This window comes from Hyperoodon ampullatus (genome assembly GCF_949752795.1).
Source record: "Hyperoodon ampullatus genome assembly, chromosome: 5".
Taxonomy (NCBI): Eukaryota; Metazoa; Chordata; class Mammalia; order Artiodactyla; family Ziphiidae; genus Hyperoodon; species Hyperoodon ampullatus.
The window spans coordinates 89,973,619-90,045,707 of record NC_136918.1 but is presented as its reverse complement, the minus strand read 5'-3'; the positions used below and the strand labels follow the sequence as shown (position 1 = coordinate 90,045,707).

General features: G+C 38.6%; 1 pseudogene across 1 annotated transcript; it reads left to right on the top strand.

Annotated features, from left to right (window-relative positions):
• The first annotated feature begins 43,257 nt into the window (after positions 1-43,257).
• On the top strand, positions 43,258-43,948 carry LOC307053788 (lysocardiolipin acyltransferase 1-like; annotated as a pseudogene). The gene has a single exon. The product of its transcript is annotated as a lysocardiolipin acyltransferase 1-like (transcript).
• Positions 43,949-72,089: the final 28,141 nt, after the last annotated feature.

Genomic DNA, 72,089 nt, shown 5'->3' with positions numbered 1-72,089 from the left:
CAGCTTCAATATTAATAGATCTATGATAAGATAGTGAATAATTAATTCTAAAATTAGTAAGATGAACACAATACTGGATGAAAACAGGGGAGGATGAATAATGGCTAAAATATTTTAGGACCATTTTATAGAAGAGGTAGAATTTAAGCTAAGCAGTAAATAATGGATAGAATTTGGTTAGGAGGAAGGAAATGAGAACAGTGTGAACAATGGTGTGGAGAAGGAAAAGGCCAATAAATAAATAGATGAGCAGGGGTAGAATGGAGAAGATCAATACTTGGAAACAAAATTGAAAGAGTGTGAGGCTTGCTTTTGGAGGGTCTTAATACCAGTTTAGGAATTGGGGTATAGCTCTTCTGAAGAAAGCAAAGATTTATGAAAGTGATACCCTTATTGCCATTGTAAAGAAAATTTTTCCTAAACATGTGAGTATGTGTGCATGTTCACAGGCACAAGGGTGCACATGTCGATAACTGTTGTAGTAACACGAGCTGCTACCACCCATGTTGAAAAGTACCAGAATAGTTATTTTTCACTGATGAAGTAAACTGGAGCCGTCTTAAAAGAGGATGGGTGGATGTTGACCAAAAGTGTTTCAAGTTGGTCTCAGACATGCCCCTAGTGCCAGCACATCCTAGTCAACACTGTGATATGATATGGTTCATGTAATAATCAACAAGCAATGATGCCAGCTAAATGTTAAGAAGTGCTTTCAAATGTTAACATAATTTTGAAGAAGAACGTGCTTCACAGTAGAATTCCAGCTTGTCTGCTAGTTGATGAGGTTTGTAAACTCTTAAGAGAAAATGATTAACCTAATTAATTATTTAATACCCAAGGATGAAAAGGGAGGGCTCTAAATTGTCCTGCCTTCAGTATTATTTTATGCATCATATGTATTATTACAATATACTGTGTGTTGCATTTCTGTATATATTTAACCAAAAATACTATCTTCTTTTATGATTATTAAATTATCTTGGGCTGTGGATATTAGCTAGATAACTATTCTATATTAGAATCAACACTTGTCCCTGAGTTATACCTATTATCAAAAATGAAGCCTAGATTTGTGCCCTTCAGAATATATTTATAAACTGTCATTTGAAAATAAGTCTTTAAGGTTCATTGAATGACATGCTGTCGTATGGGCTTTTAAATGCAGAAGGCTGACTTTTCCTTTCTTCTCTGTTCAGAAAGCCGTTTGGTAACTTTTTCATCCCCTTACAGGAAGTATGCCTGCCTTGTTTGTGGTTTTCAGTCACTAATTTTTTTTTAAAGGGGAATTAAATGTAAAAGGCCACATCCTTAGAGGTTAATGTGACTTATGAGAGTCAAGTAAAAATCTAAGGCTACTTCTGCCCCTGGGTTCCTTTTGACTGCAGGTAAACTAAGAAACACACTTAATCTGTGAAGTAGTAATTGTACAGTCACCTTAGTCAATTTGTTTTCCTAATACTGCTTGAAACTTTCCCTTTAATTTTCCACCCCTCACACATTCCTTTTATAATGGCTCATCCTTCCAACACTATTTATTATTGAATAGTCTATATTTCTTTGCTGTTTTAAAAGTGCGTACTTATCATATTTATACATGGGCTTCTTCTCATCTCTTTATTCTCATATTCTCTCCCTCTCCCTCCCTCCTTCCCTTCCTCTCCCCCCTCACCCCCCCCACACCCATCTCAGAAGAGGAGAGGGTGTTTGTCTTTGGGTCTCACATCCCCGTCTCTTCTCAAAGCTTGACTCCCCTGACTGGGGGCACTGAGAGGGCACCTGAGAAAAAGGGAAAATGGTCTCTTCATTTAACTCCTCATGTTTGAGGTTTCTGTGTTTCTCTGCCAACATCCGTGGGCCACAGATGTTCTCTTTTCAACATCTATGTCAGTCAGATTCTCACTAGAAAAGAGAGGTCACACTGAAATTGAGACCAGGAAGAAGAGAAAAAACAGATTTTGGTGAGGAGCTATAAATTTCTGCAACATAGGGTGCATACATTTTGAAAACTGAAGTCAGGTAAATCAATCAGTCATTGAGATTACAATTTACATAAAATAACCTGGGGAAGAAACAGCCGCCATGAAACAAGTTGTACAGGATTCTAGATGACACCAAATGCCAGTGCCCAAAGGGATTGTGATCTTTTAGCTGCTATTTCTGAAAATGTTTTTTTGCACCTTTAGAACTCCTGAAAGCTAAAATTTCCTTCAGATATCTCAACCCCTGAAGGACTAGTGAGGCACTTGTTTGGGGGCCACGTGGTGATCATGCTCTGATTTAGTTCTGGCTTTTCTCAATTTAACAGGACCAGCTGCTTTAGGGGTTTTTGCTGGTTATTTGTGATGGTGCAGCTCAACCAACTGTACCATCCACCAGTGCCCGCCTGTGCCTGGCTGCCAGGCCAACGTCACCCCATTCTAATCTTGGAGATGCTTTAGATGAGATACTGAGTAATGCAGGGCCAATTACAAAAGATAAATCAAGTGCCGAGAGGTCAGATACACATTTCAGAAGCAATATAGAGGAAATTCGAGAAAAATATAGAGAGGAAATGGAGGCAGTTCTAAATTATGATCAATAAATGTTATTATAAGTTATTTCAGTATACTGCCAGTCTCTGTGAAGTTACTTTTTAAAGATCAGGCTTTTTTCTAGCGATGTTAATTGATACATGTTGTGGATACCACTAAAAACTGAATTAAGAAGGTGGTTTATAGTATCCATGGAGGCCACAAGAAACTGCTGATGTCCAGGATTACGTCAGTGCTTGAGAGACCCATGGTATCCTCTCTTCGTTCATGCCATTCTCTTTCTTGCCCACTTCTGCCTTCTACTGGAACAGAAATTACTGGGAAGTATACAAAATGATAAGCAATGTGACTTTAAATCTCACTTGACAGAATTTCTCCAAGTCATCTCACCCATTGCTGTGCTAACATTTAGAACCAGACATACTTACAGATCAGTAACACCAACAGACAGGAGGCAGGAGCCCAGCATCTTAGTCCTGGCTTTGCCACTTCTTCACCAAGTGGTGAATCTTGGACAGTTGTTTCCCGTCTCAGTTTCCATGTATTAACTCAGGCGTTGGATATAGATGCTTTTAAAGACCCTTATATTCTGTGATGTGAACTAACAATTCACTAATGCAAAGTTAGGGAAACAAACTCAAGTCACACTGCTTTTCCCATCTGTCTCTTTCATGATTTTCTTTCATTCATTCTGGCAGAATATATTTTTGCCTAACAATATGGCCAACAAGACAAGGCAAGAGGATGAGGCAGTGGGTGGACCTATCCTTTGCACCAACATAATGTGCCCGGAAAACTGGGTCACAGGAGTCTATAATTGGTATAGATCTCATAGTTTACCTTGGCCATATTGTAAGATTCAAATAAAGAAAAAGTGGCTCAGGAAAGTGAAGTGACTAGCTTAATGTGAAACACTGGCAAACTCAAGAGCAGTGTCCTTTTTTTTTTTTTTCCTTTGAGTGCATCTTATTTTTTATCGTGGTACAATGTATATAACATAAAATTTACCATTTTAACAATTTTATGTGTGACATTCAGTGGCATTACATATACTCACATTGTCTTAAGAGCAGCGTCTTGTCTGTTCAGGCCGCTATAACAAAATACCTCAGGGTGGGTGGCTTATAAGTAACAGGAATTTATTTCTCACAGTTCTAGAGGCTGGAAGCCTGAGATCAGGGTGCCAGTATGGTCAAGTGAAGGCCATCTTCTGGGTGGCGGACTTCTCCTTGTGTCGTCACATGGTGGAAGGGGAGAGGGAGCTCTTTTGGGCCTCTTTTATAAGGGCACTAATTCCATTCATGAGGACTATGCCTCACGACTAAATCACCTCACAAAGGCCCCATCCCCTAATATCATCAGGTTGTGCATTAGGATTTGAACATGAGAATTTAGGGGGAACACAAATATTTAGCCTATAGCAAGCAGGAAATATAGCCCATGTCTTTTAACTATTAATTCTGTGATGTCTTTCTTTATGTCTTACTCTGCTGGCTTTCTTCCCTATATTGAAAACATTATAGTAAATTAAGAACCAAGTGTGGAAGCAAGGGACGCAGATCATACATATGGTAACTTCGTCTACAGACAGATTTAGCAAAACTTGCTAAAATTATTAAATTTTATACAAGAGCAGATTTTTAGATTGTTGTAATTGTTGAGAGTTAAGTGTTAACTAACCACAAAGTGACTCAAGCTATTGCTATACAGTTTTCATTAGTTTATAGTCAGAAGGTGATAGTTCTTTTAGAAAAATAAGATGCTGATTGTTACCATTTACACATAGAATTCAAAATTATTCTCACAATTCAAAATATGAAAAACTCATAAAATCCTTAGACTATATTAAAATGTTTTAAATATTGTTTACAATGTGGCAATAGCAAAAAGTTCAGAGTGCCTCTTTATTTATTTATTTTTTTGCAGTACGCAGGCCTCTCACTGCTGTGGCCTCTCCCGTTGCGGAGCACAGGCTCCGGACGCACAGGCCCAGCGGCCATGGCTCACGGGCCCAGTCGCTCCATGGCATGTGGGATCCTCCCGGACCGGGGCACGAACCTGTGTCCCCTGCATCGGCAGGCAGACTCTCAACGACTGCGCCACCAGGGAAGCTCCCAGAGTGCCTCTTTATAAAATTATATTTTCTTCTTCCATAGGTACTTTTTACACATGTATCAGCACTGCATGATTGCAAATATTTAGATATAAAGAAAAACCCTGTACAGCCAACAGCACAATTATGTTTTAAAACCATGTCTCTTTTACTGCTCTTAAATGAATTGTAAATGTTTAATTGCAGCTTACACAAAATGACTCTGTGTTGGAAGCAGCATGTAATCAAAGTACTAAAATTCTTCCCCTCTTGTAATGCACAGCGATGCCTTGAATCACAGATCCTCTGAGAATAAAGTTGGTCTTGGAATCTGGCCATGTCAGTGTTGGGTTGGGAGCAGTGATGGATGAAAAGGAGGATGCAGCAGAATAATTTTAAATATATTTTTTGTGTGGGAGTGCCAGAGCTTGAGCAAACATAAGAGGAGGACTACATTCCCCTCCACTCCAATTTTAAGATCCTGTTACCTGAAAATGGAAGAACTGCCTATCTCTTTGGCCATTAGCAACTATAGATTCTGTTTTATTGAGCAAAGGATCATCTCAGGGTAGAAAAGAATGTCTCCCAGGCAAGCCAAGTATTCTAAGTAAACTTGATTGGAGGGGAATAAATAATAATAACAGCTACCCCTTTTGAGCATACTCTGTGTCAAGCACTGTGAAATAAGGTTTATTATTCCCAAAAAACTTATGTGGATGTTATTGTCTCCCATTTTATTATAAAGTCAGAACAATTCATTGAGGTTGAATAAATTGTCCTAGCTCACAAAACTATAAGTAAACTGGGAATTTATCCTAGGTCTGTGTGGTTCAAGAACTCTTGCTTCTGCACTGTGTACTGTGTACATGGCGCTGAGGTTTAGAATATATTATTAAACTAAATATTATTTTTACTCTCAGTAGTTTTCTGAAACTGAGGGGTAGCATTGGTATATAATTTTTATAATGACTTTTCTGATTCTATCATATAGTACAGTATAGTAAATATCTCACTTGTCTTCCAACCTTGACTTTTAATTATATTCACCTTTGGGACTGCTATTACCGTACACTAAGACCAGAGACCTTGGTGAGTTAATTATGATCCTTTCTGCCTTATGCACTTTAGAGAGAAAAATAATCTTCTTGTCATCAAGGCTTTAAAATTGCTTTTATATTTACAAATGGAAGCCTTGAGAAATTTCCTATCTTCAGGTCTGTTGTGCAAAGTGAGGAAGCCTTGGTCATTCCTGCCACACTGTGTATCTTCAAGGGATTTCAGTAATCCTCATAACCTGATATCTTATCATCACTACTCCTTTTCCTCATCTGACACCCCTAGGCATTTTCTAACAGGGTTAGATGCACTTTATAACATGCTATTCAACATCTTTCAGCTGTGCCTCATGGGATTCCTAATTAGAACTTCCCTTCTTACTGTATAAAGCTAAGAAAAAGTTACAAGAAGTCCCATACACTCAGCTAGCAAAATCATAGATCATTTCTGTGTACTGACAAGGGTCAAACAGGCGCAGGAAACCCAGATATAACCCTGCCAATTAGGGAAGGGACATTCATACACGAAGATCTGTGGGATTTAGATGATGACTGAATAGCCAAATTTCAAGGTCTGTTAAGAAATTGAAAAACAAAGAACTTGATCTTGTCAAAAAAGAGCAAGATCTTGTCACTTACAAAGAAAGAATTTGAGATGAAATAATATCAGTAATGTAGAGCTGCTGAGAAGAGGAGGTTATTTTCACCTGCCCGACCCCTTATTTTATATTGTTCTATTGATGAACTGCACGTCAAGATGTCTGGAGGCAGATGCTGGCTATTGCCTTGAAGTCTGAGGTCGTAGGTTTAGGTCTTAGCTCTGTCATGTATTTAACTTTGTGAAACAAATGTCTTATCTTCTTTGAGCCTCCATTTACATAGCTGTAAGACAGAGACAGTAAAACCTGCCTTACCTACTTCACAGGTATTTGTGAGAATAATGTGAGGTAGTGGATTGGTAATGTATGGGAATTAACTTTGTTAATTGTAAGATAGTATTAACATAACTGGCTGCATAATTTTTGGGGTCCAGTGCAAAATAAAAATGCTGGCCCCTTGTTCAGAAACTATTAAAAATTTCAAGATGTCGATAGCAAAGCCTTAAATCGAAGACAGGGTTCTTCTAAGCACAGGGCCCTGTGTGACTACATAGGTTGTATGCCCATGTAGCCAGTCCTGAGTGTTCATAGTAGTATAGGATACTCCTCCTTGCTTCACTCATCCTACTGCAGCTGTAAGAATTGAGAGAGTGCTCACTTTTATTATTGTAGCAAGACTGCTATGTCTTTCTGATGTCCTGCTGCTTGTAATGCATTTGCCCTTGGAAGCAGGTGCTTAGGAATTATATAAGTGCATAGGAAGTTAGACTTAGTTACCATCACACTTCTGGTACAGTAGGGGTTAAACAAGCTTGATCCAGGCAATACTTCTCTAATGATAGTTAATTATTGTTAATGGTTAAAATCTTTCCACGGGGAACTGGAATTTATGAATTTTCACTCTGCAGCTTTTAGAACACAGCCTACTCTTCAGTTGGGAACTTTCTGTACTTTTCTCCAGCAGACTGGCTGCCACATTAGGAGAGAATATGATAGTTGCCTGAAAAATTCCAGTTCAGCTTTCTCTCCAAGGATATTTGATCCTTCCACAGGGAAATCATTAGTTATCCATTTGTGCCCAGAGCTGCCAAGAACACTAAAAAAGTCTCTGGAAAGTTGTGGTATAGACAACAGAAGGAAGTAAATAAGAAATGGAAAAAATCCAATAAGTTGATTCCCCTATGGGATGGCACAGAATTGTATACCGTAACCTTGGTTTCTTTCTAGTCTACTTTTATATAAAATTTCATAAGCTTCTTCTAGGTCATGAAGTTTTTTTTCTTGCCATTCAGCAAAAAAAAAAAAAAAAAAAAAAATTTATTTAAAAAAGTATTTCATTGCACAGACTTACATCGCTTGCATTTCTACAAATCTTGTTTTCTTCCTTAGTATTTTACATCCCATGTATTTACAGACTTATTTTGGCCCTTCTCAGTAACTGTAAAGACTAGATGCTGTGCAAATTAGATCTTTTTTCTTTCTCCATCAGTCAGTCCTGCCATATTCATCACCATTACTCATCTGGGAACACGTTCCTGTCTATCACCTGCTCTATGTTGCTGAGCTGGTCCAAAGAGAATGAAAACTTTTGGTTCTTTAGCTATAGAAAGCTGCACATATCTCTGGATTTTATTTTGAAATGGCACCTAAATAATTTTGGCCATTTTTTTCTGTCAAGGTTACTGCTATGAAGTAGTATACATACTGGGTACAGTCTGGATTAGCTAGAAGGGATTGATCGGCAGTATCCACATCAGAAAGTTCAAGCAAGAAAACCATGCCTTGAATTTTACAATTAGGGAATCAGTCTCATCAAATTCTCTTCAATTAGCCGCTGTTGAGGCAAGGTCTCTGTAGGTGTGGGAGTCATGGAGGTGCCCTGCTTGTGTCTCCCTTCAGGAAGAAACTTATTTTTAAGCTGTGAGACATGTGGTTAGCTAACAGCAACCAACTATAGCACCTTTGGGATCTGCCATGGCATTGTTCCAAGATCACCATCCTCTTAGGTGGCTTTCAGCATGTCACTGAACATGTTAGGGGTACTAGGGTTTGGCTATTTCTGCCTAATGTGGGACTCCTCCAGTGGGCAGTCTTTGTTCCACAGCATCCTATGGGAGTTGGCTTAGGCTTTGTCAGACCTGCATCATATCCTGAGGCTTACCTGGACCAGTCCTGCTTCCTTCCTTCTTTCCTTCCACAGGTATCAAATCTGCTGAATGGCTGAAGACTTTTCCTACTCAGCTTGCTTCCTCTTGCTTTATCTTTATATTTCATTAGCCTTATCACAGAATAATCCACTTATTTCTGAACAGTCGTGGAAGGGATTCTATGACTGACTCGGCATGGACCTCACTTAGCCACCTGTTGTGGTAAAACTCCATTGTTTCAGTGACCACCTTCATGATGCCTGTGAGATCCATTACCACAAATAAGGATCTGGCTCCTCTCACCACCTCCTGCCTCGAAGCACCCAGGTGACGGGCATAGGATCTGGCTTCCCCAGCATTTGCTGAAGGGGCAATTGATGCCCCCAAGATGTGGGGAATTAATTTCCCATGGTGTGAACATTGACTCTTCAGGTGACAGGAGTCAGGAGGGAACAGCAAAGAAATTCCTTCTTATCCCTGTTCTGTGGACTGTTTGGAAACACAGTAGTCTTACACACCTCTCTAAGGCTGCTATCCCATGAGCCTGAACAATCAGTGGACCATGCTACAAAGCTGTGACCAGTTCAGTAGTATACTCCCTTATATGTTCTCTCCCTCATTTAGTACCTTTTTGTTTTACCCATGCTTCTCTGGAATTGGTCTTTCTAATAAGTTGTTAGCAGTAAGCTTTTGACTTAGTCTTTCTAGGGAAATTACACTGAGACAGGCATTCCTGAATAGTTGCTATTATTATTGGTATTATTCTGTCTACCTGAGACTCTGTAAGTCACTACTTTATTCATACCATCTTGCTATGCAGCCCAGCATAACCTCTCTACTTGTTGTAAAAGAGCATAATGCTCATAATATTTTAGAGACAATCTAACAGAGCAGGATTCAAAGACATCTGCTACTGACTAGCTATATGTTTGTGTAACAGATTCTCAATCTGATTAGGCAAAGAATATTGTACTGTGGTTTATAATTTGTATTAGTAGATTTTGATAATCATTTTAATTGCAGATTTTTCATTTTTATTCCATCCACATGTGTATATTGAGAGTGGAGGGTCTTCAGGGTCCTAGCTTAGAATTTGAACATTTTCCGTGGGCACTTAGGAGTCACTGGAGGTTATAGAGAAGTGAAGTGACATGATCAGAGTAAAGCTTTATGGGTATTTGTCTGGAGGTGCATGGGATTCAAAAGGGAAGAGTAGATGTCACATGTGAAAGGCTATGGACAGCTGGACATTAGTATTAAAACAAATCCCTGTAGAGATGGGGAGGATGCCAAACAATCCTCTAACTTGGAAGTAAGTAAGAGAAGGGAAGCTGGAAGAATTTAGTGATTGAACCCCAAGGAGTCACCGTAATAGTACAAATCTTCACTCTTCATTCCTTAGTGGTGAGATGAAGACAATCGTATATTTATTTGAACATTTATTAAATACCAGCCATGTGACTGTGAAAGGAATTGTACATGTATATTCACATTTAGCCCTCTTAATCTGTAAAGTATACATTCTTACTCCTTTTCATAGACGAGGAAAAGTCATACTCAAAGTGTTAAGAGCTCAATGTTGCATACCTCCTATGCGGCCAGGCCAGAGTTTAACCCAGAGTTTACTGACTCTGATGCCTGTGCTGTCAATACCACACCACACTCCCTGTCACATATACTGTCCTGTGTGGTTGAAGACCCAATGAATGATAGACACAGTAGAGGACCATACAAGGCAGTCTAAAGTCAAGATGTGAGAGTTGGCTAAAGATTTTCTTCTATCTTCTCTTCTCTTCTTCTAGGTATAAGAAATGTCTACCTTTGATATATGAAAAATAGGTTATTTTCCAGAGCCTCCATGAAGACTGACAGCATGTTTATGGCAATGGTTTCATACTTTAGGACCAACACATCTGAGCAACGTTGGTCTAAAATATAAGAAGAAATTATTGTAGCTCTAACATGCAGTTTCCAGATGTAAAGCTCATTCCTTACCATGTTGTATTTACTGTCTTCTACCTTGGTAATTTTTTTTTCAGTAAGTTTATAACAGAGTTTACTTAGCCACTTCTTCTGCAGCAGCAGAGGTGCTGCTGTGTAGGACACTCATGGTGTCATTGCTTTAGCTATCATGTGACTCTCTTGAATTTAGGAAATATTCTAAGAATGAGTGAAATTGTTTATAGGCATTCCAGTGCAGCTGCAGTGGAGTTGAAGTAATTTCCCATAGCATCGTACTAAATGCTGTTTTTACTAAAGTAAGCACACAGTTAATAGAATTAAACTGTATTCCTTTTTATTCTGTCAGGAAAAATTATCATAATTCTATAAGCTAGCATTTATATTCAGGCTGATACTAGTGTGCTATTCCACAGTGTGCTCATACTTTCAGAAGAGTGAGGAAAACATGCATCTTCGGGAGGGAGCCAAATTCTCTCAACTTTTGCTGAAACACATTACAAGCTTCCTCTAATTCTTGCCTCTAACAATTCGCTACATTATTATTTAATTGCATTACAGATTCATCTTACTCTGAATAAACCATAAAGATAAGTTGTGAAACTGATGAGAGACTACGACTCCTTACTTTGCATGAATGTTCGCTATATAATGAGTTAAAGAGTTTACTGAAAATAGATTATCTTTGTAAAAACATCTGTTTTGATGTCTTACTGGGAATACTAGCCATCCTTGACATACCAGTGATCCATGTATATGAATTGGTGTCCATAGCTTCAGGAGCCACTGGGGAAAGTACCAAAGTAGGCAGGAGGTCTGCTCACTCTTTCACTTTTGTCTTTGCTGCTGGATTCCATATTGGATCTTCCTATCCCTACAGATCATTATCCCCTTACAGAACTCAGTTGGCTCTGTGTGTGTGTGTGTGCACATGCGTGCATATGTGCACAGTGTGTCTGCCTTTCTTCCTCACTAGAATATAAACTCCATAAGAGTAGAGTCTATGAATGGATTTGCTGATTGTGGTGTCCCTAGAACCTAGTCCAGTATCAGATACATGGAATACATTCAGTAGAGTTCTGTTAAGTCCATTAGTTTGTTTGGTTACTCATTTGGTCATTTATTCTGTAATTTATCAAACATGTATTGAGAGCCTTGTATAAAATATTCACTGGCTTAGGCATTGGAGTTAAATGCGGTATTAAAATATATATATGTATGTATGTTTGTGTATATATATTTTCTACAGCTCCAGATTCAGATGCTTCTGAGGAATCTGTAGCATTGATCCTAAAGGCAACAGCATAGGAGCATGTGGTAGCTCAAGTCACCGATGGAGTTGTTATCACTGATAAAGTATGGGTGAGGGAGCCTCTTTTCTGGTACCAGTGGGGATAGTCTTTGGATTAGAAGGTTAAATGTATTCTTAGAATCTAATTTTAAAGTATAAATTAGTCCTTTTTTTAGAAATAACATTTAAAATTGCACTTGAATATTTTAAGCCTAGTAATAGCAGGGTAAGCTCGCAACATACTACTCTCCAAAGGGAGTTCCAGGTATGGTGCTAGAAGCAAAGGGTCAGAGGATCGGGCACACAGGAGCTGTGGAAGGGATTGGCGAGGATCTGGACTGAGCGTCCACAGAGTCCCTGTATCAGGACTCTTGTTATTATCACAGAAACGTATGGCAGGGGTGAAGAGAAAATGAGCCTATCTCTGTTATTAAGATAGGGGCCTAGAGAAGCTTAATTTAGTTAATAAATGGGGCATAGCCTTATTCTGATACTTCAAGACAAATATTTGCTAGACTGAACTGCTAGAACTCAACTGATTCATACAGTGGAGGCTGTTTGCTTTTCTATTTTGTAAAGTGAGGCTCACCTTAACAGTTTACATGTTTACAGTAGCACTTTAACAAATGTAATAGTGAAAGTGCCCTTCTTTCTTCCTTAATACAACCACCTAGAGTTAGGAATTCATTGTCATAGACAAACAGTCTGTTATATGTAGGACTAGATTTTCTTTTCTATGCCTCATTCTAATGGTGTTTGATGAAATTTACTTTTGCTTAGCAGGCATCAAAATAACTGAACACTTGGACTTATGCAGAAAAAATTCAGGCAGAGGGTTGTTTGGTGTAGGGAGATGAGCCCTTATCACGCAGGATATGTATTCTATGAGAACAGGGACACAGTAGAAGTGTAAGCCTGTGAATCCAGTGTATGAACATTTATTGGAGCAGAAGCCACTAAGGTGACAATTAGCTGTAAACAGACTGTGTGTTTAACTGGAAAAGGAGCATGCAATTTAGCATTTACAAGATAAAAGCTATTCTTCCTTGCTAAACTAAAGAATATCTTCAACTGTGGAATTTCTTTTAAGTTTTCACCAAGGTTATTAATGATCAACCTGCCTGCTCTCTTTATTGGCCTTAGACATTATGTGGGAGAGAAAAGAAGTGGGAAGCTCAGTTTTTGTCCCTAAGAAACCCACAGTACAGGTGAGGACAAACATGATGTACAACATGGATCATCAGTTGTTTGGTGGGTCTGCTCCGTGACAAGCATTGTACTAGATGTTTTGTTCCTAGGATAAAATTTAATACTCACCACAGAACTGAATTATTATTCTCATTTTTAAAGTGAGGCTCAGAGAGACAAAATAATTTGGTTATGGTAAAACAGCTTGTTAGTGTTCTGTTAAGGATTCACATCTGAACCAAAGCTGTCTTTTTACTAAACTGAGCTGCTTGTTAAGAATAGTGTCAAAAAGTTTAAAATCCAAATTGATCTGAGACTAGCAGAAGCATGCAAATACTGTCAGAAATGCATTTTTAAAAAGCTGTGTTTGAGGAAAAAGATCAGTAAGTAACAGTGTGTTGATTAGGGCCAACATTACAATATTGATAAGAAATACAGAGAAGCAGAAACCCTCAACTTTTGTTTTGCTTTTGTCTTCTCTGTCACATAGAATGATCCTCACACCATAGGGTAAAACAAATATTGGTTCCAGGGGAATTTAAATCTATATGGGTGAAGATTTTATGAGACAGCACCTAATGGATCTAAATTAACTCAGGTCTCCTACTAGATGAAATAGGCCCTTGAAGACTAGGACAACTTCAAAAAGATCCATACACCTGTTATATTCTCTCATAACACCCTGTAAGGCAGTGTATGTTATGATTTGTAAGTATATGTTTGTGGCCATTCCAATGATTACTTTTCTATCTAAACTCCAAGTGCTGTGTCTGTTGGTCTCCCTGCTGTTTGCCTGGTGGCTAGTACAGTGCCTGGGATGTAGTTGGGACTTAGCACACCTTCAAGGAAGAAAGGAGTTTACTACGTCCTTGTAGATGACCTCTGAGGAATCACTGGGAACTGAAGAGGATGATGACATTCTGATTTTGAAAAGGGTGTGATGGCAAATAGGGGCACTTTTGATAAGAAGTCACAATCTGGTTGCCCATAGGACAAATAAAGCTGGCAAGAATCTGTTGACTGGTACAGAAAAAGTTATTAAATCTGAATACTTTTAGGGGATATGTGTTTCATAGTTTATTACAGTTTCCACCTCCTCTGCTCTCCTCTGTGTTCCCCAGTTTTATTCCCTGGTTAGTTCTTGGAAGCATTTGTGCTTTAGAGTGCAACAGATTGTTGATATGGATCCTATGCAAAGTTCTAGAATATATCATTGCAAAGATTAATGGTTTGTAAATAATTGGAGAGAAAAGAGTGAACAGTGAACTCTAAGCCATAGGACAAAATCTTTTCAATTAACACCTTTCTTTGACACTATTTAACTGAAAAATGCAATAAATTGAGACAGTGGAAAGCTAAAGGATTCTGTCAGCACTGTAACCTGTTCAATCTGTTTATTAATAATTAGTGGCATTGATGAATCATGTTCAAATGGAATTTTCCAGCATCTTTCTAAATAAAATACTTGTATGGCTATTTTTAATTAATTAATTTTAGTTCCTGTTTTTAGGCTTTCTGTTTCTGCAGGTGAGGATCTAGTACTCGGAACAGAATCCAGGATAACATTCATGATCTAATATATTACATGATTGGGGCAATGAGCTTCTTAAAACAGAGTAAAGATAGAAGTTATCCTCCCACAAAAAAGATGTCTTAAAAAATAAAACAACTCTCCTACATAAAATATGGACATGTTTAAAAATTTCTCTAGATTATCACAATCATTTCCACTCCTACTCAGTTTTTCCCATTCAATCTGTTTAAGGAGAGTTTAGAGCATCTTAAGTTCCAAAGCAAAAGGGCATATATTTCCTCATCTTTTTGCCACACTCTGTATAAAATTAGTATACGCAGGATAGGATGCTAAGGGTCTGATCAGTATGTATGGTTCTAACTCTAACTTAGGATGAATTTGATGATTCTGTTGGTATTGTATAAAGACCTTTGAAAGGCACTGGTCTGTGTGATCTTGAGAAAAAGGTGTCTGTGAGCCTTTTCCTCCTTGGGAAACATGGCGTTAATATTGCCTACCTTAAAGGGTTGTTCGAGAAGTGCATGAGATTATATATACATCTGCCTTATACTGAATGCCTTATACTGAATGTGCCAGCATTGTGTTAAGCTTATCAGGTGCATTATTTTGTATATAATCAACAGTAAATTAGGATACTTTGCTGCCCCTCTAAGTTCTAGAAAAAATCAAATTTCTAAATCCAAAATCTTTCTAAGATTTCTGCTCATTTTTAAGGAGCTTGTTTTCTAAGGACTAACTCAGCCTATGGGTTCTTTCATCATTTGATACCAGCTATGTTTGAAAGAATGACAATTCCTTCTTCATTTTTTTTTTTCGTTTTTGGTCAGAGATCACTCACTGATCTCCGGGTGTAGAATATGTTACTGATGGTTTTGCAGTGTCACAGGGAAGAATTACATAATGTGTGGCACAAAATGTCACCGTTTTGCTGGCTACTGCCCATGACTTCTCTCTCCTGTCCCCTTCTTTTTACTTTCATTTTTGTTAGATTTCCCTGGAAACTTCAAATTGGTTGTCTTCTATCATGCAAAACTAAAGTTTTGATATCTGTTATCCAGGCTCTTGAGATCCCACTTTCTACACCATCACTTACCAAAATTATTTTCTTTAAAAAAAAATTCTACATTTATCAATGTATTGCATTCACATAGTTAAAAATCAAAAAGGACTAAAGGGCATATTTTGAATAAAATATAGACTCCTGTCCCATACTTCCTCATTCTCAAGTCTTGCTCTCCTAATGTATCAACTTCAGCTCTTTTACAGATATCTTGTAGATATCTTCTGCAGTTTTCCAACATCTTTATAAATATTTTTATTTGTGCTGCTGTTCATTAATCTTTCAATCTTAGTGTTTTTAGGCTTCCTGTTATGGTAACTCAGGATTTATCACTCTTAATACATGCCCCTCCACATGTACACATGTGTTCTCTCAGTGTAATTTAGCATATATTTAATTAACTCAGTACTCAGTTTTTATGTTACTGAGTAGTTAAATATTATTTACTACTGAGCCAAGTAGTATACTATGTTTCTTCTTTCCCAAATTTACTCTATTGTTTTACTATATTTATTATTGCTTATATTTCTCTATTTTGCATTTCTTCCAAAAGCTCCAACAAAACTGTCAAACACTTACTAATATATTTTCAAATGTTAAGATGTAAGAGATAATAAATCAGTTTCTTCTTTTTTTTTTTTTTTTTTTTTTTTGCACTAGAGAGCCCTCCTCCCATTTGTCTATCATCCTTCTCTGGTCTCAGCTGGTTACACTTTAGGCATCATGATCAGATGTCCTCCTGGAATTCCCTTCATTCTTTTTCAGTGTTTGATCCTGTGTCTGGGATGCCATGTATTACTCTCTTGGTTTATTCCCTTATTTTGTGGAGCTCATCTTCTAGCATCTCTCTAAGAAAGGGTGATGGCATTTATTTGAATTTGCTGCATGTCTGAAAATATTTTTATTGTACTCTCACATTTCATTGACAATTTATGGAATAGTACACATCTCTCATTTGATGGGAATAGTGGCTGCTGAGTTTCTCTCAAACAACCTCCTTATATTTTTATGACTTCCCGTTCTGTGAATTCTGTCTCTACAAGGTACAATCCAGAATACTCCTTTCACCAACCTCCTTTGCAGTTATGGTGCACTTATGTGAGTTCATCTTATCAGACAGTCCTTACCAGTACAGGATTACATTCAGAAGCAAGTAGCTTTAGTGTTATAGGAAGAAACCATTTTGCTGGTGAAGATTCAGAGGCATGTGGTTTTTAGGGGCACTAGTGTCACTGGTGTCATGGGAGGAGAAATTGCAGTGCATGGTTGGCGCAGTAGTAAAATAAAATGGCTCTTCCATCAGGGTGGTTCTGCAGTGTAGTTCTGGGTCTTGGTACTGGAACCCTGATCTTGAGCTTATTTCTCCAGCGTTCCCAATGATTAAGTGAGCTATCTACTATCCTTTAAAAAACTCAGTTTTCTTAGCTTACAGGGTACATTCTCTTGTTTGCAATGAAGACTGATACAGTTAGTTTGGAATTCTAGATTAAGAATAATTTTGTATCAGAAGTTGAGAGGTTCAGCTTTGCTGTCATTTAATATCTAGTGTTGCTCTGATGTATGTAATGCCTATTATTTTATAAAGCTGGTGTATGTGCTATCTTATAAACTTTCAAAATCTTCCCTTACGTCTTGATAAAATTTCTAATGGTGTTTCTTATTGTTCTGGGCATTCCTGAGCACCCTCTTTCAGGAAAATTATTTATTTCAGTTCAAGGAAAACTAATATTATTTCTTTGATAATATCTGTATTCAGGATTTCTGGAATTCCTATTAAATGTCAGAAAGCACAGTGCAATTCTCTTATTTTGTTATGTCTTTCCTATATCTATGTCATTTTACATTTTAGTCTACTTTCCTGGATTTCCCAACTATAACTTCCATCTCTGCTTTTGATTAAAAAAATCAGTTATAATATCTTTCATTTTCAGGAGCTCTTTTAAAATTTTTTTTCACATCGTTATTGGAGTATAAATGCTTTACAGTGTTGTGTTAGCTTCTGCTGTACAACAAAGTGAATCATCTATATGTATACATATATCGCCATATCCCCTCCCCCTTGAGCCTCCCTCCCACCCTCCCTATCCCATCCCTCTAGGTCATCACAGAGCACCGAACTGATCTCCATGTGCTATGCAGTGGCTCCCCACTAGCTATCTATTTTACATTTGGTAGTGTATATATGTCAATGCTACTTTCTCACTTCATCCCAGCTTCTCCTTTCCCCCCGTGCCCTTGAGTCTGTTCTCTACATCTGCGTCTTTATTCCTTCCCTTCCACTAGGTTCATCAGTACTGCTTTTTAAAATTCCATATATATGCATTAGCATATGGTATTTGTTTTTCTCCTTCTGACTTACTTCACTCTGTATGACAGATTCTAGGTCCATCCATCTCACTACAAATAACTCAATTTCGTTCCTGTTTATGGCTGAGTAATAGTCCATTGTATATATATATGTGCCATATCTTTATCCAGTCATCTGTTGATGGATATTAGGTTGCTTCCATGTCCTGGCTATTGTAAATAGAGCTTCAATGAACATTGTAGTACATGTCTCTTTCTGAATCATGGTTTTCTCAGGGTATATGCCCAGTAGTGGGATTGCTGGGTCATATGGTAGTTCTATTTTTAGTTTTATAAGGAACCTCCAAACTGTTCTCCATAGTGGCTGTATCAATTTACATTCCCAGTAACAGTTCACAAGGGTTCCCTTTTCTCCACACCCTCTCCAGCCTTTATTGTTTGTAGATTTTTTGATGATGGCCATTTTGACCTTGTGAGGTGATACCTCATTGTGGTTTTGATTTGCATTTCTCTAATGATTAGTGATGTTGAGTATCCTTTCATGTCTTGGCCATCTGTATATCTTCTTTGGAGAAGTGTTTATTTAGGTCATCTGCCCATTTTTGGACTGGGTGGTTTGTTTTTGTGATACTGAGCTACATGAGCTGCTTGTATATTTTGGAGATTAATCCTTTGTCAGTTGCTTCCTTTGAAAATGTTTTCTCCCATTCTGAGGGTTGTCTTTTCGTCTTGTTTATGGTTTCCCGTGCTGTGAAAAAGCTTTAAAGTTTCATTAGGTCCCACTTGTTTATTTTTATTTTTATTTCCCTTTCTCTAGGAGGTGGGTCAAAAAGGATCTTGCTGTGATGTATGTCATAGAGTGTTCTGCTTCTGTTTTCCTCTAAGAGTTTGATAGTATCTGGCCTTACATTTAGGTCTTTCATCCATTTTGAGTTTATTTTTGTGTATGGTGTTAGGGACTGTTCTAATTTCATTCTTTTACATGTAGCTGTCCAGTTTTCCCAAAAACACTTATTGAAGAGGCTGTCTTTCCTCATTGTATATTCTTGCCTCCTTTATCAAAGAGAAGATGACCAGGCTCCCTGACTTCAGACTATACTACAAAGCTACAGTAATCAAGACAATATGGTACTGGCACAAAAACAGAAAGATAGATCAATGGAACAGGGTAGAAAGCCCAGAGATAAACCCACACAGATATGGTCACCTTATCTTTGATACAGGAGGCAGGAATGTACAATGGAGAAAGGACAGCCTCTTCAATAAGTGGTGCTGGGAAAACTGGACAGGGACATGTAAAAGTATGAGATTAGATCACTCCCTAACACCATACACAAAAATAAACTCAAAATGGATTAAAGACCTAAATGTAAGACCAGACACTATCAAACTCTTAGAGGAAAACATAGGCAGGACACTCTATGACATAAATCACAGCAAGATCCTTTTTGACCCACCTCCTAGAGAAATGGAAATAAAGACAAAAATAAACACATGGGACCTAATGAAACTTCAGAGCTTTTGCACAGCAAAGGAAACCATAAACAAGGTGAAAAGACAACCCTCAGAATGGGAGAAAATATTTGAAAATGAAACATCTGACAAAGGATTAATCTCCAAAATTTATAAGCAGCTCATGCAGCTCAATAGCAAAAAAACAAACAACCCAATCCAAAAATGGGCAGAAGACCTAAAGAGACATTTCTCCACAGAAGATATACAGGCTGCCAACAAACACATGAAAGAATGCTCAACATCTTTAATCATTAGAGAAATGCAAATCAAAACTACAATGAGATATCATCTCACACCAGTCAGAATGCCCATCATCAAAAAATCTAGAAACAATAAATGCTGGAGAGGGTGTGGAAAAAAGGGAACACTCTTGCACTGCTGGTGGGAATGTGAATTGGTACAGCCACTATGGAGAACAGTATGGAGGTTCCTTAAAAAACTACAAATAGAACTACCATATGACCTAGCAATCCCACTACTGGGCATATACCCTGAGAAAACCATAATTCAAAAAGAGTCATGTACCAAAATATTCATAGCAGCCCTATTTACAATAGCCTGGAGATGGAAACAACCTAAGTGTCCATCATCGGATGAATGGATAAAGAAGATGTGGCACATATATACAATGGAATATTACTCAGCCATAAAAAGAAACGAAATTGAGCTATTTGTAGTGAGGTAGATAGACCTAGAATCTGTCATACAGAGTGAAGTAAGTCAGAAAGAGAAAGACAAATACTGTATGCTAACACATATATATGGAATTTAAGAAGAAAAAAAAAATGTCATGAAGAACCTAGGGGTAAGACGGGAATAAAGACACAGACCTACTAGAGAATGGACTTGAGGATATGGGGAGGGGGAGAGGTAAGCTGTGACAAAGTGAAAGAGAGGCATGGACATATATACACTACCAAATGTAAGGTAGATAGATAGTGGGAAGCAGCTGCATAGCACAGGGAGATCAGCTCGGTGCTTTGTGACCGCCTGGAGGGGTGGGATAGGGAGGGTGGGAGGGAGATGCAAGAGGGAGGGGATATGGGAACATATGTTTATGTATAACTGATTCATTTTGTTATAAAGCATAAACTAACACACCATTGTTAAGCAATTATACTCCAATAAAGATGTAAAACAAAAAGATACAAACAGTAAACATTTTCAAATAAAACATATAAATAAAAAAAAAAGAGAAGATGACCATAAGTGTGTGGGTTTATCTCTGGGTTTTCTATCCTGTTCCATTGATCTATATTTCTGTTTTTGTACCAGTACCATATTGTCTTGATTACTATAGCTTTGTAGTATAGTATGAAGTCTGGGAGCCTGATTCCTCTAGCTCTGCTTTTCTTTCTCAAGATTGCATTGGCTATTCGGGGTCTTTTGTGTTTCCATTCAAATTGTGAAATTTTTTGTTCTATTTCTGTGAGAAATGCCAGTGGTAGTTTGATAGGGATTGCATTGAATCTGTAGGTTGCTTTGGGTAATATAGTCATTTTCACAATGTTGATTCTTCCAGTCCGGGAGCATGGTATATCTATCCATCTGTTTATGTTATCTTTGATTTATTTCATTAGTATTTTACAGTTTTCTGTGTACAGGTCTTTTGTCTCCTTAGGTAGGTTTATTCCTAGGTATTTTATTCTTTTTGTTGCAGTGGTAAATGGGATTGTTTCCTTAATTTCTCTTTCTGATCTTTCATTGTTAGTGTATAGGAATGCAAGAGATTTCTGTGCACTAATTTTGTATCCTCCAACCTTACCAAATTCATTGATTAGTTCTAGTAATTTTCTGGTGGCATCTTTAACATTTTCTATGTATAGTATCATGTCATCAGCAAAAAGTGACAGTTTTACTTCTTTTCTAACTTGTATTTCTATTCCTTTTATTTCTTTTTCTTCTCTGATTGCTGTGACTAGGACATCCAATACTATGTTGAATAGTAGTGGTGAGAGTGGACATCCTTGTCTTGTTCCAGATCTTAGAGGAAATACTTTCACTTTTTCACCATTGAGAATGATGTTTGCTGTGGGTTTGTCATATCTGGCTTTTATTATGTTGAGGTAGTTTCTCTCAATGCCCACTTTCTGGAGATTTTTTAATCATAAATGGCTGTTGAATTTTGTCAGAAGGTTTCTCTGCATCTATTGAGATGATCATATGGTTTTTAATTCTTTAATTTGTTAATATGATATATCACATTGATTGTTTTACATATATTGAAGAATCTTTGCAGCCCTGGGGTAAATCCCACTTGATCATGGTATATGATCCTTTTAATGTGTTGTTAGGTTCTGCTTGCTAGTATTTTGTTGAGGATTTTTGCATCTATTTTGATCAGTGATATTGGTCTATAATTTTCTTTTTTTGTGATATCTTTTGTCTGGTTTTGGTATCAGGGTGATGGTGGCCTCCTAGAACGATTTTGGGAGTGTTCCTCCCTCTGCAATTTTTTGGAAGAGTTTGAGTAGTATATGTGTTAACTCTTCTCTGAATGTTTGATAGAATTCACCTGTGAAGCCATCTGGTCCTGGACTTTTGTTTGTTGGGAGATTTTTAACTACAGTTTCTATTGCATTACCTGTGATTGGTCTGTTTCTATTTTTAATTCTTCCTGGTTAAATCTTGGAAGGTTGTACTTTTCCAAGAATTTGTCCATTTCTTTCAGATTGTCCATTTTATTGACATATAGTTGCTTGTAGTAGTCTCTTATGATCTTTTGTGTTTCTGCAGTGTCAGTTATAATCTCTCCTTTTTCATTTCTAATTTTATTGATTTACATCCTCTCCCTTTTTTCTTGATGAATCTGGCTAATGGTTTATCAATTTTTTTTATCTTCTCAAATAACCAGCTTTTAATTGTATTGATCTTTGCTATTTTCTTTGTTTCTATTTCATTTATTTCTGCTCTGATCTTTATGATTTCTTTCCTTCTACTAATTTTGGGTTTTCTTTTTTCTTTGTTTTCTAGTTGCTTTAGGTGTAAGGTTAGATTGTTTATTTGAGATTTGTCTTGTTTCTTGAGGTAAGATTGAATTGCTATGAATTTCCCTGTTAGAACTGCTTTTGCTGTGTCCCATAGGTTTTGGATCATGTTTTTGTTGTCATTTGTTTCTAGGTATTTTTTGATTTCTTCTTTGATTTCTTCAGTGATCTCTTGGTTATTTAGCAGCACACTCTTTAGCCTCAATGTATTTGTGTTTTTTACTGTTTTTCCTGTAATTGATTTCTCATAGCATTGTGATTGGAAAAGATGCTTGGTACGATTTGTTTTCTTAAATTTTCCACGGTTTGATTTGTGACCCGAAATGTGATCTATTCTGGAGAATGTTCCATGTGCACTTGAGGAGAAAGTGTATTCTTCCACTTTCAAGTGGAATGTCCGAAAAATGTCAATTAAGTCTCTCTGGTCTCTTGTGTCATTTAAAGCTTGTGTTTCCTTATTTGTTTTCTGTCTGGATGATCTGTCTATTGGTGTAAGTGGGGTGTTAAAGTCCCCCACTATTATTGTGTTACTGTCGATTTCTCCTTTTATGGCTGCTAGCATTTGCCTTATGTACTGAGGTGCTCCTGTGTTGGGTGCATAAATATTTATAATTGCTACGTTTTCTTTTTGGATTGATCCCTTGATCATTACATAGTGTCCTTCCTTATCTCTTGTAACAGTCTTTATTTTAAAGTCTAATTTATCTGATATGAGTATTGCTACTCCAATTTCTTGTGATTTCCATTTGCATGGAATATCTTTTTCCATCCCCTTACTGTGTCTGTATGTGTCCCTAGGTCTGAAGTTGGTCTCTTGTAGACAGTGTATATAAGGGTCATGTTTTTGTATCCATTCAGCTGGTCTGTGTCTTTTGGTTGGAGCATTTAATCCATTTTCATTCAAGGTGATTATTGATATGTATGTTCCTATTAACATTTTCTTAATTGATTTGGGTTTGTTTTTGTGGGTCTTTTTCTTCTCTTGTGTTTCCCACGTAGAGAAGTTCCTTTAGCATTTGTTGTAAAGCTGGTTTGTTGGTGCTGAATTCTCGTACCTTTTGCTTGTCTGTAAAGGTTTTAATTTCTCCGTGGAATCTGAAGGAGATCCTTGCTGGGTAGAATAATCTTGGTTGTAGGTTTTTTCCTTTCATCACTTTAAATATATCCTGCTACTCCCTTCTGGCTTGCAGAGTTTCTGCTGAAAGATCAGCTGTTAACCTTATGGGGATTCTCTTGTATGTTATTTGTTGCTTTTCCCTTGCTGCTTTTAATATTTTTTCTTTGTATTTAATTTCTGATAGCTTGATTAACATGTGTCTTGGCGTGTTTCTCTTTGGATTTATCCTGTATGGGACTCTGCACTTTCTGAACTTGATTGACTATTTCCTTTCCCATGTTAGGGAAATTTTTGACTATAACATCTTCTAATATTTTCTCAGACCCTTTCTTTTTTTCTTCTTCTTCTGGGACCCCCCATAATTCGAATGTTGGTGCGTTTACTGTTGTCCCAGAGTTCTCTGAGACTGTCCTCAATTCTTTTCATTTTTTTCTTTATTCTGCTCCCTGACAGTTATTTCCACCATTTTATCTTCTGACTCATTTGTCCGTTCCTCTGCCTCAGTTATTCTGCTATTGATTCCTTCTAGAGTATTTTTAATTTCAATTATTGTGTTGTTCATCACTGTTTGTTTGCTCTTTAGTTCTTCTGGATCCTTGTTGAATGTTTCTTGTATTTTCTCCATTCTGTTTCTGAGGTTTTGGATCATCTTTACTATCATTACTCTAAATCGTTTTTCAGGTACGCTGCCTGTTTCGTCTTCATTTATTTGGTCTTGTAGGTTTTTACGTTGCTCCTTCATCTGTTACAAATTATTTTGTCATTTCATTTTTTTTTATATATGTGGGGCTGTATTCCTGTTGTTTGGCCGGAGACGTCCAGCACTGGAGTTTGCAGGCAGTTGGATAGAGCCGGGTCTTGGTGCTGAGATGAGGAACTCGGGGAGGCCTCATTCTGATTAGTATTCCCTGGGATCTGAGGTTCTCTGTTAGTCCAGCAGTTTGGACTTGGAGTTCCCACCACAGGAGCTCGGGCCTGACAACCAAGGTCCCACAAGCTGTGTGGCATGGAGAAAAAAAAAGCAAGGAGCAATACAATAACAAAGAATAAAAAACAAAATAAAATTAGAAAGATAAAAAATATATTAGGAAAAGTAAAAATATAATTGAAACAACTGCAACAAGGTAAAATAAAACCACAATAGAAAAGAAAAAAAGCCTTGGCTATAGGGGGCAGAGTTTAGGTGGAGGTGGAACTTCTACAGGGGTGTTGTTTAGGGTGGGATGGGATCTAGGTGGGTGGGGGGTGACGTTTGAGCCTGGGGTGGGGCCTAGGCCCAAGATCCATGCAGCTCGAAAAGGCCTTGGGGGCGGGGGCCTAGGCGGGGCAACATTGAAGTGTGGGGTGGGGCCTCTGCTTAGGACCTGCTGGGAAGGGGAGAGGCAGCCTCGAAAAGAGGGCCTCTGGAGTGTGGAGTTTTGGAGTTTGGAGGTAAGGCCCTGGGTGAGGGTGTGTGGGTGGGGTTTAGGTCCAGCACGGTTGGAGGGGGTCTCAGAGGGGTTCTCCGAGTGTAGAGGTAGGGCCTTGGGTGGGGGTGTAATGGTGGGGCTTGGGCTCTGCACAGCAGCAGGGAGGCTCCAAGGGCAGAGGATTAGGCCTGGGAGCCCAACAGGCTCCCTGGCGCCTAAGTGGACAGGAAAAGCGCTGGCTATATTCCCTTCTGTTCTTTTGCACCCCTCCCCCACCATCTCCCCCAGGGTCTCCCCCATCCCTTCTGGACCCCTAACCATGGGTGGGTCCTGCTAGGTGTAGGAACTCCTCCCCTCCCCCAGCCCCCCCTCAGGGGTGCCGGTCCCGGAGGTCTGGCCTTTATTTTTCCTCCCCCTTTCCTCCCCCCCACTCCCTCAGGACCCGCACGGCTGGAGTGGGCCTCGGTGCACAGAGGATCAGGCCTGGTATCTCAGCAGGCTCCTGGGGGCCCAAGTGGGCAGGGGAAACCTGGCCACTCTCCGTTTTGATCCTCTGCCCTCCCAATGGTCCCCCAATTTCACCCTTTGGGTGTGGGATCCCTTTCCCTCCCCCAGCCGCCCCTCAGGGGCACCAGTCCCGTCCTGCCTCCACTCCTCCTCCCCGCCACACCTCACATCCTACCCAGTCGCTGGGGTTTCCTCCCATCCCCTTAGTTGTCCGTGGTCCCCCACTGTGCCTGGCAGGTGCCCTAGTTGTGAGGAGATGCAAATTCTGCATCCTCCTAGTCCACTATCTTGACTCTGCCCCCAGGAGCTCTTTTTTTTCAAATTCTAAGACAGTCCTTTTTTCACTGCATTATTTTTCAGTTCTAGAGAAAGAGTTATGTCTCTCTGAATATCTTGCATGTTGTGTTGATTTTCTTCTTCATTGCCTTCTATCCTCTTTTTTGGTTTCTGTTTGTTTTGATCTTTCACTTTGGATACCTACTCAAATGTCCAGTAACCTTTAACTTTCCATTGATATTTGTCACTAAAATTCTGGTCAGAAGTTCTGTTTAATGGTAGATGGACTTGTTGCCTGATGGCCTTCAATAGAAAGCCAGTTATTTCATTGAGGGTCAGTCAAAGGTCAATATGTGAACTGTTTAGTTACCTAAACAAAAATCGTCTAGTTTTCTTCCTGATGAGGATTGAGTTCTAACACTCCTGTAGTTCAGTATGTGAACTTATGCATAGTCCCTGCTTTTCAGTACCATGAATCATCCCCTTTTCCGTGTGTCTCTTGTTCCCACATTAGGAGGACCCTTACTGACTCCATTTCTCCACAGGAAAACATATCCCCTCTCTCACAGAGCTGAGGTTGAGGAACAGTTGCCTGGGTACACAGAGTGAAATAGAGAACCTGGGGGGAAAGGTCTCTATGCCACTTACTATGAGTATAGATCTTAGCCATTTTCTCTTTGTTCACCCTAGCCCTTCCAGTTTTAGTGCTGACTGGTTCCAAAGGCTGAGCTTCCAGATGTTTTGTTGGGTAAATTGGCTAGCTTCTTTTTTGGTACCCTCTGATGCTGATGTGGACTTTAGCTTCCTGTATTCTGATATGTCAGTTACCACACCATTTATTTGTCATCTCTCAAATATTTGTTGAAGTGATTCTTCTCACTGTTTCCTCCTCTCTCATTCTCAACGTTATGGGTTACCAACATGCTAACTTCTCATCTGTCATTTTGGATTAATTTTGGGAGGATTAAAAGGTAAAAACATGAGGTAATCCTTTATGTAATCAAATATTTTTCTCAATTTTTCCAAACAATGATAAATCTTACAATAAGGAATTCTCGTGTCAGTTAAAATAATAAAGTGATCAAATCATCACTATGAAGGAGGTATACTGTCTCTTTAACATTTGATGGAATGAGATTCAAAGGGGTTAATTAACTTGTGCAGAGTGATATCTATTTAGTAGGTGGCAGAGTACAACTTGAATTCCAGACCATTGTAATTCTGAAGGCCATACTGTAACTATTAAACATTGTTTAGTACATCGAATGCCTGACACATCATAGGTTCTGAATGATGGCAACTATTGGTAATGCATAGTATTCAGTGTTTTAGATGGATGTTGTTTCTAGAGTGAGTGGGGTAATAGGATCATCCTTATAGACAGCATCTAGAATAATTTAGGTCTGGCAGCAGTAAGTAACATAATTAGCATTTTTAAACTTATTGTGATTGGTAGAATAATGCCCCCACCTCCCAAAGATGTCTATATCCCAATTCCTAGAAACTGTGAACATGTTAGTTTATGTGGCAAAGGGAATTAAGGTTACAGATGTAATTAAAGTTGCTACTAAGCTGACTTTGAGATATGTGGGTGGGCCCGATGTAGTCACAAAGGTCCTTATAAGTGGAAGAGGAAGACAGAAGAGAGAGAATTTAGAGGATGGCAGCATGAGAAGGACTTACTTTAATGATGCTGGCTTTGCAAATGGAGGAATGGGGCCACTAGCTAAGGAATGCAGATAGTCTCTGGAAGCTGGAAAAGGCAAGAAAACTGGTTCTCCCATAATGTCTCCAAAAGAAATGCAGCCCTACCAACACTTTGATTTTAGCCCTGTGAGACTTGTTTCAGATATCTCATCTCCAGATCTGTAAGGTTGTTTTTGTTGTTTTATGCCACTAAATTTATGATGATTTATTATAGTAACAGCAATAATAAATGAACACATTTATAAGTAAAATAAAAGTGTGTGTGTATGCATGTAGCTTACAAGAGGAAAAAGATAGTAAATGCTTACTTGAGAGGACTAGGCAAAAGGACATGGTGGCCTGCAGCTTGTCAAGGAAGGAGTGATTGGAGTTGCAAAGGCACCACTCAGTGGTTAGGGTGGAGGGAATCCATTTTCATCCTGGACACAGACAGGACAGTGACTCTTCTTGCCCTAAGGAATTTAAAAGGCCCCTAATTTTGCTACAGTGTTCAGAGTAGAGACCTTGTCACAGGACACCCAGGTTAGGGAGAACCGATGAATGGAGGAAATAAGCAGAAGCCAGTCCTGGTGGGATGAGAGAGTTAGGAGCTGGCATTTTTCTCTGCAGAGTGGAGGGAGTAAATCTCCAAAGTATCACCTAATAAGCACTGTTCTTAAAGTGGCCTTTTCTCTATTCTAGGCTTCAGGGCTGGAGGTCAGATGTGAGGCAATCCCAGTAGTACCAATAGGGAAGTGAGGCAGAGAAGGGAGGGAAGCTGATATTCTAATGAGACGATCATCGCAGTGACACAGCAGGGCTTAGTCCTATTGGGCACCTCCGGGGAGTGAGTGCAGGACACACCTCTCTTTGTCAGCTTTTGAAGGCTGCTCCAGAGACATCACCTTTCTGCCACCTCTGGACTCCCCTGTGCATGGGCTGAGCATTTTTGGCAAGTAGATAAAGCCCTCTATTAAGAGCTGCAAATGCTTTAAGTAAGAAGCCTGCAGCAGGTTTGGGAATGGTGGATGCCAAGGATTTATGCTCTGCTTTCCCACCTATCATGACACAGAGAGCATGACATGTAAGGCATAAGAATCTATGAGATATCTGGAATCTAGACACCAGTGAGATCTAGGAGAAGGAAAATCAAACTTTCCACAATGGAAACAATTTTTTCTTGGCCACACTGATTAATAGTCAGTGGAGAAGAGGGATTCAAAATTGATATAAAAAACTCTTTTTGTTCACATTGCATAGCGATGTTAACTATATAGGAATCTGTATATAGAGATGTAGATATGTAGACTCAAACTTGAGTGTTGTAGCCAATATGTTGGTGCCCAAAGGAGTCAAACAAGATAAAAAGCACCAAGTGTGCATTCCAGCAAGGTTTACTGTGTTATGCATGTATCCCACATTTCACTTTTCTAAACACACAAAAAAATCAAGGCCCCAGTAGGCACACTTCCCAAAATATGCAAATTGCAGGTCCACAATATGTGGTTGAGAACAGAAGTCAAGGAATTGGTTGTACCCACCTTCCTTCTCTGAAGGTAGAACAGTTGGGAGCATCAGCTTCATGCACTAAGAACTACCATTTAAAGTAATAGCAGTCTCAGACTGTACAGGTTCACAGCAGGCTTAACTAACCATGGCAGATGTAATGGCTCAGAAATGAACCATGTAAAAAATAAGTCAAAAAACAACCATTTGAACATAACTTATATTTGAGGACTATAGTCAGTTATATACCAAGATCTGGCAAAACACAGGTGAAAAACTGTTCCTTTTTTGCATGTTGTATTCTCTGATCTCCAGGAAAGAAGCATTAAAAAGAAAAAATTTCAAGAGCTCTAGCTTTGGAATCAGATGGGGGTGAAAATACTCTTATTTTAATGTTTGCTAGCTTTGATTTTGACCAAGTTATTTGAGTCTCGATTCCTTCAACTCCCAGAAGGATGATACCTTCCTCAGGTAGTTTTAGTAAGGGGGAATTGGGTTAATACATAAAGCTTCTCTTTATTTTAGACTTTGAATTGAGTTTTCCTCCTCATTTCTCCTTGTGCAGTCCCAGGCTTTCTCAGAGTAGAGGATATTTGTGTCATTGTGATTAAGTTCAAGATTATTTACTGATGCTCTTTTGAGTTATAGGTACTCTACTAGCTACTGGTGATACCAAAAAGAATGGAACACAGATCCTGTCTTTGAGGAGTTCAAAATATAGTGGAGGTATAGACAATAAATCATCTCAGTACATTGTGTGTTACATACTACAGTAGAAGAATATACAAAATATTAAAAGACCTCAGATAATGGGGTAATTGATTCTCCCATGGAAATGGAAGAGAAAAGAGAATGCCAAAGAGGGGAAGTAATATTTGAGCCGTGCCTTGAAGAATAAGTAAGATTGTTTATTTTAAAAGGGAAAAGAGAGAGCCAACTCCAAGCATAAGGACATCTTAAGAACTGTGTTTCAAGTACGTTTATAAGCAGCTACGTGAACAATCTCTGGGGCACGTGGTTGCTCTGGGCTTTTGGAAAAACCTCCACAGACTATAGCCTGAATCATTTTGTAGAGAAAGCCAACACTTGTTTTTCATAACTATTATATGGGTGACATGACTGATTTTTTTTTTTTTTTTTTTTTGCTGATTATCATTTTGAATGTATTTGGACTCTACACAAGGGTGCACTGAGTCAGAGACCCAACTTCAAACAAGTTTAACCATCTGGAATTAGCCACATAATAGAAAATGGTGAAAACTTATAGAAAGCCTGAGTAGGGAAAGAACCGTCATGGATTCCATGGGTTTAATTTTAAATTTATTTTTAAGTTACAGAAAATATACAAGTCAATTATCAATATATAAGAATTTAGAATAAGAAATGAAAGTTGAGATTTTTGACTAAATATAGCAGATTTTTGGCTAAGTATAGCACGAACATTTGAACTCATGATTCCTCTTAAAACCCCAGTTTTAGAACAATAAGGTGATTTTTTTAAAGTTTTAAATCCACAGTGTCAAGGAAACCATAGAGGAGGTGGTAACATAGTAGATGGATGAAAGCTGAAATCAGCAGACCAAAGGAAGTTGAAATGTAGTTTGGGTAGGGAGTGGAGCTCAGTAGCAAGGCAGTGTGGGTCACATGGAGACATGAGAAATCTTTGAAATAGGACTGTGAGTAGGACTGAAAAGCAGGATTATTATTAGAAAAGCTGTTTAAGAACTTGACCCCTAGATTTCCTCCTTCAGCCCACACTGTCAGGTACCCACTGCTCCCTTCCCTTGAATGAAGGCAGGTGGATTTTCTGGAGAGGTGGAGTCAATGAAATTCTGAGTTTAAGACATTTCAGTGTCAGGGAAGGAAGGTGTGAATGTGTATGTGGGAGGAGGATCAGAGGTCTGTTGAATTTGTTTTTTTTTAAGTCTTGTAGAATTGTTTAACAACATAAATAACTATGTAAAAGAAAAAAATTAAGGGATGTTTCCTCTCTCCTCACTGAAGGACTTGATGATTAAGAGATTCTCTCAGGCCCTCACATGGAATCAAATTTATTTTGGGTCCATATGAATATTACAGTGTAATTTATATTCGAGTATTACTTCAGTATTCTGGAGAGAAGGGAAGGATTTGTATGATAAAAAGGAGATGCATGAAAAAAAGTTTTTTTCTTTTGATCATTTTATAATATATTTTTTTCAATAAAATATCAAAATAATCAAAATTCAATTTATTACAAACACTGTTCTGATTCTAGGTGTCAGAAGTCTTAGAATAGAACCAGGGATTTAAAAAGGCTCATCCTATCTCTGATTCAGCCTCCTGCAAATAATTCAATGCCTTATGCTCAGTTTTCTGAAATGTAAATAAGATTTGTGTCTTGTTCTTTCAGACACATAACAATGTTGATTTAGTGCCCAGCAGTGAGCTGAGCAGTGAACAGATCCTTCCTTGCACGTAATGGCATCTTATTCTGAGGCCTAATGTGAAGTGTTTTCTTATCACCAAAGCATTCCTTACTCCCAAGATGAACTTGGCATATTGAATGTATGACTGAAAATAATCTAATATTTTTCTTAATCTAGAATTTTTAGTTTCAAATGAGTGCTGTTTTTTTCACAGTATTTACCTTGGAAAATTAGATACTAATAGTTAAGTCATGTTATTTTAGAATTCTTCTTTTGAATTTCTTTCCTCTGGAACCTGAAGCATGGTTTTTATCCTTATCTTAAGAATAAACCAAAAGCATTTAAAATTAAGTCCAGGGAATAAGTTAGATTAGAAAGTCATTAAGTTCCATTTTGGGAAATAAAGTTGAGGAGGGGCAATATAGGAAATGCCTCTGAGTTTAGTGTGTGACCACTGAACAATTCTAACAGCTGAACATTTTTTCTCTAGGTGACTATTTCAAAAGAGATTATCCATTAGATATAGAGATATTAATAGATCATATAGTTCATGGCTAAACACTCAATAGCTTCCATCTTACTGGTCAGATGTGTTTTAATTTAATGTTTTTTATTCTTTTTTTGTATGTGTAGCTGCATTCATGGCAGCTTCATTTATCTTAATTTGTTAACTCCTGTGAAGTCATTACTCTGTAGACTTAGTGCAGTATCATAATCAATCAGGTAATTAAACTATTTTTTTGGTCGGTGATGAATTTAATAATAGAGATAATGTACATGCATTCAGGGACTGCTGGAGTTTGCATAGAACATGAAGCAAAACACAACAGATCTTCAGACTGTGTGGACAAGCACACAGTTAAAATCCTGAGGATTATAGCAATGATGGGGGTGGTTAGAGCGATGGTTAGAAGGCAAATTAGATGAAGAAGCATTCATGAAATCAAGGGATGTGGGCTTTTCAGATCCTTTAGTCAAATTCCCTGATTTTATAGAGGAGTAAACAGAGGCCCAGGGAGGTGATTTTCCTAATACAAATGGAAGAGCAGGACTCTAATTCCAGTATTCGGGACTCTTTTTTTCTTTATGGTCTCCCTCCCTACTCCAAGCTTCAGGATAAGTTTGAAGTATGTAGTTTGTCTTTAATGGTTTCTTACCTAAAATCTCATCCCTCTTCTTTTTTCTCTTTTCTAAGCCTCTGTACTAAAAATTTCCCCTCACATTTCTTTCCTCTCAACATGAAGTTCTTTTATATAAAAGGGGGAAGGTTCTGAAAGCCTCTGATCTAAGCTGGCATACAGCTGCTTTGGAGTGAGATGAAAAGCTAAGAGGAATTTGCCTTCAAACCTTGATGGCAGAAACCACTGTCAGTGAAATTTCTAGCGTTCATTTCTTTTGGAGAGGTCTTCCCAGCCCCTTGGTGTAATAGAACTGCGGTAAAAATATTGAAAGGTAAGTGATGAGACCCTTTCTCCTCTGTTATCAGGAGCATTCATTATGCTATTTGGATCATGGTTCTTTATTGTCTGATTAGAGTCATGGATGGAGAAGATAACTGGAGGAAAGTGAGCAAACTTAATTTACATTCTCAGCCTACACTTAGGCTTGGAAGAAGAGAAAAGGTTCAGAAGCAAGAAGAGGGCAGCAGGAAAGGGGATGGAGTAGTGAAACCAAGAAAGTTTGGAGGAATTTTGAGGTTGGGTGAGAAGAGTTTTACCAGCTCCTTCCTCTACTGGAAATCCAGGGAGAGGCAGATATGGGTAGAGATTTTAAGACTTTTTTTTTTTTTTGTATGTCGTTAGATACAGTTCGTCTTTTTTTCCCTCTACAGGAGACTTCCCCGTAGGCATACTGCTTTTCAAGTCTTTGAGGAGTTGGATTTTTGTTTTATTGGGTGCATCACCATGCTAAAGATGGGCCTCAAAGTTGGAGCAAAAAAAACCCCAAAAACAGTTTCATTTGGAAAATTCAGGTATCCATTTTTGACACCTTCCTTCTTTCCCACAATGCCTAGCCCAATTTTTCACAATCTGCATTAATAGGAAAAATGACTGTGTGTCAGGAACCAAAAGGATGAGATCAGATATAAATTTAATTGATGCTTATAAACAGCTGAGGGGAAGAAATGGCGACCAACATGCTAAGTGCTTTTGCTGTCATCTCTTTTTTGGAAACTTTATAAAGATTAACTATGGCCAATGAAATCTGTTGACTCACTGGGTAGTTAACAAGTCCAGTCCATGACCAATGACATTAAATTTTCCAATAGCACTTTCAAGACACTGTCATTAGTAGATTATCCCATAATCTGGCTGTTTTATTTGTAAGTGAAGATAAGTCCTAAATGCACTTATTATACAACCTTAATAAATACCTGGGGCAGCATTGGAGATAAAGAACACCTTTCACTCTTCTTGGGGTCCCTTTTCCAATCATAACTCTACCCCCCATTATCTCCTGGTCTAGAGTGTGACACTAATCTAGAGGACTGTTTCATTGCGGCCTTGTTTTTTTAGTCACAACACAAACAGAAGTGGCAGGATATTAGAGACAAAATGGATAGTGCTAAAAAAATTACAGTTTAACTTCTCATTTATCAATGTAATTGAAAGTTACTAGCAGGGTGTGTGGTGCCAGTGTTTCTATCAGGGCATGAGTAATCTATTTATGCTGCATAATTCATCCTTCTGAGGTTCTAATGAGAACTGCTTAATTCAGGTTTTAATCAAACCTGACAAATCATCGTTGAAGTTGGCAATAGGCTTCTTCACAGGTGCCATTTCTCTGCTAGTTTGACATAGCTTAGATTCATCTTCCTCTCTGCATGGTCCTTTCAGGCTTCACTTATTATAACAACAAAAAAGGACCGGTTTTCCTTCAACACCAAAATGCCAAATGTTTCTGGTCCTTTTTTGGACTCTTCAGTGCCATTAGTAGCAAGCTATTTTTATTTATTTTATTTTTAATACTGGAAATAATTAAGAGGAAAAAATGATTTTTTCACATACACATTTATCCTGTTTTACTAAATATATTCATTCCTTGAGCATATATTCTTTGAACAGGCTCATGTTCCAAATCTTGCTCTTATCCAGTAATCCAAATCACTTAGACAAGATCCATCTGCTGATGACGGGTGGTGGAGGATGCACCAGCTCAGATGCACTTAGGAGCTCCAGAGCCTGAAATCTGACATATACTTTGAAAAATAACACCAGTCTCTTTCTGGGAGAGACTACAAAACAGATGGGAGATTCATAGCACACAAAAAAATGGTGGCTTTAATGTATGGATCTTAATATTGCAAAAATGAATGTCGGAGCCTATAATCTTTGCTATTAACATGTGACATGGAAAAGATGTTTAATCAGTTAGCTCCTTGCCCCAGAATAGGATTATGACCTCTGTAAAGAGGTCATATTCTGCCTACTTAAGTTTCCCCCTAAAAACAGCTTTATAATTACATGTAGCCTTTCTGTTTCCAAATTCCTTTGACATGTATTAAATCATTTTTCTTCATAATAACCTTTTGAAGCAGGTAATACACATAACAACATCCCATTTTGTAGCTAAACCAACAAAATCAGAGAGGGTAATTTATTTGCCTAAGGACATACAGTTGGAAGTAATGGAATCTGACCTCCAATCCAGTTATGTCAACTCTGAGATTTGTGTCCTTTACATTGTTACACAGTACCTCATGGACATCAGGGAAGACCAGCCTTTGAAAGAATTCTTGCTGTACCCAAAATGATCTTCACCATGATCTGGGAAATAAGACTCTTTATTTAGGCCACCTGTAATTCTTTGGAAGGTTGTATAAATGAGACAACCCCTAAGGCTTTATTTGTAATTCCAAACCATTTGCTATTTATCAAGCCTGTCTTTCATTATAGACTATATCAAATGCTGACACTTTTGATTTACATGGATACTAAGTCCTCACTACGGATACCAAACACACTGCTCTAATATCAGATGTTTCCCTTCAAGCATTATGGCAAATCTCAGTCTCATTCTTTTGCTGTAGCTCATAGAAATATTTATCTGGGAGGACCTAAGAGAACACACAGAAAAAACATAGTTATTTAAAGCAAAGAACTGAGGACCAGTGAGTTTAAGTATTTTATTTAAGAGTGATAACTACGAACTGCCAGAGTCTCTCACTTTTTAGATCGTCTGTGTCAACAATCATTGCCTCTGTGGATGCATTTAAAAGATTATTTACCAAAGTTCTACTGTAGGCATTGAAGGTGGTTTCGCTCAGAACTGGGATGGGGAACTCTTCTGGATGGACTTGCTCAAGCATTGGAGGTTGAGAATCAGAGCTAATTAGAGATTAAGCTGGGCTACAGCCTCATCTTCTGCATCTGGCATTGTCCTTATCTATTAAACAACGTCACCCAGAAAAACTGTTTCTTTAATAAAAAAAAAGTTGCCTTCATTTTTATCAAGGATATGGGTAGGATCTTAATAACTTGGCTGCTAGCCTATTAATGCTGGACACAGGAGAAAGTCCATGGGCTATGATGTAGAGTTGAGTAACGTATGGAGGAGGTAGACTGGGCACAGTGAAGTCAGGCAGTCTCAAAGTTTGGAGCAAAGGCTCCAGTGCTTATCTGACTTTTCCTGATATTATCCCTCATTACCATGACTTTGGGAGAATGCTAAAACAAGGAAGGGATGGTGAAGTGTGGAAATCAGAGAAGGTATTTTAAAACTGCACGTTTTATTTATTTTTTTATTTAAAATATAGTTGATTTACAGTGTGTTAATTTTTGCTGTACAGCAAAGTGATACGGTTGTGTGTGTGTATATATATATATATATGTATGTGTATATATATGTGTGTATATATATATTCTTTTTTATATTTTTTTCCATTATGGTTTATCACAGGGTATTAAATATACTTCCTTGTAGGACCTTGTTGTTTATGCATTCGATATATAATAGTTTGCATCTTCTAATCCCAAACTCCCAATCCATCCCTCCCCTACCCCTCCTTGGCAACCACAAGTCTTTTCTCTATGTCTGTGAGTCTGTTTCTCTTTTTTAGGTAGTTTCATTTGTGTCATATTTTAGATTCCACATATAAGTGATATCACATCTTATTTGTCTTTCTCTGACTATATATTCTTGCCTTCTTGTCATATATTAATTGCCCATATAAGTTTGGATTCATTTCTGGGCTCTCTATTCTGTTCCATTGATCTATGTGTCTGTTTTTGTGCCAGTACCATACTATTTTGATTACTGTGGCTTTGTAGTATAGTTGGAAATCAGGGAGCATGATACCTCCTGTTTTGTTTTACTTTCTTAAAATTGTTTTGGCTATTTAGGGTCTTTTGTGTTTTCATAAACATTTTAGAATTATTTTTTCTTGTTTTGTAAAAAATGCCATTGGTATTTTGATAGGGAATGGATTGAATATGTAGATTGCCTTGCATATGTAGATTACCTTGCATAGTATGGTCATTTTAACAATATTGATTCTTCCAATCCAAGAATACTGTGGATCTTTCCATCTGTTTGTGTGGTCTTCAATTTCTTTCATCATTGTCTTATAGTTTACCGAGTTCAGGTCTTTCACCTTCTTAGTTAGATTTATTTCTATGTGTTTTGTTCCTTTTGATGCAATTTTAACTGAGATTATTTTATTAATTTCTCTTTCTGCTAGTTCACTGTTAGTGTATCGAAACACAACAGATTTCTGTATCGAAACTTTACTGAGTTCATTTATTAATTCTAAGTTTTTTGGTGGTGTCTTTAGGATTTTCTATATAGAGTAGCATGTTGTCTGTTAACAGTGTTACCTCTTCTTTTCCAATTTGGAGTATTTTTACTTTTTTTTTTTTCTGATTGTGGGGCTAGGACTTGAATACTTTGTTAATAAAAAGTGGTAAAGTGAGCAACCTTGTCATGTTCCTGATCTTAGAGGAAATGCTTTCAGCTTTTCAGTGTTGAGAATGATGTTGGCTCTGTGTTTGTCATATATGGTCTTTATTATGTTGAGGTACATTTCCTCTGTGTACCCACTTCATTGAGTGTTTTTATCATAATTGGATGTTGAATTTTGTCAAAAGCCTTTTCTGCTCTATTGAGATGATCATATGATTTTTATCCTTCAATTTGTTGATGTGTTGTATCATAATTTTGTTTTGTGGGTATTGGAACATTCTTGCATCCCTGAGATAAATCCCACTTGATCATGCTGTGTGATCATTAAATGTATTGTTGAATTTGTTTTGCTTATATATTGTCGAGGAGTTGTTGCATCTATGTTCATCATAGATGTTGGCTTGTAATTCTCTTTTTTTGGTGGTGTCTTTGTCTGATTTTGGTATCAGGATCATGCTGGCCTTGTAAAGTGAGTTTGGAAGCATTCCTTCCTCTTCACTTTTTTGTAATATTTTGATAAGAATAGGTATTTAACTCATTTTTAAAGTTTGGTAGAATTCACCCGTGAAGCCATCTGGTCCTGAACTTTTGTATGTGGGGAGTTTTATTTTTTTATTACTCATTCAGTTTCATTACTTGTAATCTGTCTCTTCATTTTCTGTTTCTTCCTGATCAGTTTTAGGAGATTGTATGGTTCTAGGGATTTATCCATTTCTTCAGGTTGTCTGGTTTATTGACATATAAGGTCATGGTAATTTCCTATGATATTTTGTACTCCTGTGGTGTTCATTGTAATGTTTCCTCTTTCATTTCTGATTTTATTTGGGCCCTCTCCCTTTTTTCTTGATGAGTCTGGCTAAAGTTTCATCATTTTGTTTATCTTTTTTTTTTTTTTTTTGGATTCGTGGGCCTCTCACTGTTGTGGCCTCTCCCGTTGCAGAGCACAGGCTCCGGACATGCAGGCTCAGCGACCATGGCTCATGGGCCTAGCCGCTCCGCAGCATGTGGGATCTTCCCAGGCCGGGGCACGAACCTGTGTCCCCTGCATCGGCAGGCGGACTCTCAACCACTGCACCACCAGGGAAGCCCTTTTGTTTATCTTTTTAAAGTTCTTAGTTCCATTGATCTTTTCTTTTTTTTGGTTTCTGTTTTATTTGTTTTGCTCTAATTTTTATTCTTTCTTTCTACTAACTTTGGGTTTTGTTTTTCTTTTGTAGTTCCTTTATGTTTAAGGTTAAATTGCTTATTTCAGATTTTTCTTGTTTCCTGAGATAGGCTTTTCTAAACTTCCTTATTACAACTGGTTTGCTGTGCCCCTTAGATTTTAGATTGTTGAATTTTTGTTTTCTTTATCTCTGTGCCTTTTAAAAAATTTCCTCTTTGATCTTCAATACCCATTGGTTGTTTAGTAGCATATTGTTTATTCTACATGTGTTTGTGTGTTTTGCAGTTTTTTTCTTGTAGTTGATTTCCAGTCCCATAGTGTTGTGGTAGGAAAAGATGCTTGATATGATTTCAGTCTTCTTAAATTTACTGAGACTTGTTTTGGGGCCTAGCACGTGATCTATCCATGAGAATGTTCCATGTGCGCTTGAAAAGAATGTATTCTACTGCTTTAGTTTCTTTTTTTTAAAACAGTATTTTATTTATTTTTTAAACTTATTTATTTATTTTTTGCGGTATGTGGGCCTCTCACTGTTGTGGCCTCTCCTGTTGTGGAGCACAGGCTCCGGATGCGCAGGCTCAGCGGCCATGGCTCACGGGCCTAGCCACTCTGCGGCATGTGGGATCCTCCCGGACCGGGGCACGAACCTGTGTCCCCTGCATTGGCAGGCGGACTCTCAACCACTGAGCCACCAGGGAAACCCTAATTTATTTATTTTATTTATTTTTGGCTGTGTTGGGTCTTTGTTGCTGCACGTGGGGGCAGTGGCGAGCCCCCTGGCTCTCTGGTTGTGGCGAGCGGGGGCTACTCTTCATTGCAGTGTGCGGGCTTCTCATTGCAGTGACTTCTCTTGTTGTGGAGCATGAGCTCTAGGTGCGTGGGCTTCAGTAGTTGTGGCACGCAGTCTCAGTAGCTGTTGCTCATGGTCTCTAGAGCGCAGGCTCAGTAGTTGTGGCACACAGGCTTAGTTGCTCTGCAGCATGTGGAATCTTCCCAGACTGGGGATCGAACATATGTCCCTTGAATTAGCAGGTGGATTCTTAACCACTGCACCACCAGGGAAGTCGCTCTACTGCTTTTGGATGGACTGTTCTTTAGATACATATTAAGTCCGTCTGATCTAATGTATTGTTTAGGGCAGTGTTTCCTCATTGATTTTCTTTCTATATGATCTGTCCATTGATGTAAGTGAGATGATAAAGCCACCTACTGTTATTGTGTTACTGTTAATTTATCCCTTTATGTAATATTTGCTTTATGTATTTAGGTGCTCCTATTTTGGGTGCATACATATTTACAATTGTTATATCTTCTTGCTGGATTGATTCTTTTATTATTATGTAATGTTGTTCTTTGTCTCTTGTTACAGTCTTTTTTTTAAATATATTTTAATATTTTTGTTTATGTATATTATTATTTTAAGGTGATGATCTCTTAAGTTTGAATGCATTCGAACAAACCTGTTTTTACTCCACCTTTTTATGTTTTACTCACTTTTAATGTTTTGACATCATATTTTACATCTTTCTTCATGTGTATCCTTTAACTTTTTATTTTGAATATAGATAATTATAATACCTTTGTCTTTTAACCTTCTTACTAGTTTTATAAGTGACTACCTTAACTGTATGTTTGCCTTTACCAGTGATATTTTTCCTTTTGCGAATTTCCTATTTCTAGTTGTGGTCTTTTCTTTTCTGCTTGGAGAAGTCCCTTTAACATTTATGTAAAGCCAGCTTAGTGGTGCTGAAATCTTTCAGCTTTTGCTTGTCTGTAAAACATTTTATCTGTCCTTCAAACCTGAATGATAACCTTGCCTGGTAGAATATTCTTGGTTGTAGTGTTGGATTTTTTTTCCCTTTCATTGTTTTGAATATATCATGCCACTCCCATTTACCCTGCAAAATTTCTGCTGAAAAGTCAGCTGATAGCTATGGGAGTTCTGTTGTACATAGCTAGTTGTTTTTCTATTACTGCTATTAAGATTATCTCTTTATCTTTAATTTTTGCCATTTTAATTATAATGTGTCTTGGTGTGGACTTCTTTGAGGAATCTTGTTTGGGACTCTGTGCTTCCTGGACCTGGAAGTCTGTTTCCTCTTCTATATTAAGGAAGTTTTCAGCTATTTTTTTTCTTCATATAAGTTGTCTGTCACTTTCTTTCTCTTTTCTACTTCTGGGACCCCTACAATGCAAATGTTAGTAAACTTGATGTTGTCCCTGAAGTCTCTTAAATTATCCTTATTTTAAAAAATTCTTTTGTCTTTTTTGTCTTTAGTTTGAGTGATTTTTGCTATTCTGTCTTCCAGTTCACTGATCCATTCCCCTCTATCATCTAATCTACTGTTGATTCCTTCTAATATATTTTTTACTTCATTTATTGTATTCTTCAGCTTTATTTGGTTCTTCTTTATATTTTCTAACTTTGTGAAAATTCTCACTGTTTTCATTCTTCTTTTCTGTTTTTTGAGCATCTTTATGATCATTATTTTGAATTCTTTATCTGTTAAATTGCTTATCTCCTTGTCATTTACTTCTTTTCTGAGGTTTTGTCTTGTTCCTTTGCTTAAAACATATTTTACTATCTCCTCACTTTGCCTAAGTCTCTGTGTTTTTTTTTTTCCCATGTATTAGGTAGGTGGGTTACATTTTCTGATCTTGAAGAAGTGGTCTTCTGTAGGAGATGTTCTGTAGGGCCCAGCAGCACATGCCTCTCTGGTCACCAGGGCTACATGTGCAGGGTTGCCCTCTATGTGGGCTGCATGGACCTTATTTTGTGGCACTGACTAATGTGAGTCTGTTGGTAGGCAGGGCTGGGCCCTGACCTGGTTGGCTGCCAGGCTCTGCCTTGTGCAGTTCTCTTTGCCCATTGGTGGGCATATCTGGGTTTCGGTTCAGCTGGCTACATTCCCTGGGCAGTCTCAGGGCTGGTGCCAGCCTTCTGGTAGGCAGGACCATGTCCTTGGCCGACTTGCTCTGTGGGTGAGGGGTCCTGTGTCTGGTACCTGACCACTGGCTGTGAGGCTGGGCCATGGGGATGCTGGCTGTAGCATTCGAGAGGTCTTGGATCTGGTGCTGGCCTGCTGGTATGTGGGTCCAGGTTCTGGGGCAATTGCCTGCAGGGCCTATGGGGGCTAAGGGCTGGTGCTGGCCCACTCATGGGCAGGGTTGGGGCCTGAGAAGATACCTGTAGGACCTGGGGGAGGGGCTGGGACTGGTGCTGACCCACTGGTGTTGGGGCTGGGTCCATGGGGTGCCTACTGTGGGGCCCAAGTGTGTTCTCTGGTGCTGGTGCTAGCCCACTGGTGTGTGGGGCTGTGTCCTGAGGTGGGCCCTGGAGCTGGTATTGGCCTGCCCCTGGCCCTAACAGACTAGAGGGAAGACTCCAAAATGGCACATGCCAGTGTCAGTGTCCTCATGGTAGAATGAGCTCCCCAAATTGTCTCTCATCAATGTCTATGTCCCAGGGGGAGTCCCAGTTGCCTCTCACCTCTCCAGGAGGACTCCAAGATCAGCAAGTGGGTCTGACCCAAGCTCCTTGCAAATTACTGCCTCTGTGTTGGAACTTAAAGCATGTGAGTTTGTGCATGAGCTCTTTAAGAGAGGAGTCTCTTTTTCCTACAGACCTTTAGCTCTCTCATATGCAAGCCTTGGCAGCCTTTAAAGTCAGACATTCTGGGGCCTCATCTTCCCGGTGCAGGACCTCTGGGCTGGAGAACCCAATGTGGGGCTTGGACCCCTTGCTTCCTGGGGAGAACATCTGCAGTTGTGTTTATCCTCCCATTGTGGGTCACTGGCTCAGGGGTGTGGGTCTTGACTCTACCTCCTCTCTACCTCTCCTATGCATCTTGTTGTGGTTCCTTCTTTATATGTTTAGTTGTGGAAAATCTTTTCTTCTAGTCTTCAGGTCATTCTCATAGATAGTTGCCCTGTAAATATTTTAAATTTTGGTGTGCCCATGGGAGGAGGTGAGGTCTTCTTACTTTGCCATTTTGGCCACACTGCTCCATGTTAATTTGTTAAAGTGTACCTTAGGTAACATTCTTCCCCTTAGTTCTTCACATCCCTCCTTTTATGGAGCTTCTCGGTTTAGAATTTGCTCTAGGACAGTGTGCTAAGAATGCCTTACCAATTAACAGGCTCTGCATATAGACATAGTTCTTATATTAAATACTGAGGATGAACAGAGAATCAAGGTAGACCCTCAGGTAACTAGACTTTTGTAATAGGTAGATAAGGAAAAAACTGCAGCTTCTTTTAGACATAAAATATACCAATATTTGTCACTTCCTCAGAACTCTCCTTACATGGCAAACTTGGGAGTACTTAGCCTGCCTAGGCACACTAAGGGGAGTTTATCAAGTAGCTCACCCTATGCATTTCTAGAGAACCTATAGTTAGCACCCTTTCCTACCATAGAAGATAGGAGAAACATCAGAACCACAAAGTAATCTCAAATTGTGTCCTTAGATTAACTAATCTAGATCTTTGCATATAAATAGGAATAGAAATTGAAAATCATCAAACATCTGAGATAAATCAATAGTATAGAAAGGAGGACAATATGAAAAAACAGGACCAACTTAAGTAAAAACAGGTAATTTTGGAAATAGGTTATAACCTCACACAAACTTATTTTTTAGTAATTGCAGAGATTGGGAATAATTTAAAATTCATAAACAAGACGAAGAGACTATGAAAAATGAGTAATGAGAAGAGAAATAACAACAAAAAAATCAAGGGAAAGGCTAAAAATTTGGATGGCTATTGGTGAAGAATAAGTTGTTGATCTGAAAGTTAAATTTGAAGTTTAATGTAAGACCAGAAAGAAGGCAGGAAATAATCAAAGAAATGTAGATGAAAATTTTCCTGAGCTATAGAAAGACTCAAGTCTTTAATTTGTAAAAACTCACTGCATACTAAGATGGGAAAAATAAAAATATACATCTACATAAGTTCTGGTTAAATTTCTGGACTGTAAAGAAAAGGATAAAACCTCTAAAAGGCTCCAGGGAAGATGACAACAACAAAGTTACTTTGTTTTTTTTTTTTTTTTGAAAACATGATTAATTATTTTTTGTGATATCCATGAACCACTTCAACTCCTCATATTCCCAGAAGGGACTGACCTCACAGAAAATAGCACGGCTTGAAGTAATGAATTTGCTAAGAAGAATGGACTTCAGAAATATGAAAATGTCTTAACATCCAAGAACTACAGGCTTTACTTTTGTAGTAGACCGTCTAAGAGAAGGTAAGAGCCTGGACGCTGTCCATGACGTCACGGTGTCATACCCTCATAACATTCCTCAGCCAGAGAGGCATGTCCTCCTCAAGGACTTTTCCAAGGAAATCCACTTCCATGTCCACTGATACCCAGTGGACACCCTCCCCACATCCAAGGAGGACCTCCAGCTCTGGTACCACAAGTGGTGGGAGGAGAAAGAAGAGAGGCTGTGCTGCTTCTGCTGGGGGAGAAGACTTTTTACTTTATGGGACAGACTGTAATTCCACCTTGCAAGTCTGAGCCCAAGATCCTTCTGGTCAAATTGCTCCCTATACCGTACTGGACCCTGTTCAGCCCTGCAGTGTGCCTGCTCATCTATTTGTACAGTCTTGTTAGGTGGTATTTTATAATCATCATTGTCATCTTCGTGCCACAGGAGAGAGTATTTGGTGGACTAGAGATCACGGAACTTGCATGTTAACATTTTTTAGACAAACAGCCACATTTAAATGCAAAGAAAAATGGGTAAGATTGTAAGGTTCACAGTCTAAAAACCTAGGGGATATTTTGTAAATGTTCTAAGCCCTTGTAAAATGAGATGCATTTTTGCATGACTACGTCTAATATTTCTTACTACCATCATTATTTGTTAAAGATATTTTACACTTAGTTTTGTGGAAAAATATTGCTACACACACAATTTTTTTTTAAAATCTCTGAATGTAATTTCAACACTATGTAGCAGGGAGCAATCCCTGTGAAATAACTTAGGCCAGAGTATTAGTAACAAGAGATATTGTGGGTTTAGTTCCACACCAACACAATAAGCAAATACTGCAATAAAGTGAGTCATATGAATTTTTTGGTTTCCCAGTGTATATAAAAGTTATGTTAACACTATACTGTAGTCTAAGTGTACAATGCATTATGTCTAAAAAACGTACATGCCTTAATTAAAAAATATTTTATTGCTAAAAAAATGCTAGCCATCGTCTGAGTCTTCAGTGAGTCCTAGTAGTAACATCAAAAATCACTGATCACAGATCACCATAACAAATGTAATAATAATGAAAATGTTTGAAATGTTGTGAGAATTACCAAAATGTACCACAGAGACATGAAGTGAGAAAATGCTGTTGGAAAAATAGTGCTGATAGACTTGCTGGACGTAGGGTTGCCACAAATCTTCAGTTTGTAAAAAATGAATTATCTGTGAAGTGCAATAAAGTAAAGCACAATAAAGCATGGTATACTTGTGTACTAAACTCTTAACGTTGATTTGCCTCTGAAGAGGTTAATAGGAGTCATGGTTTTGTGAAAAGGAATTTGTATTTTTGGTAATCTTTATTATTTAAAAAATATGTTATAGTACATTATAAAATACTGTTGACTACTGTATCCCCAGTGTCCAAAGTGTGTGATACATAGAGTAGGTGTTCAATAATTAAATGTTGAATGAATCAAAGAAAAAAAGATATTTTAAAATGATCCATAGTCTACCGTAAAGGTATCCCTGGTTATTTTTGCTGTGTTGGGTCTCGTTTCTGTGCGAGGGCTTTCTCTAGTTGTGGCACACGGGGGCCACTCTTCATCGCGGTGTGCAGGCCTCTCACCATCGCGGCCTCTCCTGTTGAGGAGCACAGGCTCCAGATGCGCAGGCTCAGTAGTTGTGGCTCACGGGCCCAGCCGCTCTGCGGCATGTGGGATCCTCCCAGACCAGGGCTCGAACCCGTGTCCCCTGCATTAGCAGGCAGATTCTCAACCACTGTGCCACCAGGGAAGCCCCCCAATATTCTTTTATCTAAAGGTATTCACTAAGAGTTTATTTGTACAAAAATGTAGCTTTACTCAGTGCCTTATTGATGCATTTTTTCTTTTGTTTTATTGTTGTAAACAAGGCTTTGATGACTATTTTTAGATTGGAATTCTGACTACTGGAATATGCATAGGGTTAACTTTTAGTAGATGAATTAGTAGATCATATGACATAAACATTTAAAATTTGATAGTTATTGCCAAACTGCTTGCTAGAAAGGCATTCCAATGGTATATGAGAATGCTGAGTTGTCAGTATTGTCTGTGGAGTCATCAGGGTTTTCCAATTTAAAACATCCTGTGGCTGTTTTAATTGGGATTATATAAAATAGTTGAGTAAATTATGGAGAACTCATAATCTCAACAATACTGAGCATTTCTATCCAAGAGCATGAAATATCTTACTTTAATTTTTTTTCTTCATTTCCGCCAGTTGATTTTTATAGTAGTTTTCTTATGGGACCAGCCCCCTTCTTAAATATATTTCCATCTGTTTATTGCTATCATAAAGGATTCTTTTTCTTTTCATATATTTTGTGACAAATTCTTTGCATATTTAATGTTATTGGTTTTTATATATTAATTTTGTAATCAATTGCTTTACTGAATTCTTTTTATTTCCTATATAGTTGATTCTCTCAGTTTTCTACATATGTAATCCTACCACCATTAAACAATGATGATTTTCCCCAATATTTTAATCTAATTTTGTTTGATAACTTAATTGGATAGGACTTTGAGAACAAGGTTATAATAATATTTAAAATAATGATCATTCTTGCCTTGGCTTTAACTTTTTATTCCGTACATATTGCTTGAGTCAGTATAAAAGCTGTGCATTGCTTTTACGTTTAAAAAAATACTTAAAATTTTAAAAAGCATTTTCTTGTCTCCAAAATTATATCTTTGACTAAGCCTAAGAAATCATAGCTTTCATGCTTTACAACCAAACATTGTAACACTGAGTAAATATCATAAATAGCATTCTGCAAACCATTCCAGTCTTTGCTTTTTTTGTTGTTGTTGTTACCACCAAATCCTGACGCTAGCAATGGGCATTATAGTAAAGATTAAAAAAGGTAATCACCTCCTGGGGAACAGGATATAATTAAAATAGTATATTGTTGTTAACATACCTACTGTCAGTGTAAGAACTGCAAGAAGTGGAAGTTACTGCCATGGTTCAGAAGTGATCAAATATGGGCATTAAGTGGATGGCCATTAGCAAAAGATGAGTAAAAGGGTAGAAAAATGGAGAGCGCTTAACTCCGGTGTTCATGCGTTCTGTAAAATAGTTGCCCAGGTTTGTTTCAGTATTTTGGGTGCTAAAATCAGAGCCATTACCAAACCTGCATCCCAGAGAGAAAATGGGCCTAAAGAGTGTAAGTAATTCCATCATGGAGAAAAACATTCTAAAGCTCTGGATTGGAAAGTTGATTTAGTTTATTACTTTGACTATCAAACATTTTAGTTTAAGAAATATTACATTTGAGGTAAAAAACACATGTTCCTCTTATACTTAGTCATTCACAGTGGCACTCAGTATTCCAAAATATTCAAGCGCTTTTTATCCATCTTTTCTTCCATTACCTGACCACTTTATTTTGCCCTGCAATATAATGGAAGATGTAGGGAAAACTTGAGAATCAAGTTTGGCTCAGAAGGTGTTTTAGATAGAATGGAATAATATTCCTTAGGAATTTATCCTTACAGAATTGTACAATTACTTAAAGATAGTAAGATACAATGTTTAGATACCAAATCATAATTTGCAGGACTATTTTCAAGAAGTGATGTTTTTGATTTTGTTCTTCAGGATAAAGTAACAAGCCAGTCTTTATCAGATAAACTTAAATAAAGGCTGCTAATTACATTCTGCTATAAACAGATTATTATGTCTCTAATTTATTCTCGAGCTGTAGGTGTGCAGAAAAATAATTAGTAATAATTATATTGGAGAATTCTTTATCCATTTTTGTTAGAAACTAATTTGTCTCTCCAAGTACCTCTTAATTGTGTTTTGAATACAAAACTGTTTCAGTTTATTACCTAGGACTTCATTCAAGAATAAAGGAATAGAAGACTGCCATCAAAATTCTTCACTGTGAATTTCATGTGTGTCCATGAAGGAGTCCTGTCCATCCTCACCTGGAACTCATAGGTCCTTTAGCACTACTTGGCATCTCATTGGTGCTTCCTGCTGAAACTCTTCTGCTTTCAGACCTACCACAACCAGCTGTGTGAGTGCTGGCCATCGAGCTGATTTTTCCTGGGTTCCTCTACCTCTCATCAGGCACTGTTTGCACTCTGCATGGTGATCACTATGCTGTTGCTGACTTCTTTGGAGACCACAATGCACCGAAGCCACCTTGCTTTCCATGCAGAGGTTGGGAAAATGCTCCTTTCCCACCTTTCCCTTCTTTCAGTTCAACTTTGTTACTAATACCAAGCAGATCTCTTTGTTCCCTGTATTTGTTTCAAGTTGCTGCCATAACAAACTTAGTGCCTTTATAGCAGCACAAATTAATTTTCTTCTAGGTTTGTAAATTAGAAGTCTGATCCAGGTCTCCCTGAGCTCAAGCCAAGGTGTTGTCAGGGCCATGTTCTATTCTTAAGACTAGGGAAGCAACTGTTTCCTTGCATTTTCTGGCATCTAGAGGTTGCCCACATTCCTTGACATGTGACCCCCTTCCTCTATCTCCAAAGGCAGCAACATTGCATCTTCGATCATTTTTCCATAGTCACATCCCTCTCTGACCACACAAGGAAGTATTCTTTACTTCTGAGAACACACGTGTTTAGATTTGACCCACCTGGATGATCCAGGATAACCTCTCTATCTCATGGTCCTTCATCTTAATCATATCTGTGAAGTCTCTTTTGTTATTTGTTGTTTTTCCCTTGCTGCTGTCAATAATTTTTCTTTGTCTTTAATTTTTGCCACTTTGAGTACTGTGTGTCTCGGTGTGTTTCTCCTTGGGTTCATCCTGTATGGGACTCTCTGCGCTTCCTGAACTTGGGTGGCTATTTCCTTTCCCATGTTAGGGAACTTTTCAACTATAATCTCTTCAAATATTTTTTCGGGTCCTTTCTCTCTCTCTCCTCTCCTTCTGGGACCCTTATAATACAAATGTTGTTGCATTTAATGTTGTCCCAGAGGTCTCTTAGGCTGTCTTCATTTCTTTTCATTCTTTTTTCTTTATTCTGTTCCACAGCAGTGAATTCCACCATTCTGTCTTCCAGGTCACTTATCCGTTCTTCTGCCTCAGTTATTCTGCTATTGATTCCTTCTAGTGTAGTTTTCATTTCAGTTATTGTATTTTTCATCTCGGTTTGTTCTTTAATTCTTCTAGGTCTTTGTTAAACATTTCTTGCATCTTCTCGATCTTTTCCTCCATTCTTTTTCCGAGGTCCTGGATCATCTTCACTATCATTATTGTGAATTCTTTTTTTTTTTTTTCTGTGGTACGCGGGCCTCCCACTGCTGTGGCCTCTCCCGTTGTGGAGCACAGACTCTGGGCGCGCAGGCTCAGCAGCCATGGCTCATGGGCCCAGATGCTCCGCGGCATTTGGGATCTTCCCGGACCAAGGCACGAACCCGTGTCCCCTGCATCGGCAGGCGGACTCTCAACCACTGCGCCACCAGGGAAGCCCCATTATTGTGAATTCTTTTTCTGGAAGGTTGCGTATCTCCACTTCATTTAGTTGTTTTTCTGGGGTTTTATCTTGTGCCTCGTTTGGTACATAGCCCTCTGCCTTTTCATCTTGTCTATCTTTCTGTGAATGTGGTTTTTGTTCCACAGGCTGCAGGACTGTAGTTCTTCTTGCTTCTGCTGTCTGCCCTCTGGTTGATGAGGCTATCTAAGAGGCTTGTGCAAATTTCCTGATGGGAGGGACTGGTGGTAGGTAGAGCTGAGTGTTGGTCTGATGTGCAGAGCTCAGTAAAAGTTTAATCTGCTTGTCTGCTGATGGGTGGGGCTGGGTTTCCTCCCTGTTGGTTGTTTGGCCTGAGGCAACGCAACACTGGAGACTACCTGGGCTCTTTGGTGGGGCTAATGACAGACTCTGGGAGGGCTCATGCTAACAGTACTTTCCAGAACTTCTGCTGTCGGTGTCCTTGTGCCCACTGTGAGCCACAGCCACTCCTCGCCTCTGCAGGAGACCCTCCAACACTAGCAAGTAGGTCTGGTTCAGTCTCCCCTGGCGTCACTGCTCCTTCCCCAGGGTCCCGTTGTGAACACTACTTTGTGTATGCCCTCCAAGAGTGGAGTCTCTGTTTCCCCCAGTCCTGTCGAAGTCCTGCAGTCAAATATTACTAGCCTTCAAAGTCTGATTCTCTAGGAATACCTCCTCCCATTGCTGGACCCCCAGTTTGGGAAGCCTGACGTGGGGCTCACAACCTTCACTCCAGTGGGTGGACTTCTGTTGTATAAGTGTTCTCCAGTCTGTGAGTCACCCACCTAGCAGTTATGGGATTTGATTTTACTATGATTGCACGCCTCCTACCATCTCATTTTGGCTTCTCCTTTGTCTTTGGATGTGGGATATCTTTTTTGGTGAGTTCCAGTGTCTTCCTATTGATTGTCCAGCAGCTAGTTGTGATTCTGTGGTTCTCACAAGAGGTAGTGGGAGCACATCCTTCTACTCCGCCATCTTGGTTCAGGCCCCCAATAAGCTTTTAAAGTGAGGAGCTGAGTCATAAACACAGGAAATTTTTAGATAGTTGTGGAAGTAAAGCTGTGATAATCAGTTAATAAATAATAAAATAATTGGTTACAGTGCTTCAGAAATTGCAACTTGACATCATTAAGACACTCTTGTGGCAGAAACAACTACATACGCAACAAGAAGTAATATAATTCAGTCAGAACAGCACTCAAACATTGGTTAGAATTTTGCGTGAGTTCAGGGTCAACCTGTGTTGGATTTCCATTACTACTTAAGAATTTGCCCTTGCTCTCCTGTACCTGACCTGCTTTGTTTTCCATATTTTTGGATTAAGTTTTTTGTTACCCACCTGGTAAAGTTATAGAAGATACAATTCATGGTGATAGCAATGGCTACTGTCTACTTAGCACATATTTGCCTCACTCTCTGCTATGTGAGTTATATTATTCTTACAGTTATCCTGAAAGAAAAATATTATTTATATTTTATAAGTTAAGAAAATGATCATTTTAAAAATGAAGAAAATGGGGATCAAGGTGTTAAGTAAATCTCTCTAGGACACAGAGCTAAGCGAGTGGTGAAAGTGAGATTCACATAATCCTGTGTTGAGTTTCAACGCCTACAGTCTTGGCACTGTACTTGGCGGAATTTAAAAGATGGAGAGGTTACCATTGTTTGAGGATGACTAAAAAGAGGTGGCATTACTGTCATCCTTTGAATGAAGAGTAGCTTTTTGACAGGTGAGGTGGATGGAATTCCAGGTGGAGGGAATATAATGGATAACTTACTATACAATGTTTGGAATGAATTTGAGAAATAATGCCCACTTCAGTAATTCTACGGGCAGTAAAGTGAGATAAGACTTGTGTACATATATGGTAGAAATTCTTTGTGATCATTTTGTTTTCTTAATTTTGTGCATGATGGGAAAGTTTTGAGCAATAAGAGACATGGTGATATGAGGATTACTTTAAAATTTTGAAAGAGCTTATTGGAGATTTTGTTTTTCCTGACATTAATTAGAAAGGTGTTAGAGAAAAACTCCACTTTGAAGACATTGAAGGCAAGATCCTATTGAATATTAGCTGGGGTACTCAGAGGGCTTCATTTAAAAGGGAAAAACTTGGAGCTACTGGGTTAGTCTCCCTCAGAGAAGGAAGGTGAAGGCACCCTTGAAGCTTCTGAGAGGGCCTTCACGTGCATAGCTCTAGATTTGGAAATGGGTGTCATTTGTACTTTTAGAGTGCCCGAATGCAGACGTAGTCAGGAAATTGACCAGGGAAGGAGGTCAAGGTTTTGGGTTTATAAGGTGGCAGTTGCTAAGTCCACATTGATCTCAGATCTCATGGCTGGGGCCAAGCATATGACCTGCGAGATAGGTGAGCATTAAGACCGTTCATAGAATGGGTAGATCATTTAGCTCTGTTAGCTCTTTGAGCTCACATTAGCGTCTTTAGGCAGTGTCTGCAGCACGTCTTCAAAAGCAGCCTGCTTAGTGAGCTGCTGTATCTGTTGCTAGTGCTCACTCCCTGCTCTCAGCTGAACATTTTCCTCTTCTCTTCACTTACCACTAGAGGTTGCCCCAGCAATCAGGAAATTCTGTGAGGCTGAAATAGTATCATTGTCATCTAGTGTCTAGAATTGCCCGTTAAGCAGCCCTTCGTTACTGCTATGACTGTGTGGTGTTGTTATAACCAAGTCCTTTGAGAATCACCTTTGGCACTGCGTGTCTATAGTATTAGGGGAAATGTGTGCAAGTAGTAATAGTAGGCCACTTAGTGTTCAAAAATACCAACCAAATGGGGATGGCTTCATGTAATTTTTATTTTCTTCTGGTAGAGGAAGACCTCTGCTCTTAGTTCCTTCTACTCTAAGAGCATACATAAAATTGGCATTCATTTTCTGTTTAAAAAGAATTGTTGGATAAGCAGCTAGAGGTTCATGAGTGGATAACAGAAGAAAAAAGAGGGGGTAGAGCTGGATTTGGATCATCCATATTAGGCTGCCACGTAAAAGTTGATAGGTTTGCAGGGCATGTGGACTACAGTGTAAGTGGGCCATGAGAGTTGTGCACTGCACAACCTGACCAAACTCATGCAGGGGCTGTATGCCACAAGAGGGATGGTTCTGTTCAGGGACATTTACCGAGGGAGAGAGTACAGAGAAGGAATTTTGAGAAATGCTCACATTTAGAGGGTAAAAGGAAAAAGAAGATAAGCCAGCAAGGAAAAGAGGAAGGAGAAATCAGAGAAACACAACTGGTCCAGAAGAGTACAGTTGCCATTGTCCTGTCTGTTCCTCTACGTGATGCCCAAACCTTTCAAAGTGAAGGCAGTTTGTTGCCTTCTACTCATGATGTAAAGTCAGTCTCTCTCTGTGACTCTCTGTCCCTCTCTGTATCTGTGTGTCTCTTTCACACACTTGTTCATTAGTATTTGTCACTCTCTCTGTCAGCTCAGATCAGTTTATCAGAGCTGAACTATCTTTGACAAATCATTGTTTACCCACGGAAGTGGTGGCTCCCACTTAAATTGATGGTAGGAAACTTCATTCCCATTCCCCATCTGTATAAAAGATTGATCTTAAAGCCTGATCCTCCACTGAAGAATTACATCAAACCATTGAAATGTTATTAGGAGACTATTTTGTAGTCATTCCACAGCCATGTCTACTTATGTTATCTCTGTAAAGGATTATAGGTATTTAAAATGTTTACCCTTATTTTAAAGTTTAAAACTATCCTATCAGCAACCAATCATCATAATTTGATTCACTGTGTTGAGGTCTTTGGTTCAGAAGTTGTATTTCAAAAACTCTGTCCTTAGGGACATTTTCTTTCTGAAGGAATGAAATAATTCGTTTCTAAGAAATAACACAGTCACACGTTGTCAAGATGATTAAGGGTGCTGCTGCCAAAGTCAGACGGGCCTGCACTCCTGTCCTCCTGCCTGACACCAGACCCAACATGTGTGTTGCTTATCATTTTACAATCACCACTGAGAGAAGCTCAAGGAAGCTACTTGAATCCCAGGAAAACCGTAAAATAAGACTGCCTACCATCCTGGCCATGACCCCGATATTAAACCATAGTTATTTAGTCCGCCCCTACCACTTGTCTTTTGGAGCAATGTACAATTACATAGGAATTCATGTTTTCTAAAAAAAAAAAAAAAAAAAAAAAAAAAATCAGAAGAGCATTTTCTGTGGTTTGGACCTGTAATCAGTGATGATGTATAATAATGTGGATCATCAACAGTGAAAACCAAATTTGATCAGCATCTTCTGTTTTTAAGCTAAGCCCTAAGCAAATGGTGAATAGATTTGTATTGTGTATCCTTGGCTCATCTTCATCCACCTTTACTCATCTCTGTTTTGGTGTGGGATAGTTATTTTGGGCTGCACATGACAGTGTTTCCATCATTGCCTCTCTTCTGGTATCAGACTTCACCCTCATGGTGACTGGATGGTATGGGGGGTTATGACCAAGCATAGTGACCCCAATTCCTGGACAGCAGTGATTGTGATGGGAGCTTGACCCAAGTATGTAGGGTTGCCAGATAAAATGCAGGATTCCCACTTAAATGTGAATTTTAGATAAACAATGACTAGGAGCCTAGGTTATGCCTTTTTTTCACATCTGTAGAAATTTTGTCAGGTATTGAATGGGATGTATTCATACCGATACAGGCTTACACTCAAGTAATATTCATTGTTTATCTGAAGTTCAGTTTTAACTAGGTGTCCTGTATTTTTGTTGTCTAAATCTGGCAACCCTAAAAGTAGAATCAGAGCCCTCTCTTTTTTTTTTTTTTTTTTTTTAATGAATGCCAGGAGAGAGAATTTTTTTCTGTTTGGAGGTAGGGAAGAGGGTTAAAGACAGACCCATCTGACAGCCAGTTGCCCTGATGAATAAGAGGGAAGAGTCTTTTTAGAAAAGTAAGCCAAGTAGAGGGAAGCAATATTTGAGTGGCATAAGAGATAATGGCCTCTGAGTTCTAGCTTCCATCTATTGGCCCTGGTTCTAAACTTTTCTTTTATGCTATGCACTATCCCCAGCATCCTTCCAGATATGTGAGCTAATGAATTACTTTTTCTTGCATGAGCAAGTGTGCGTTGGGTGCTGTCACTTTTAGCCTCTGTATTTTCCACACTCCATTAGAGTCTGTGGCACTCTCACACTGCCCCCCTTGCCTCCTCTGGCTTTTGCTAGAGAATGTACATTCTGTGCTGCTCTCATGTTTGCTGGTGTACAATAGATCCCCTGATACCTCAGCACCACAAAGGCCTTCACTGGCAGAGTCCTTCATGAATAAAAGTGGAAGCTGGAATACACTTTCTTTTACTTACTGCATGGAGAAACAGTGGTCTCTGTAAGGAAAGTAGTCTTTATTTAGGAAAACAGTGGAGTCCAAATTTACCAAAGTATGAACACTGGAAGGCAAAAACGTGCAGAGGTATAGGAAACATAAAACTGGGCACTTTGCTTCATGCATATATCAAGTAATGTTAAAAATCAAAGATGAACTAAAATTGTCAGTAGGGGTCCCCTAGTCAAGAAAGAAATCCTCTTAAAAGATGCCTTAAATAAGGAGAGTAAACAAGTAAAATTGAATGAGAAAACAAGTAAAATGTATACTTTCTTGTAGGTTTTGAGCCCCTTTTGGATTAACTGTCAAGCTCAGTCTCCCATGAGTAAGTGGGTGTACATGGCAAGGGTCTAGCACATGGGATTTCCTACCCATCAATAGTTTCAGCTTCTTGGAACATTAGTCATAAATGTGAAAGCAGTGTTTTAAATTGGCCACAGGTTGCTCATAAAACTCACTTAAAAAATTTTGCCATCCCCTCCTGGAGAAAATAGGAGATACAACAGGATGAATTAATAGGCTAGGCGAAGGCCAAATACCAAGGGTCCTGGTGTTTCACAGAGTTACCTCATTAGGCAGGTCTAGAGTAGGTAACAAAGGCACAGATCAGTATCTGAGTCTTATAAGACCGGACAGATTCGAGAAATCAACCCCTCTGGGCCAGAGACTTCCATAGTGTGAAGTAAATAACTGCCCTTGACAGCTAATATAGAGACCAGAACCCACTACTCAGGGTCATGACAAAGAGAATAAGAATGAGGTTGATCTCTACAGTTTACCCTGAGCAGAATCTAACATAAACCTACTTCTTTTGTTTACATTTTCTATCCACTTCGTTATGTAAGAACATTGTAGTCAAGATGGAGGCAGTTAGAGGGGATGTGAGGTGAGGAAGAGGTGGAGAAGGAAACATGGAGATAAGGGTAAACAATATTTGTTGAATGCTTTCTAGGAGGGTTCAAAAACACTGGGAATAATAATACGTAATATGCATTACTTTTTCTTTAAAAACAATTTTATAGACTTAAAAGTATTCTGTATCTAAAATCTTCACAAGATTCTTAACAAAAATATATGAAGTAAGGTACATTTGATGAAATTGGTCCTCAAGAGATTGAGTGACATGTTAAAGTCACCTGAATAATAAAAAGCACAGCCTGGACTCCAACCCAGAGTATCTTGAGTGTTTTTACAGGAGTCTTTTCACTGTTGTGCCTACTTAATTTTAATATCTCATTCCTCTGGAGACATGTGATGTGACCTTATGTTTATTACCATATGTCTGGTCTTCTCTTTAAAATAAAGAGTAGCAGAGAGATGGGAAAAAGGAGTATCCAGAATGCCAGTATTAACTTAGGCATCAGTAGAGGCAATTATACAGATGATTGGAAAAGACACTGGGACCTTAGAAATGGCATTTTAGATGTTACCAAACAAGACCACTTAAAGTGAGTTTTCAAAGAGTTGTAGAACCAAAGAAAACATTAGAAAGTCACATAAATATAAACACCTTCAGTAATGGTTAAGATAAATGAGATTGTTCTTGGCGATGGCTATGAACTAAATCTGACTGGAGAGAAAAATAAAACAACACACGGGGTTGTCAATAAATTCTACAGATGCATCTCTTAATATGGAAGGTAGTTACAAACCAGGTGACTCTCCTTAATTTCTGTCATTTTAAGTTCTATAACATTGTACATTTACTTATATTCTCTATTGCATATATGCCCAGACACAATTAATGGTTAAAATCTTGAAAATGTTAAGATTGTAACTCAAAAAAGTGATCACTCACACTTGGGAAGCATACACTTTTGTCAACAAAACAGGAACAAATTTGTTAGAAATTAGTTTTAATTGGGATTGTTTAAAGGAACTCTGTAGGGTCGCATTGCCTTACATATGAGGAAAATACTACTCTAGCTTGTGGCTTTAATGCTTGTTTTTCTATGGACTAGTTGCCAATGATTCTGGCCCATGAGACATACATAGAAGTCTGTTGTTGGTATTTTTCTTCCTTCTTTCCTTTTTCTGCTTTGAAGCTAAAAAAAAAAAACCAATGTTGTATTGGACTTAGGAGGGAAAGGCCAAGATAATTTTTAACTTAATTTTGACATTGCTGAGCTACTGAGTTAAGACAAGCAACTTCTTACTTTCAGATTTTGTATAATGTGATAAAACACCCTTTATTGTTTAAATTACTCCTAGTCAGATATTTTATTACTTGCAGCCAAAAGCACTCCAAACCAAATCCTGAATTGCTATCTATTTTGTTTTCTTTCTTTCAGCTTATTATTGGTCTGTTGTGGAAATTTTTAAGTCTTTTCAGCAGTTTAGCATTTGAATCCCCTTCCTATGTGAAATGAGTCTTAATGGGAGACAGAGCCAATTTTAAGCTATAGAAACTAAAATTGCCAGATACCTTCTCAGCCTCATTTGAAGCTAGGGCTTAGGCAAATAAAGCTTTCTCAACTGGATGTATGCACACCAGGTTTTGAGTGCAGACCTAGTGACGCAGAGAAACATGCAAAGTGGATAATTCCCTTATAAAGAAAGTGGGTTTAGCAAAATTGCGCTCCTGGCATATCAGTGACAGTAGTATCGAGGACATTCAGTATTCTAGTCCTTCCAGAGACAGAAGTCATGTCTTCATAAGCCCAGTTTTGCAGCCTAATTTGTGGTGGTGTTTCAAGATGCACAGTTATAAGCAAGACGGTCCAGATCTCCTGGTGACTCAGAGAGCTACCCAATAGCCTTTTAAATAAATTCTTCTTTTCCTTCCCATTTAATCTGTCATGGTTAGTTTCTCTTGCTTGCAACTAAAAACCCAGCCTGATACATTTTCTATCTCTTATGCCAAAAGAATAGAGGTCAGAGGAGAGGCAGACTAGTCAGTAGAAACACTTCACATTTTTTGCTGGAGTAATTGGTCACCTTTCACAAATGAAGTAGAACAGTAAATAAGCTGATGGGAGAAAAGAAGAGGAACAAAAGAAGCTCACCCGCATTTTCTGAATTAAAAAAATCATGAAATTTATGGCTTTAAGAGTCTGTATAAAAACTATTGGAAATGTTTCAGGCTAACTTTTTTTTTGAGTTTATTTTTGTGTATGGTGTTAGGGAATGTTCTAATTTCATTCTTTTACATGATTAGTGATGTTGAGCATCCTTTCATGTGTTGGCCATCTGTATATCTTCTTTGGAGAAGTGTCTATTTAGGTCATCTGCCCATTTTTGGACTGGGTTGTTTGTTTTTGTGATACTGAGCTGCATGAGCTGCTTGTATATTTTGGAGATTAATCCTTTGTCAGTTGCTTCCTTTGCAAATATTTTCTCCCATTCTGAGGGTTGTCTTTTCCTCTTGTTTATGGTTTTCCTTGCTGTGCAAAAGCTTTTAAGTTTCATTAGGTCCTACTTGTTTATTTTTATTTTTATTTCCCTTACCCTAGGAGGTGGGTCAAAAAGGATCTTGCTGTGATTTATGTCATAGAGTGTTCTGCCTATGTTTTCCTCTAAGAGTTTGTTAGTGTCTGGCCTTACATTTAGGTCTTTAATCCATTTTGAGTTTATTTTTGTGTATGGTGTTAGGGACTGTTCTAATTTCATTCTTTTAAATGTAGCTGTCCAGTTTTCCCAGCACCACTTATTGAAGAGGCTGTCTTTCCTCATTGTATATTCTTGCTTCCTTTATCAAAGAGAAGATGACCATATGTTTGTGGGATTATATCTGGGCTTTCTATCCTGTTCCATTGATCTATATTTCTGTTTTTGTGTGAGTACCATACTGTCTTGATTACTGTAGTTTTGCAGTATAATCTGAAGTCAGGGAGCCTGATTCCTCCAGTTCTGTTTTCTTTCTCAAGATTGCTTTGGCTATTCAGGATCTATTGTGTTTCCATACAAATTGTGAAATTTTTTGTTCTAGTTCTGTGAAAAATGCCAATGGTAGTTTGCTAGGGATTACACTGAATCTGTAGACTGCTTTGGGTGTATAGTCATTTTCACAATGTTGATTCTTCCAATCCAAGAACATGGTATATCTCTCCATCTATTTGTATCATCTTTAATTTCTTTCATCAGTGTCTTATAATTTTCTGCATATAGGTCTTTTGTCTCCTTAGGTAGGTTTATTCCTAGATATTTTATTCTTTTTGTTGCAATGTAAATGGGAGTGTTTTCTTAATTTCACTTTCAGATTTTTCATCACTAGTGTATAGGAATGAAAGAGATTTCTGTGCATTAATTTTGTATCCTGCTACTTTACCAAATTCATTGATTAGCTCTAGTAGTTTTCTAGTAGCATATTTAGGATTCTGTATACAGTATCATGTCATCTGCAAACAGTGACAGCTTTACTTCTTTTCCTATTTGGATTCCTTATATTTCTTTTTCTTCTCTGAATGTTGTGGCGAAAACTTCCAAAACTATGTTGAATAATAGTAGTGAGAGTGGGAAACCTTGTCTTTTTCCTGATCTTAGTGGAAATGGTTTCAGGTTTTCACCATTGAGGACAATGTTGGCTGTGGGTTTGTCATATATGGCCTTTATTATGTTGAGGAAAGTTCCCTCTATGCCTTCTTTCTGGAGGGTTTTTATCATAAATGGGTGTTGAATTTTGTTGAAAGCTTTTTCTGCATTTATTGAGATGATCATATGGTTTTTCTCCTTCAATTTGTTAATATGATGTATCACATTGATTGATTTGCGTATATTGAAGAATCCTTGCATTCCTGGGATAAACCCCACTTGATCATGGTGTTTGATCCTTTTAATGTGCTGTTGGATTCTGTTTGCTAGTATTTTTTGAGGATTCTTGCATCTATGTTCATCAGTGATATTGGCCTGTAGTTTTCTTTCTTTGTGACATCTTTATCTGGTTTTGGTATCAGGGTGATGGTGGCCTTGTAGAATGAGTTTGGGAGTGTTTCTCTCTCTGCTATATTTTGGAAGAGTTTGAGAAGGATAGGTGTTAGCTCTTCTCTAAATGTTTGATAGAATTTGCCTGTGAAGCCATCTGGTCCTGGGCTTTTCTTGTTGGAAGAATTTTAATCAGTTTCAATTTCATTACTTGTGATTGGTCTGTTTATATTTTCTATTTCTTCCCGGTTCAGTCTCGGAAAGTTGTGCATTTCTAAGAATTTTTCCATTTCTTCCAGGTTGTCCATTTTATTGGCATAGAGTTGCTTGCAGTAATCTCTCATGATCTTTTGTATTTCTGCAGTGTCAGTTGTTACTTCTTTTTCATTTCTAATTTTCTTGATTTGAGTCTTCTCCCTTTTTTTCTTGGTGAGTCTCACTAATGGTTTATCAATTTTGTTTCTCTTCTCAAGAACCAGCTTTTAGCTTTATTGATCTTTGCTATCGTTTCCTTCATTTCTTTTTCATTTATTTCTAATATGATCTTTATTATTTATTTTCTTCTGCTAACTTTGGGGTCTTTTTGTTCTTTTTTCTCTAATTGATTTAGGTGTAAGTTTAGGTTGTTTATTTGAGATGTTTTGTGTTTCTTCAGGTAGGATTGTATTGCTATAAACTTCCCTCTAAGAACTATTTTTGCTTCATCTCATAGGCTTTGGGTCATTGTGCTTTCATTGTCATTTGTTTCTAGGTATTTTTTTATTTCCTCTTTGATTTCTTCCGTGATCTGTTGGTTATTAAGTAGTGTATTGTTTAGCCTCCATGTGTTTGTATTTTTTACAGATATTTTCCTGTAATTGATATCTAGTCTCATAGTGTTGTGGTTGGAAAGGTGCTTGATATGATTTCAAATTTCTAAAATTTAGGAAGGCTTGATTTGTAACCCAAGATATAATCTATGCTGGAGAATGTTCCATGAGCACTTGAGAAGAATGTGTGTTCTATTATTTTTGGATGGAATGTCCTATAAATATTAATTAAGTCCATCTTGTTTAATGTATCATTTAAAGCTTGTGTTTCTTTATATATTTTCAATTTGGATAATCTGTCCATTGGTGAAAGTGGGATGTTAAAGTCCCCTAGTATGATTGTGTTACTGTCGATTTCTCCTTTTAAGGCTGTTAGTATTTGCCTTATATATTGAGGTGCTCCTATGCTGGGTGCATAAATATTTACAATTGTTGTATCTTCTTCTTGGATTGGTCCATTGATCATTATGTTGTGTCCTTCTTTGTCTCTTGTAATAGTCTTTGTTTTAAAGTCTTTTGTCTGATATGAGAATTGCTCGTCCAGCTTTCTTTTGATTTCTATTTGCATGGAATATCTTTTTCCATCCCCTCACTTTCAGTCTCTATGTATCCCTAGGTCTGAAATGGGTCTCTTGTAGACAGCATATATACATGTCTTCTTTTTGTATCCATTCAGCCAATCTGTGTCTTTTGGTTGGAGCATTGAATCCATTTACATTTAAGGTAGTTATCGATATGTATGTTCCTATTCCCATTTTCTTAATTGTTTTGGGTTTGTTATTGTAGGTCTTTTCCTTCTCTTGTGTTTCCTGACTAGAGAAGTTCCTGTAGCATTTGTTGTAAAGCTGGTTTGGTGGTGCTGAATTATCTTAGTTTTTTCTTGTCTGTAAAGGTTTTAATTTCTCCATCAAATCTGAATGAGATCCTTGCTGGGTAGAGTAATCTTGTTTGTAGACTTTTCCCTTTCATCACTTTAAATATGTTCTGCCACTCCCTTCTGGCTTGCAGAGTTTCTGCTGAAAGATCAGCTGTTAACATTATGGGGATTCCCTTGTATGTTATTTGTTGTTTTTCTCTTCCTGCTTTTAATATAATTTTTTAATTTTTTTTTATTTTTATTTTTTTTGCGCTACATGGGCCTCTCACTGTTGTGGCCTCTCCCGTTGCGGAGCACAGGCTCCGGACGTGCAGTCTCATTGGCCATGGCTCATGGGCCCAGCCGCTCCGCTGCATGAGGGATCTTTCTGGACCGGGACACGAACCCGTGTCCCCTGCATTGGCACTCTCAACCACTGCGCCACCAGGGAGGCCCTATTTTTTTAAAATTTTTTATAATTTGATTAATATGTGTCTTGGCATGTTTCTCCTTTGATTTATCCTGTATGGAACTCTCTGTGCTTCGTGGACTTGATTGACTATTTCTTTTCCCATATTAGGGACATTTTCAACTATAATCTGTTAACATATTTTCTCAGTCCCTTTTTTTTTTCTCTACTTCTTCTGGGACCCCTGTAATTCGAATGTTGGTGCATTTATTGTTGTCACAGAGGTCTCTGAGACTGTCCTCAATTCTTTTCATTCTTTTTTCTTTGTTCTGCTCTGCAGTAGTTATTTCCACTATTTTATCTTCCAGGTCGCTTTTTCGTTCTTCTGCCTCTGTTATTCTACTATTGATTCCTTCTAGAAAATTTTTAATTTCATTTATTGTGTTGTTCATCATTGTCTGTTTGCTCTTTAGTTCTTCTAGGTCCTTGTTAAACGTTTCTTGTATTTTCTCCATTCTGTTTCCAAGATTTTGCATCATCTTTACTATCATTACTCTGAATTCTTTTTCAGGTAGACTGCCTATTTCCTCTTTCTTTGTTTGGTCTGTTGGGTTTTTTCCTTGCTCCTTCATCTGCTGTGTGTTTCTCAGTCTTCTCATTTTACTTAACTTACTGTGTTTGGGGTCTCCTTTTTAAAGGCTGCAGGTTCGTAGTTCCCGTTGTTTTTGGTGTCTGCCCCTAGTGGGTAAGCTTTGTTCAGTGAGTTTTGTGGGCTTCCTGTTGTAGGGGACTGGTGCCTGTGTTCTGGTGGATGAGGCTGGATCTTGCCTTTGTGTTGTGCAGGCCCTCATCTGGTGGTGTGTTTTGCGGTGTCTGTGACCTTGTTATGATTTTAGGCAGCCTGTCTGCTAATGGGTGGGGTTTGTTGTTGTCTTTCTAGTTATTTTGCATATGGTGTCCAGCACTGTAGCTTGCTGGTCGTTGAGTGGAGCTGAGTCTTAGCGTTGAGATGGAGATCTCTTGGAGAGCTTTCACTCATTTATATTATGTGGAGCTGGGAGGTCTCTGGTGGACCAATATCCTGAACTCGGCTCTGCCACTCAGAGGCGCAGGCCTGACACCTGGCTGGAGCACCAAGACCCTGTTAGACTTGTGGCTTTTTGGAAGTCTGAGGTCTTCTGCCAGAGTTCAGTAGGTGTTCTGTAGTTGTTCCACATGTAGATGTATCTCTGATGTATTTGTGAGGAGAAGGTGATCACCACGTCTTACTTCTCTGCCATGTTGAAGGTCTCTCCAGGCTAACTTTTAAGATGTTAACCTAATGTGTTTTTCTCTAGTTTTCCATTTATGTCCTCATTCAAGTAGGTAGCCAGGCTCTGTGCTTTCTTGTCTCAAGGAAAATTTGGGTATGATAAAACTGAAATTTCACTTTCACCCAGATTTTTGTTTTCTAACAATCTTGGTCTTTTGATGAGATTATGCTCGATGCTCTTGAAGGAGAGGAGAGAGAATGCCTCATGAGAGAGATGAAGGGAAAATGATTAATTTTCCTCCTACTGAAATGAATATACTACTTACAGGGGTGCAAGGGAGGGATTATTATAAGGATACCTCAAGGGTCACATGAGACACCCTGCTCACTGTCAGTGCTGTGGGTAAGGAAGCAAGATCTCTGGGAGGAATGTTGTACAGATCCCAGGCTTGCATATGTTCCTACCCCCCCCACTGTGGTAGACAGAAGCAGCAGGTGGGAAGAAGGCTGGACCCAGAGGGACCATGTGGAATATGTCTAGGTAGTATCCAGAGAGGTTACTCTCTGTCACACATCCTCCTAACTTTGGGAGGATCCCCAGGAATTGCTGAGATTTACACTGTCTTGGCAAGGGGTGGGCAAGAAATCAACAGTAGGGACATTTATAGGAAATAAAGAAATTCACTGTTGTGTTAGGTTGCTAGAGCTGCATAGCAAAGTACCACAGACTGGGTGACTTAAGTAACAGAAATTTATTTTATCACAGTTCTGGAAGGTAGAAGTCTGAGATCAAGGTGACAGCTGAGTGGGTTTTTCCTGAAGCCTCTCTTCTTAGCTTATAAATAGCTGTCTTTTTCCTGTGTCTTCACATGGTCTTCTCTCTGTGTATGTCTGTGTCCTAATCTCTTCTTCTTGCAAGGACACTAGACATATTGGATTAGGGCCCATCCATATAACCTCATTTTACCTTAATTACCTCTTTAAATGCCCTGTCTCTAAATGCAGTCACATTCTGAGTTACTAGAGGTTAAGACTTCAGCATATGAATTTTGACAGGAGAGTAGAGACATACAGTTCAGCTCATCACAACTATCTTTTGTCCAAATGACTGAAATTGTGTGAAATAAATTTCTCTGTATGATGGTGTTACTAATAATGATAATGTTGCTAGTAATATAAATAATAATAGTAAATGTTCCCCATATAATTGCTTATATGGGATTAGGCAATTTCTAAACACTGTATGTGATAACCTATTTAATCCCTACAGTAGACTAATATAAGAGATAGCGTTATTCCCATTTTATTAATGAGGAAGCTAAAGAATAAAACATTTTTATAACATTTATAAGCACTATGCTATGCTGCTTCTCAATAATAAAAATAATACAATAATTATTAAGCCTGGAAATCATAGCATAATTGATCCTCCATTTGGGCCAGGGTGAGGATTTTTGCTTATGATATCCTTCCACATTTTGTCCTTGGTTCTTGAAGGCTCTGTTTTATCATTTAACATGGGTAGCAGTCAGAAATGCCAAAACTGGCTGGCTAGGAACCATTGCTGAGGTGAAGCCTTTGGAATTATCTCCATTTTTATTCTATAGATATGTGTCTCTCTACTGTCTAGGTTATAGATTAAATACAATGAAATACCATGAGTCTGTAGTCTTAGTTTTCATTTAATGGGCCTAGATTTGTTTCTGTAGTAAAAATATCCCCTGTCCTAGCTCAGTAATGGTGTGATCTCCTTTCTTTTGAAGTATTTTGAAGTCTTATTCCTTGGCTTTTGGACCCATCCTCCTTGCTCAGTTGGTTTGGTTGTTTCTTATGCTCTTTAGGTTTTGGGTTACTTTGTTGGCAATTCTGAGAATCAGGGTCTACAAGAGATTGATTTAGGACTCAATTTTTTTCTCTAATCACTACAGGAAAAAGCTCTATCCTAGTCTCTGGCCCCTGTGGAGGAAGAGCTGGACTGTGCCAGCTTATTTTAGAGCTTAGGACAGATCAAAGAACTGAGCATAGTGGTGATGTAACTGAACAAGGCTGGTACCAAATCCAAGTTCGGCTCCTCACTGCTCAAAAGGCCAGTACTCGAGAGAGATGTGTTGGTGGAAAAGGAAATGTTGCTTTATTCAGGAGGCGGGCAATCTGTGAAGAAGGTAGACTAATGTCCTAAGACCATCTCCAAGTTGACGGTTGGGAGACAAATGTTTTAACGGTTGTGTGAGGTAGGTGGCTGTAGGGTGTGTGAGCAGCTTGTGCATAATTCTCAGATAGGTTGGCATCAAGGTCAAGTTGTGAGTATCACCAATTTTCTGCTTTCAACCGGTCTGGGGTTTATATGCTTGTGGTCAGCAGTTTTCATCTGGTGGGGGCTGCTTCCTGTAAAAACAACTTAAGAGTGTGTGTCAGACCTTTATCTGTATCTTTCAGGAACTGAGAGTTTGCTTTAAGTCTGGCTAATAGTCTAAGTTATTGCCAGTTTCCTGGCCCATGTCCTTGAGGTTGGTATCTGGAATTAAGCAAGTAAGGTTAGTTCTTTCATAGGTAATTAGTCATTGTTTAAAATAGCTTTAAGTCATGTGTGGGTCAGCAGGAATGGAAAATAAATGTTTCAAATTTTGTGCTTTTCAAATTGGGGCAGCTTATGCTCTTGCTACAGTGAGTCATTTTGACCAGAGACCTAACCAAGGATGGTCTATCATCTTAGTGGGAGGTCTCATCATCTGCAAAGCGGAAAAGCAATCAAAACTTTCTTAATAGAGTTGGTTGTTATATGAAAACACTGTAAGGTACAAATAATAGGCAAATAGAGTTTGTTTCTATTATTATTACTTTTTATTATTCTACTTCTTTGGTATAATCCAAGGATTACAGATGTAAGAGTCATTGGATAAAAACTGAGACCAAAAAATGATAACTATTTATTTGGAAAAATGATACAAAAACATTTAACAAAAAAGCTTACAGCAGTTCTTCTCAATTCTGGCTACATGTTTAAAGTGCTAGGAGGCTTCTAAGTAATAATGTCTGGCTCTAGTAAGTCAGTTAAATCAGTAGCCCTGGAGGTGAGGCCCAAGAATTAGTAGTTATTGAAAGTTTTTCAGGTGATTCTAACATAAATTTAGGACTGGAAACTAGTGAGCTATAGGAAGGGACATCAGGATTAGTCAACTACCAGATACATAGAAGTAAAACAGGATTAGTCAACTACCAGATGTAAAACTCTTCAGTAGCAGTGTATTAAATAAGAACGTTTTTTTTCTGTCACTGCAAAGAAGTCTGGAAGTAGGCAATCCAGTGTTGGTGTGGTGGCTCTATGGTGTTATCAAGTACCTAGGATCATAGAATCTTTTTCTCATATATGAATTCATTCATAAGGTCACCTCATGGCAAGACTTACTATATATTTATTCAGCCAGTATTTATTGGGCACCTACCTTGTGTCAGGAATTGTTCTAAGATCTGATTGCATTTTAGATGGTGTGGCTACAAAATATCTTGCCAAGAAGGTGATATTTGAGTAGAAAACTAAAGAGCAGACATCAAGGAGTAAGTGATAGATATCTGAAGCAAAAGTGTTCCAAGCAGAGAAAAGAAACATCAAAGTCCCTAAGGTAGGAATGAGCCTGATGTGTGTATTTGAGAAAAAGCAAAGAAGTGAATGTGGGTGAATGAGTGCAGTGGTAAGCAGGATGTGAGAGAGATTGTGGGTGGGTTAGCATACTGAGTACACTTTATAGGCTACTGTAAAGATTTTCAATTTAGCCTGAGGGCAGGGAGGGACATTAAGCAGAAAAGTGACATGATATGATTTATATTTTAGTTTAATCAAGATCACTTCTTCCTGCTGTGTTAGAGAACAGACCCACTAATTGACCAGGTGGAAGCAGGGGGACCAATCAGAATGCTGTTGTAATTGTCAGGGTGAGAGATGATGGTGACTTGGACCACGATGGTAGTTATAAATTTGATAAGAAGTAGATTGATTTCAGATTTAATCTGAAGATAGAGGCAACATTGTTTGTTAATATAATGAGTGTGGCATGAGAGCAAAAGACCAGAGTCAGTATGGGTACAAAGGTTTTGGGCTGATGAACTGGAAGAATGGAGTTGGCATTTACTGAGATGGGGAAGACTGAAAGTGAAGAAGGTTTGGGTCAAAATCAGGAGTTTGGACATGTCAAGTTAAAATGCTGTTTAGACATTTGCTTTGGTTTGCTTCTCAGTTCCAATATATGCTCTGTGATAAACAACAAAATTTTTCTAAGCATTTCTCCTTTAAAGTAAGCACAGTGTTAAGCTTTCTTAGTAGAGGGCACTGGTGGGACATTGCAGGAGGAAGAGGCATTTCCTCCTGGCGTTTCTGGTGGAGACATTGGCATTATGGGAGTGAGAACATCCAGTGGAGTTGCTTCAGCCTTGGGACCAGGATTTGACCACTATATGACTTTGGAGCCTCGGCCTGGCAAGAACTATTTTGTAGCCCTCTTGAAGTGAAAACCAGAGCCCCCACACTCTCTGAAGGCCTTCTTCATCTGCCCACACCCTGACTCCCTTTGCATGTCAGTGGTGCTGATTACTTGTTCCCATCTGCACCTCAAAGAGTAGCCTGTTACTTGTCCAGCAACTCCAGACTCGTTCTGGCTTTCTCTACTATCTGGTAGGCTGAGCCACATCTTCTCCAACAAGGTCTGAACCTCTTCTAAGTTTGACTTTCCTTGGGTACCCTCCCTACGCCCTATGGTACCACATGTGTCATAGTTGCTGTTTTATAATAGGTCATAATTTTTATTTTAAACTTCCCCATTTAACCTGCTACATGGTTTCTCTCTTCTGGTTGGACACAGACTGCTGTAAGCTCCAAGTGGAGAGGTGTGGAGGCAATTGGTTATGTAAGTTAGGAGCTCACAGGAGAGGTCTAAGATGGGGATACAAATTTGGAACCATAAACACAAAGGTAATGATAAAAGCCATGAGACATGAGTAGCTTGTGAAGGGAATTAATATAGAGATAAAAGATACAAGACTGAACCAAAATTTAGAGGAAGAGGAAATAAGGAGAAAATAGCAAAGGAGGCTGAGGCGTCCTAAGGGGAAGGAGAGAGGATGGGAGGGAGGGAAGGGGGGATGAAGGGATGAGGAGAGAGAGAGAGAGAGAGATAGAGATGGGAAGGAAGGGGGGGAAGGAAGGAAGAAAGGAAGGAAAGAAGGAAGGAAGGGAGGGAGGGATGAAGATGGATGCAGGAGGAGAATATGATCAACTGTGTTAGATGTAGCTGGTTGGTCAGTTAGAAAAATGGTGGATAATTGGCCATTGAGTTAGGCAGTGTGAAGGTCTTTGATGATAACAATAGTTTTGGTAGAATGGAAGGAGTTAAATTCTAGTTGGAGAGGATTTGTGGGAGACAGTGACCATGAAATTATAGACAGTGAGTACATAAAATCTTTTAAAGAGTTTTTCTTTGAAACAAAGGAAAAAATAAAGGTTAATGGATGGAGGAGAGTGTGGGGTCAAGGGGAGGGTTCTCTTCCTTTAAGTGATAAATTAAAATACCATATTTTTAATGCTAATTGGAAAGTTCCAGTATGAGGAAAAAAAGTGATGATGGAGGAGAAAAAGGGAAGAATTCCTAGATTCTGGAGCAATGTCTGAGAGAAGAGAGGGGATGGAGCACAGTATGCCAGTGGTAGGGCTCATCTATAGTAACAGAGGAGAAGACAAAATACCTAAGGACAGATGCTACTGCATAAGCAGATACAGTGGTGGAAGAATGTAGAATTATTCTTTTGATTAAATACATTGAATATTTTGTTAGTGAAATAAGAAGTAAAGTCATTAGCTGAGATTAAAGATGTACTGGCAGAATCTGTTTGATGAACCTATTTTGGAACTCTGGAGTGTATTGAAAGCTTGAAACTTCCAGAGGATGGGTTATACAGCAAATCATGGTTATTTTAAGTCAATTTTAGCTCTTAGTTCAGTAGTGGCTCTCCATCTGTCACCCCTAGCCCCGTGGCAGACAGCTGCACACAAATTCTTGGAGCAACTTGCATGCTGCTTGCAGGAGCCAGTGTGGGCCCTGTCCACCATAGCAAGTATTTATGCTCTGATGCTGATTGCTGCTTCTGATTGCAGAGGCACAGGTGCAAAGGCAGGAAGCCATTGTTGCACTCCCACTCCCCCATTGTTGTAAGTACCTTTCCTAACAGCTGAAGTGACTACCAGGGCATTGAAGAAATTGTCCCCCTTCATTTTTTACTTTGTACCCTTTTAGGGGCCATATATGTTTGTTCAAAAGCATCAATATATAATGGGAGATTTAGAAAGTCACCATGTATGCCCAGGAAAGCACAGACTCAGAAGAGACCTAGGAAGACCTTAAATCTACACCTCACGCTGATTACTGGCACAGAGACACCATAAAACAATCAAAAGTGAAACGAAACAAAATAGCAAACCCTGGAGAAAAGGGAGAATCTGATCTTCAGAGTTACCACATTATAGGATTCAAATATCCATATTTTAAAGAAATCACAAGGCTTATAAAGAAATAGGAGAAAAATAAATCAATAGAAACTATCCCTGAAAAAGAGCAGATGGCTGGCTTACTAGGCAAAGACTTTCAAACAACTATCTTAAAGATGCTCAAAGAGCTAAGACGAGATGTGGATAAAGTCAAGATAATGATGTATGAACAAAATGGAAGTATTAATAAAGAATAAAAATATAAAAAGCTAAAAGCTTATCCTGTAAAATCAGGAACAAGATAAGGATGCCCACTCTTGCGATTTCTGTTAACATCGTATTGGACATCTTAGCCACAGCAATCAGAAAAATCAAAGGCATCCAAAGTGGAAGGGAAGAAGTAAAACTGTCACTATTTGCAGATGACATGAAACTATATATGGAAAATCCTCAAGTCTCCACCAAAAAACTATTAGAACTAATAAATGAATTCAGTAAAGTTGCAGGATACATGATTAATATACATGTTTATTACTGTTGCTTTTCTATACACTAATAATGAACTATCAGAAAGAGAAAGCCAGAGAACAATTCCATTTAAAATTGCATCAGAAAGAATAATATACCTAGAGATAAACTTAAGCAAGGAGGTGAAAGACCTATACTCTGAAAACTATAAAACATTGATGAAGTAAATTAAAGATGATACAAAGAAATGGAAAGATATCCAGTGTTCATGGACTGGAGTAATTAATATTGTTAAAATTACCACAGTACCCAAAGCAAGCTATAGGTTTAATGCAATACCTGTTAAAATAAACGTGACATTCTTCACAGAGTTAGAACAAATAACCCTAAAATTTATGTGGGACCACAAAAGACCCTGAATAGCCAAAGCAATCCTAAGAAAAAAGAATGAACCGAGGTATTATGGTCCCTTCAGACTATACTGCAAAGCTACAATAATCAAAACAGTATGGTATTGGCACAAAGCAGACACATAGATCAGTGAACAGAATAGAGAGCCCAAAAATAAACCCATACCCTTATGGTCAATTAATCTATGACAAAGGAGGCAAGAATATGCAATGAGGAAATGACAGTCTTTTCAATAAGTGGTGCTGGGAAAACTGGACAGCTACATGTAAAAGAATGAAACTGGAACATTTTCTCACAGCATATACAAAAAGTAAACTCAAAATGGATTAAAGATGTATATAAATATAAGACCAGAAACCATAAAACTCCTAGAAGAAAACATAGGCAGGATACTCTTTGACATAAATTGTAGCAATATTTTTTTGGATCTGTGTCAGGCAAAGGAAACAAAAGCAACAATAAACAATTGGGTCCAGATAAACGTAACAAGCTTTTGCACAGAAAACTACTGACAAAATGAAAAGGCAACCTACTGAATGGGAGAAAAATATTTGCAAATGATATGACTGAGAAGGGGTTAATATCCAAAATATATAAACAGCTCATACAACTCAATATCAAATAATTTTTTGTCAATTTGATTACTATGTATCTTGGTGTGCTCCTCCTTGGTTTATCCTGCCTGGGACTCTCTGAGCTTCCTGGACTTTGGTGATTGTTTCCTTTGTTTCCTTTCCCATGTTAGGGAATTTTTCAGCTAATATCTCTTCAAATATTTTCTCAGGTCCTTTCTCTCTCTCCTTCTGTGATCTCTGTTATGCAAATGTTGGTATTTTAATGTTGTCCCAGATGTCTCTTAGACTGTCTTCATTTCTTTTCATTTTTGCTCTTTACTCTGTTCCATGGCAGTGATTTCCACCATTCTGTCTTCCAGCTCTCTTATCTGTTCTTCTGCCTCAGTTACTCTTCTATTGATTCCTTCTAGTGTATTTTTTTTTTTTTTTTTTTTTTTTTTTTGCTATACACGGGCCTCTCACTGTTGTGGCCTCTCCCGTTGCGGAGCACAGGCTCCGGACGCGCAGGCTCAGCGGCCATGGCTCACGGGCCCAGCCGCTCCGTGGCATGTGGGATCTTCCCGGACCGGGGCACGAACCCGTGTCCCCTGCATCGGCAGGCGGACTCTCAACCACTGCGCCACCAGGGGAGCCCCCTTCTAGTGTATTTTTCATTTCAGTTATTGTATTGTTCATCTCTGTTTGTTTGTTCTTTAGCCTTCTAGGTCTTTGTTAAACATTTCTTGTATCTTCTCGATCTGTGCCCTCATTCTTTATTCTGAGATCTTGGATCATCTTCACTATTATTACTCTGAATTCTTTTTCTGGAAGATTGCCTGTCTCCACTTCACTTAGTTGTTGTTCTGGGGTTTTATCTTGTTCCTTCATCTGGGACATATTCCTCTGCCATCTCATTTTGTCTGACTTTTTGTGACTGTGGTTTCTGTTCTGCAGGCTGCAGGATTGTAGTTCTTCTTGCTTCTGCTGTCTGCCCTCTGGTGGATGAAGCTGTCTAAGAGGCTTGTGCAGGCTTCCTGGTGGGAGGGACTAGTTCCTGCCCACTGGTGAGTGGAGCTGGAACTTATCCCTCTGGTGGGCAGGGCTGTGCTCAGGAAGACTTTAAGCAGCCTGTCTGCTGATGGGTGGGGCTGTGTTCCCACCCTGTTGGTTGTTTGGCCTGAGGCTTCCCAGCACTGGATCCTTTAGGCTGTTGGATGGGGCTAGGTCTTGGGGAGGAATTGGCAGCCTCCAGGAGGGCTCACGCCAATGAGTGCTCACCAGAACTGCCACTGCCAGTGTCTGTCCCCACAGTGAGCCACAGCCTCCCCCTGCCTCTGCAGGAGACCCTCTAATACTAAGAGGTAGGTCTGGCCTAGTCTCCTATGAGGTCACTGCTTTTTTCCCTAGGTCTTGGTGCACACGAGACCTTGTGTGAACCCTCCAAGAGTAGAGTTTCTGTTTCCCCCAGTCCTGTGGAATTGCTGCAGTCTAACCCTGCTGGCCTTCAAAGCCAGATTCTCTGGGGTCTCCTCCTTCTGTTGCCAAGCCCCCAGGCTGGGAAATCTGATGTGGGGCTCAGGACTTTCACTCCTGTGGGAGAACTTCTGTGGTATAATTATTTTCGAGTTTTTGGGTCACGCACCTGGCAGGCATGGGATTTGTTTTTATTGGGATTGTGCCC